Consider the following 72,089-nt stretch of genomic DNA (forward strand, 5'->3'; position numbering starts at 1 on the left):
AATTAAAGTACGCATAAATAGTTCAAACATAATAAAAAGTAATTCAAAAAGAGAAAAGAAAAAAATTTCTAGTTAAAGCGTTTGGATTGGCTTATTTCTAGTTAAGTGTTTTAACTTTGTGCTTAAAATAAGCTCAAAAAAAATAATTGGACCATAACTTATATCGACTTATAAAGCAAACTTATAAGCTAAAAAAAAAATAAGTTGGACTACCCCAACTTATTTTTTTTTATACTTACTTTATGCCTATAAGCCAATCCAAACGGGCTCTTAATTAATTGGATTACCATAATACGGTTCGCTACTTTATGCCTCACTAGCCATATGGTCGTAATTTGGATCTTTGGATCCCCTCCAGTCCAGTTGGTCAAGTGCTATCTTGTATATTTTACACGTGTCTCTTGAATTATTTAATGGACAAGTTAACCAATTGATATTAACTATAGTTAAAGCATTTATCTTTCTTTTCACTGCCACCACCTTCCCAAAACTTTCCAGCAATAAAAGAAGAGAATTTTTGGAAAGCTAAAATTTCATTAACTCTAAGTTTACCATGTACATGAACAAATAGGAAGAATTTCAAAAGAGAAATGCTGAAATGGAGAGAGTAACCTCAATTGAAGATTACAATTATACAAGAACAACAAGAGAAAGGAAAACCCATGAAAAAAATAGTGGATTCCATACGAAAAAACACTCAAATTATGAGTCCACCATATATTTCCTTCTTCCCAATTTTCATGCCCTACTAGATTCTTTAGTGGGCTTTTATAATTTTAAATAATCCCCAAATTGAAATTTTTTTCGTTCCGAAGAAGACAGGAATGCTTCGTCGATCACCATTGCTCTCAAAATCAAGCTTCAAAGTTTGAATGCACTCTCTTTATTTTCGAAATTTTATAACCCAAGTGCATTCTTTGAATTTTGTTCTCCTCTTCTTATCAAAGACTTGGGATGATACGTTATTGGTGTGAAAATAGTGGTAAAAACAGAATGATAAAGTTGGCAATGTGCATTTCTTTTGAGAGATTGAACAGGTTTGAGGAGCTTTTGTAGGCGTTTGGCCAGAACAATTATTTACTTTATTCTGAATTTTTTTTTTTACTTTTCAATGTTTGGCCATGAGAATTCGGAATACAACTTGAAGTTGTATTCGAAATTTCAAAAACTCAAATTTTTTATTTTTTTCACTTTTTTATAATTACATTTCACTAAAAATTACAACTTCAAAAACTATGACCAAATACACTCTAACTCCAAAACTCCAAAACAAGTGATTTTTTTTTTCTATTGACAAATGGGGCCTTTGTTTGCAGTGAGAAAAGAGGGCGGAAGTGAGAGCGCAAAGTAACTATAGTTAATATCAATTGGTTGACACAATAAATCTTGTCCATTAAATAATTCAAGAGACACGTGTAAACTATACAAGATAGCACTTGACCAACTGGACAGTATCCCTACTGAGGGGATCCAAATCCATGCAGGTGAATGTATAATAAAAATTAGACTATGTAATATTCATTGAACAAGTTTTTAATTATCATCCATACTTTTCATGCATTGCAAATCTTAACTGATTGTAGTTATGCCAGTATAAAATATACTAATGTGGATTAGTTATGAGGGACAACATCTTATGTATATAGGCGAAGTTTGAGTTAGCTTCTCATAAACAAAAAACACGCAAATAGAAAGAACGGAAAAGGGTCAAATATACCCCTATACTCTTAGAAAAGGGTTAAATATACCCCTCGTTATACTTTGGGTCCAAATATACCCTTCCCGTTATACTTTATGTTCAAATATACCCCTCCATTATACTTTGTGTCCAAATATACTCCTCCTCCATTAAAATTGTCCATGATGGATATGAGATATAACGTGGCACTGTCAACTCGGTGAGGTGGACACCACATGGCATGCCACCTCACCACCCCAACCCATTTGCCCCTCTTCCCCTTCTTCTTCCACCACTACCATCTCTTCCCCTCCACAACCTTTGCCACTATTAGCACCATCCTAGAATAAGTGTAAATCGACCCAAAAGCCTCCGTCTCATTTGTCAATAAAGTTTGTTAGAATAATTAAATCCGTCTCTAATCCATATGAATGCTTCAGTCTAATTAAGTTGTACTCGATATGATTGCACTGTTCAAACTCACTGTTTTCTGTTGATTTTTTTTAATCTAACTCTCATGCATCTGGACATAATTAAGCAGCAGTAACTGGGATATGGAAAAACTCACATATGAACTTGAGTTCCCGTGGTGCAATTTCCACCAGCAGCATACATGATTATTCTGGTATCTTAAAATTCAATACGAATCACACGAACTGTAGCAGATATCACATATGGATCCTCATTTTCGTATATATTTAAGAGATGGTAGTGCTAATTGTGGCAAAGGTTGTGGAGGAGAAGAGATGGTAGTGGTGGAAGAAGAAGGGGAAGAGAGGGGTAAATGGGTTGGGGTGGTGAGGTGGCATGCCATGTGGTGTCTACCTCACTTAGTTGACAATGCCACGTCATATTTCATGTCCATCATGGACAATTTTAACGGAGGAGGGGTATATTTGGACCCAAAGTATAACGAAGGGGTATATTTGAACCCAAAGTATAACAGAAAGAGTATATTTGGATCCAAAGTATAACAAGGGGCATATTTAATCCTTTTCTGATAGTATCTGGGTATATTTGACCCTTTTTCGTAGAAAGAAATGGTAAGGCAGATTCGATTCCCCCCCACCCAAAACCAACACACACACACAAAAACAAAAAAGAAATTCAAAGTCCTTCAAAACTGACTACTAATTAACCAATTTAATTTTCACCACCCGCCCTCCAATTTTGGGATCAACACTTAGAAATAGCATTCACATGTGTGTGTTCTGGCTTTGATATAATTAATTTGAATTTATTTATATATTTTAGACCATTCGCCTCGGCTTTCATTTTCGCGCGTGGTGATGGGGGTTAGGCGAGACCCCTATCTTACAAAAACAAAAACATACCCGGTGAAATTCCACCGGATGAGGTCTGGGGAGGGTAGAGTGTATGCAAACCTTAACCCTACCTTGTGACGGATAGAAAGAGTGTTTCTGATAGACTCCCGGCTCAAGGAGAGATGAAAAAGCATCAGAAATAATAAAAATCAATAATAAGCAGTAATAGCTGCAAAATAATAACATTAGAAAGTGAAATAACCAATCAGATAGTACTAGGGATCTAATAATACCTGACGTAACTTATTTCCTAGTACGGAAAAGAAATCTATGCTCAACCTACTAACCCTCGACCATGATGCTCGATCTCCACACCCTCCTATCAAGGGTCATATCCTCGATAAGCTGAAGTTGCGCCTGTCCTGCCTAATCACCTCTCCCCAAGACTTTTTAGGCCTATATCTCCTCTCTCTTCTCGCCCTAACCCGATCAACCTCTCGCACCTCCTCCTCGGGGGAGCATAAGTGAATCTCCTTTGCACGTGTCCGGGAACCATCTCAACCTCCCTTCCTGCATCTTGTCCTCTACGGGCACAACTCCTACCTTATCCCGAATCACTTCATTTCTAATCTTATCTCTCTTGGTATGCCCACACATCCATCTCAGCATCCTCATTTCAGCTATCTTCATCTTCTGGACATGAGCTTTTTTAACAGGCCGACACTCCGCCGCATACTCCGAAACTCCTACCTTGTATATTAAAATCCAAAATGAAAATACACGAACTAAGGGGACATAAAACCTTACCTCCTCAAAACTATAGAGTATTAGGCTTGCTCAATACATTATAAGAAATCATTATTTATATAGGCAAAAGACATAGATTGCACGCGAACTATATCCGAAAAGTAGAGTTCACACTCTAACTAAAAGGGCGACCTATTACCCCCTTATATTTATTTTTTATGGAGCCAATATCACCATAACAGTTGATATGCCAACAAAATAAATAAAAATAAAAAAGAGGGCAAGTGGGAGTCAAAATACAAGGCAAAAGAAAAATAGAAAAAATTAGAAAAAGAAAGTGACTTTTCCACCCCCAATTTATTTATTTTTTTCCTTTTATTTTTGTGGGTGTTTATTTATTTATTCCTTTTAATTTTTTGCATAATTGATTTTTTAGATCTATTTGATCTCCACCACACCACCATGTACCCTTCGATCTCTCCGCCTAAAACTATTATTGAACCACCACTAAAAGTCCAAAGACAGTATCCATTCAAAACACACCGTTTTGAACTCATTTAAACCATAGAACCATTGTTTCTGGCGAGCTCCCATTTTTTTTGGTGAGCTTTCAATTTTTTCAATCAAGCTTGAATCAAATTCATATCTCTCATCCTAACCTCATTTATATTGATATTCCTATGAAAATCACAAAATCAATTGATAAAAATTTCAAGTTTAAACCCCCGTTTATAAATCTTTCATTTTTCTCTGAAGTTATAGTATTATCAGTCACCCATGATGTCTAACGAGCAGCAATAGCACCCTTCTCTTCTTCATCTTCCGGTGGTGGATTTGGTTTTGGATGGTGAAATATATAGTATTTTTTTTTTTGGTGGCAAAGTAAGCCTTTGGAACCTTTTGGGATGCATTTATATATTTAAGTTGGTGTTGGTTTGCTAAGATTACTTCAAATTGAAAATCCTAAGCTTCTTCCAATTGGCTCCTTTTAGAAATATGGTTGTGGGAAATGGAGTTTAGTGACAATGGCGGTAATGGTGGTGGTTTAATGGTGGGTTTGGTGGTGTATAGTGAGGAAGAAGTAATTAGGATGACATGACATTTAAAAAAAAAAAAAACTGACATAGTATCTGATGTGGCAGTAACATGGCGATGATATGGCGCGAGTGTAAACACCTCTCATTATTTGACTGGCTATATGTGTGTTAGGGCGGTATTAATTCAACAAAAATAAAGATAAAGCGGGTAATAGGTTATCCGATTAGTTGATGTGTGAATTCGACTTTTCAGGTATAGTTCAGATGCAATCCATATCTTTTGTCATGTATATATACTAATAATACTAAAAATATCTATCTATTTGAATAATTATAAAGTGAATCTTTATACTATTTTAGTAAATTTCCACTTACTATTTCTCCGACGATGACAAATGGCCTCTCAATTGACTATTGCTTAAAATATTGGGATAACTACATGACATAACAAATATATAGTGGTATTGACATTTAGTAGCTATAGTTTAACTTAATTACTTCTCATAGCAAATATTTGTGTATTAAGGACATTTAGTAACTATATATATATACACGCACAAAAATTAAAATACCCATCATACTATTCACTTCCAACCCAACCCTCCCACACTACTGGAAAATAGTCTTATGGCAACGCCGAGAAAACCGTTGCTATAGATAGATGAACCGTTGCAAGAGATTTATAGCAACGGTTTAAGGTGCGTTCCATACTATTTCGCGTGCCCATACATCTATGGCAACGTTTCAAAGAACGGTTGGTAAAACACGTTGCTATAGCCATATCTACAAGAACGGTTGCTCCGGCTTTCGATGCAACGAGTTTTGTGTGTTAGTTGGAACGGTTTCCAATCGTCCCCATAGACCTTTAAGCAACGCCTTTTGAGGCTATTGCAGTCAGCTTTGTAGAGGTTATTGCAACATACTTTTATTTATTGCAACGGTTTTTGTCTATTGCAACGGCCGTTTTTTGGTACGAAAATCCGTGCAATTATTTTTGGAAAATCCTATTGCAACGGTTCTCATGACCTATTGCAACGTTTTCTTTTTATCCGAAAGCAGTGGCCCTGGTATATATATATATATATATATATATATATACACACATTACAAATTCAATAAATCAGAAAGCACAATTTTTCATAATCCAAAATATCCAACATTCATCATAATCCAAAATGTCCAACATTAATTCATAGTCCAAAATATATATCCAACATACCCGTACAAGCAAAATGTTCAACCCAAAATGCATAGTTAAGTTTTACATTTCAAGATTTAGGATAAGTTTCAACATGTTCGATAGCAAAAAGATTGTTAGAACATGTACAAGCTTCATAAAAGATCTTCTCAAGTAAGATCAACGTGTTCATTGTCTCCTTCCCCTTTCTTCATTTTCGACACCTACAAAAGAGAATGAATAATGTCACTACCCTTCAAACGCACACGCACATAATACAAAGATACAACTTATTATAAATGGATACCAATTTTATACTACAATTTAAATACGAAAAAATCAATATCAACCAAAACGGAGAAAGAGAGACATGTCGTACAATATGCTTAAAATTACACAAACTCGAGGAAATTAAAAAATTATACTAAGACCTTCACTGATACATTTTGAAAATAATCAGGCTAACTGGTCTAGTTTTTCACATCATAAATAGTGAGTTGATGATGACTACGCATGTGATGACACTCGCATCATGTTTTTGAGGGAATTCTGGTGATGTTGTTTTCTAATAATGAGGATGGAGCAACTTTTGATGCTGGTTATTGGTATAAAGGAAGTGAGTAGATGGAAAAATAAGGAAATCGAAATATTGGTGATTCGGGTATGGTAATCAAGTGTGGACATGGTTTGGGGTCCAAAGTGACAAACTTGTATACTCATGATCCTAGTCTAATGGGATATGAAGAGGTACATCATAGTATGCTATTTAATTAGTTGCACAAAGGCCGGACAACTTGTGCAAATAAGGTGGTTGTTGATGGATGGCCGCCGGATGGTATCGAGCGTGTATAACTTTGTATTATTGCTATTACACCTCAAGAGGTCCTGGACAAAAATGCAAGATATACAGAGACAACATACAAGGACACAAGACAAGGCCATACATGCAAGACTCCTACTTTTTTTCAAAGACAAGATCATAAAGAATCGGTAGCGCGGTTCAAAGACTATTGTCGGTTTTTTGCATTACGCTAATTTGTGCACCAAAGGGACCGTACTTGGGACACATACAAAATTTCAAAGAAAGCAGATTAACAAAGAAAATTTCACTTCAAAGAAATAATTTTCTTAGCAAGATTGGTCAAAAATCCGGTTTATTATTCGTAATAGTAGGTCGGGATGTCTTTGTGCAAATAAGGTGGTTTTTAAAAAAAAAAGTCTCAAGGCAGTAAAAAACCGCCCCCTCCCAAGATAACTTCCTTAAGGAAAAACTAAAGGTATGCCGAGGGGCATAACTTTTCCTCAAGGCATAATTTAGTTTTTTATGTGGCAAAACTTTTCCCAAGGAATTATGCGCTTGATAAGCGTACTTTTAATTAAGGTATAACCAAAAGTATGCCTTAACTAAAAGTGTGTGCCTTGAAAAGTTAAAAAAAAAAAAAAAAAAAAAAAAAAAAAAAGTCTCAAGGCAAAGTCCGCCCTCCGGCATAACTTCCTTAAGGAAAAACTAAAGTTGCCGGAGGGGGCATAACTTTTCCTCAAGGCATAATTTAGTTTTGCCTTATGGGGCAAAATTTTTCCTTAAGGAACTATGCCTTATGGGGCATTATTTGCAAGAATTTACAGTTAGAAATGATATGTAGTATAGAGTTGGCACAAAAATAAACAATCGTAGTCTCAGACATTAAGAGCGTGGATCGGTTTTATCGGTTTTTTAATTTGCGTAGATATGCGTGTTCATCAAAAATGCAGCTAGTGTTGGTTTGTATTGGTATTGATAGCAAAATGCAAGATATACCGAGACAACATACAAGGACACAAGACAAGGCATACATACGCAAGACTCTACCGGTTTTTTCAAAGACGATCGTATAAAGAATCGGGTAGCAAGCCAAAGACTATTGCCAAGTTTTTTGCATTGATTTGTGCACCAAAGGGACAGACTTGGGACCATACAAAATTTCAAAGAAAGCAGATTAAAGAAAATTTCACTTCAAAGAAACAATTTTCTTAGCAAGATTGGTCAAACCGGTTTATTATCTGTATCAGTAGTAGATCACCTTGTGCAAATAAGGTGGTTTTAAAAAAAAAGTCTCAAGGCAAAGTCCGCCTCCGGCATAACTCCTTAAGAAAAACTAAAGTTATGCCGGAGGGGGCATAACTTTTTCTCGAGGCATAATTTAGTTTTGCCTTACGGGGCAAAACTTTTCCTTAAGGAATTATGCCTTGGGGACTTTTAATTAAGGTATAACCAAAAGTATGCCTTAACTAAAAGTGTGCCTTGAAAAGTTAAAAAAAAAAAAAAAAAAAAAAAGTCTCGAGGCAAAGTCCATTTCTCCGGCATAAATTCCAGTTGAAAAACTAAAGTTATGCGGAGGGGGCATAACTTTTCCTCAAGGCATAATTTAGTTTTGCCTTGTGGGCAAAATTTTTCCTTAGGAACTATGCCTTATGGGGCATTATTTGCAAGAATTTACACAGATTCTCAGAAATGATATAGGGTATAGAGTTGGCACAAAAATAAACAAATCGTAGACGCATTAAGAGCGTGGATCGGTTTTTGGTTTTTTAATTTGCGGATATGCGGTGTTCATCAAAAATACGGCCTAGTGTTGGTTTGTATTGGTATTGATAGCAAAATGCAAGATATAGAGACTGACTAATGTCCTATCTCTTCTTATATCCGGTGCAAAATTCTTAAATGGCAAGGTTATACTAGACATGCAATGAGATGGCATGATGAACTACAATGTCCGTGAACTTTGCTACAAACAAAAGCTCTAAGGCAAAGATATATAGGATGGCAATGGTCGCCATCGTCCCTACATATGGGAAAACAAACAACAAAGTCTTTTAGAATTCTTGGTGACCAAGTTGTGAGGATAATTATCTAGGATGTTTTATGTCGAGTAAATACGTTTCCTAGGCCGGCTAGAATGATGGTCACTCAATTTTTATCCTTAGCTTCCTACACAAGATAGGTGTTATATGTTGGTAGTGTTTGATTTGAAAGGTAGTAGTTGTTTGTCGGTGTTTAGTTGAGGCTAAAAGCGGGGCTGTCCCGGTTCTAGAGGGTCTAGTTTGTTTGTAAATATTATCCATGGTAATAAAATGTTTTACTTACCCCCTCCCCCCCCCCCCCCAAAAAAAAAAAAAAAGACTTGCTACCCTTTTTCAGTTTGCCTTTCAACAATCCAAACACATACAAACTCATGAATTGAACAAGAAAAAACCTCCGAACAAAATAAAAGATATATAGAGAAATACAAATAATCATCCAAGCAAACTTTGATTCCTTTTTCTTTTCAGAAAAAGTCTACTTTTCAAGTAATGTCGAAGAAAAAAATCAGCTAGCATAAGAAAATCAAAAAACAAGCAAGCATAAGATTTCACTAAGTTTAGGCAAGAAAGAGATCGAATAAGTCGACCTTGATTGTTACCGGGTGTAGAGAAGCTTCTCTCGGGTGAGCGAACACTGAACCTTAACATATTAGGATCAAGTCGGAATTCTGGATTTAGCTGCTGAATTTTTGCAATGACTTTCATTGTAATATCTTGTTCCATGGTATCCTTTTGCGCGTTGAATTTTTCCTGCATTCTTTGTTGCATCCTCTCTTCTATCTCCTCCATTTTTTTCTCCATTTCATCAGTAATATTTGAAGAGAGTCCAAGCATCCGCCGCTTTCTCGTTTCAAGAGAATCTTGGTAACCCCACGTCCATACAATCTTACTCGACCTGGATGATCAGGTCCCATTACTGATACATATGCGTCAACTGATTGACTGCCATCTTCACTTTCTTGAGTTTCTATTCTCTCCATTTCAGCCTACAAATCAGATTGAAGAGAAGGGGGCTCAAGTAAATAAAACTAATCCAATATTTAAGAACAAGCAAATGATATCGATAAACCTTTAAATAGAAAATTTCGTACTATTTTGCTAGCCGTATCTTCATATGAGTCCTTGTATACTCTCATGGTTTCCTTCTTCTAGTAGCCACAAAAAACTCCTTACTTGACAAAGCTTCAGGATTTTCCTTCTTTTTTTTCTAGTTAGATAAAAGATAGTATAAAAATCTTCCCAAGTAAAGTCAACAAGTTCATAGTAAATGAACAATCCAAGAAAACACCAAACCTCACGGATTATAGCAAAACTTGTTTTGCCAACGATGTGTGGATACCTCAACTTTTTTCGATTCTCTGTATTTTTCCGGACATGTCCCGCAAAAATATGAGTTAGTGAAATAATAGAAGCCAAAAATTATATAGATGAAGGGCATAAATTGAATATCTGAAGGTTGCTACCGGTTGTTAGTTCTTTGCGAAGACATGTTATTTGTACCATCGAATGTATATAGGAGATGATAAGGGATTTTCCATCGTGATCCAAAGACTCGTCTCATTCAAGATTTTTGCCTAATGTATCACTTTGTAGTTTCTAAAGACTTCATGAGTAGGTGAAAATACGTCGAATCACGAAAAAAAGGGAACGTTAAAAACGTGATTATGAGTGCCTTACATTTAGACGACCAAAATAAAAGTAAGGCATGAAAAGGAAAAGACAAGGTCGGAAGGAGTCCGCCTCCGGCATAACTTCCTTAAGGAAAAACTAAAGTTATCGGAGGGGCATAACTTTTCCTCAAGGCATAATTTAGTTTTGCCTTATTGGGCAAAACTTTTCCTTAAGGAATTATGCCTTATGGGGCGTACTTTTAATTAAGGTATAACCAAAAGTATGCCTTAACTAAAAAGTGTGCCTTGAAAAGTTTTAAAAAAAAAAAAAAAAAAATGTCTCAAGGCAAAGTCGCCCCTCCGGCATAACTTCGTTAAGGAAAAACTAAAGTTATCCGGAGGCATAACTTTTTCCTCAAGGCATAATTTAGTTTTGCCTTATGGGCAAACTTTTCCTTAAGGAATTATGCCTTATAGCGTTTTTTAATTAAGGTATAACCAAAAGTATGCCTTAACTAAAAGTGTGCCTTGAAAAGTTTAAAAAAAAAAAAAAAGTCTCAAGGCAAAGTCCGCCCTCGGCATAACTTCCTTAAGGAAAAACTAAAGTTATGCGGAGGGGGCATAACTTTTCCTCAAGGCATAATTTAGTTTTGCCTTATTGGGGCAAAATTTTTCCTTAAGGAACTAATTTAAAGAAAAGAAAGTTGCCTATGATTTATATCTTACTTGAGCGTTATCGGAGTTCCAATATTCGAGAGAGCCTTAAATTGAGATTCAGTATTCGAGGAGAGCCCGAAACTTCTTTAGGCCTTTTTGCCATTCGAATTTCGTCATTGGCATAGCGATAGTAGTGTTTCTTCTTCAACCCATTCTTATACTTTCTCCAAGCAAGTTGAATTGTTCGCAAAGCCCATTCTTTCGCAACTTTAGGAATGTCATATTTCTCCTACAATTTGGTGCAATTGGGTTAGTGCAAAAATGCGAAATATTTTCAAGTAAAAATTGGAACATTGAGAAATTCAAACCATGGTATAGTTCCACATATCATCATGTGTCTTCAATTTCTTCCATTTAAACACATTCGGAAGGACGGAAGGTCCCATTCTTGCCAATGTGCCGAGGCTACCCAACTCTTTCACAATTGCTTCGGTAGGACCAATGGGTTGGTGTAACTCATTTAGCACGATCGGTTTGCGCTCACTCCGTCCATGTACACTTTGCATTTGTGTTCCACCTCTTTTTCTTTTTGAGTGGAAGGGGCACACGTAATAATATGAACCAAACAATTTATAGTTATGCGACAATTGGTCGGGACCTATTTCAAATTTAGTAATTTTAGAACATAAGCACCTTGCTTATGAACTATTTTTAGTAAGATAAAAATTAATTCTAAAACTAAATCCGGACAATACAACTATCAGATTTTATAAGCTAAAGACTAATTCTAATTTCAAGTGCATGTAGTTTAAATCAGAAAATCTTGCCTCCTTCGCCGCATTGGTCATTTGCTTGAAGATTAGTAGAATCATGTGGATCTTGTTGGATTTGTTCGATGAATGCTTGTAATGGGGAATCTTTGGAAAGTTGTGAGGTTTGTTGCACTTGTTCTTGTGCTTCTCGTGATTCGGGAGTGGTGGAATCCAACAAGACTTGCTCATGTATCGTTTGTGTCTTGCAAGACAAGTAGAATCGGGACACCGCACTTGTTCCACTTCGATCCATTTAGAATGTAGTTTGAGTTCGCTTGTGCTTGTAATCCTTTTCATTTGACTTATTAACATGAGGTTGGAATGTATTTTGAGTTTTGCTTGTGCTTGTGATTGAAAACCCTTTGGCTTAGCAAAGATGCAAGCGATCCGGAGTGGAATGAAGTTTGAGTTCTTAACTCTCTTGCTTTTCTTGAACTCCCGTCTTGATTCATGATTACTCAAGTCTCTGCAAGTTTTAGAATATGAAATATAAAATTGGTTAGCAGAATGTCAGTCTTTGTAAACGAAACAGTGCTGTAAACGAAATCAATCAGAATGGCAGTAGGATTATATTATCTAGTACTATTGTGACACAAACTAGGACTATGAACTCGAGTTCTACTATAAGTAGGCAGGGCATTAATCTAAGTAGAAATAGATAAAAGTTCACACTAAATAGGCAAATTAACGATCAAACGAAACATGATTTTCTTGCATTAAGAAGGGATATTCTTGTAAAAATTCAAGAAAAGATCATAAAATATGTATGAAAAAAGGCATTTATCATACGCTCAAAATAAAAAATGAAACAATGATGAGCATATATAAAAAGAGTTCAGAACTTTATTGTCTAATCATTTTCCTCCATGGAATCCCAATCAAAGATCATCGAACTCATCCTCCTCTTCCGATGTTTCCATAATTGTATCTTCGAATGTTGTGCATTAGATGGAATATCAACGACATCGGCGGGCACATCTTCTCTTGACCATCTAACGTCACCGTCATCTAATCTAGTTGAGGGACCGGTGTCATCATTAGGCTCCCTCCAAAAAATGTGTCTCTATATTAGGACAATTCTCTTTCTCTAGATCATACAAATCAACAGGACTTTATTCCTTGCATAATAAACATCTTTCTGTTGGATCTTGCCACATAAAAAACTTGATGAACTTGTGATGCCAACACAAAAGGATCGTCTTTCTTGCTAACTTATTGAAGTATACTCGAGTTAACCCATATTCATCTACTTCGTTATGAAACCAATCACGTCTAAACAAAGACAACACTAAAATGGCCATAATAATCAATCTCAATGATATCTTGAATAACTCCATAATAAATAACCTCTCCATCTATGGGATTTTGGTCCCTAGAACTAGCAAAACTATCTCGTTGTTGTTGCTAGCGTCACTCCACTATTTTGAGTCTTTCGTGGGGCATCCGATTTTTGTATGAAATCGGTATCCATTAATGAAATATGCGTTGTATCTCTTGCCCACCACATTAGGCATTCTAGATAGCCATATTAGATAATCGGGTATGACATTTTTAACTTCTCTTCAAACCAGTTATTTGAATTCAGACTATGATTCCTTGCTCTTGCCGTACGTTTGATCTAGTATGATTACTCATTACATTCTTATGTTCCACTATGATCATGAATATTTGAAATTTAATATTTAGGACTTTATAAATTGAGCTTAACGAGCGTTATCATAACGAAATGAATGAAGTTTAAAATATAAGTAATTGTTATGTATTTGATCTTACTCGATAAACTTTTCAACTTGTTCATCTCCGGTGTTGAATAAGGCATACCGGTGTGCCTCGTAACGTAGCTCGTGGATCCATCATAAAAGTCGAATCCTTTTTTCTTCTCAATTCCAATTGGATGACCTATCTTAGGGAATATAGGTGACAAATTACGAGCACATTCATCATCCTCGGTCTCGTACCCACCGAATCTTGTCTTCACACCGTCGCGTAGGTATCTTGAACAAAAGGTCAAGCACTCTTGACAAAAAACCCTGCGCTATTGATGCTTGCACAAGATCGATTACGAACGAACGTCTTCGACTTACATAGGTGCCTCTCATTGGGATACATCCGGCGAAGATGAGTCGGACCCCTAAGCTTAATTTCATTCACTAAATGAATAGGTAAATGTGGCATTATATCAAAAAATGTTTGGATGAAAAAATCCTTTCCGGAGTCACGTATTATTTCAACAATTTGAATCCAATTTCTCAAGATCTCTTACTTATAACTTACTACATATAGCTCTCTAAAGAAATTGCCCAATCTAATCGAGTTAATGAAACAATCTTGGCGGCACTTTTCTGTGCAACTGAGCGAGTGTAATGCATTATAAAATGAGCATCATGACTCTTGTACCCCGATATTTTCATCTCCCTTCACTTGCACACGATGTGATATATTAAACACGCCACTTTTGGTAATTTGGCATTTTTCAAGACGGTGCAAAACAACCTTTTCTGTTCGGGCTTCATGGAGAAACAAGCTTGAGCCAAACTTACATTCCATCATTATCTTCTATTTGTAGCTCCTTTCGTATCCCATTCTTGTAAGTCATAGCGAGAATTTACATGATCCTTTGACTTTCCATCTATCTCCCGATAAAGTCCCAAGCAAACTGTCATATATTTCTTTTCTATGCATCACATCAAGGTTGTGCCTCAATTTGTTATGTGCCCAATATGGCAATTCAAAAAAAATAGATCTTTTTTTCCACGGACCACTTATTATCTCGAGGCCTTTTTTTTTTTGCCGCTTTTCAAATACATTGTTGAATTCATGCGACTCTTCAAGCACTTCTATCCCGACAAAGCTGTAGGTGCAGGTCTATGCTCCTCCTTACCATCAAATGACTTTTTATCTTTTCGCAATGGATGATCAGAAGGCAAAAATCTACGATGACCCAAGTAGCACATCTTACGACTATGTTTGAGATATTGAGAGCATGTGTCATAATTACAAGTGGGGCATGCCAATTTTCCCTTGGTGCTCCATCCTGAAAGCATTGCTAATGCTGGAAAATCGCTAACTGTCCTGATAAGGTACCGCACGCATTCGGAATGTTTGGTCGGTTTCGCGTCATATGTTTTATCCCAGGTTCCCGTAGTTCCTTGATTACGCAATTAGTGGTTGTAGATACGCATCTATATCATTTCCTGGAGATGATGGACCTGGAATGATCATTGACAACATAATATACTCGACTTCACGCAAATCCATGGTGATAAATTATAGTTCATCAACATAACGGGCCACGAGCTATGAGAAATACTCATGGTTCTAAACGGGTTGAAACCATCATGACGGACCCAATCTAACATTACGAGGATCTCGAGAGAAGTGCAGGTACAAACGATCAAAATCCTTCCATGCTTCCCCGTCGGCGGGATGCCTTAAATTTCCGTCATTGGGTCGTTCATTAGCGTGCCATCTCATTGTTGTTTCGAGAACACATGAATATCCTGCGAAGCCTAGGCTTTAAGGAAGTACCTTAAAACCTTCGCGGGAATTTTAGAGCGTGAATTAGTCGAGGCATCACCAACACTCTTCCATCTAGAAGTTCCACGAACGAGAGCGATTCTGCTTTCTTTGTCCTTCCAAAAATAACATGCGATCGTTAGGGCATGCATGTATTTTTCGTAATAAAGACCCAAATCTTTAATCACTTGTCTAGCCTTATTGAAAAGACTGCGGTATCGAGCAAGGGAAATGCCTCTCTTATCAAATCTAACAAGTGCGAGAATGCTACATTACTCAAACCATGTAATGATTTAAATAAGTACAAGAATGGTGAAACTCGATTTATTAAAATTTTCACAACCGGATATAAGTCTTGTTTCCCCTTCTCCAATAATTTAAAAAATTTCTTTGCATCTGGATAAAGTGTCGCACTCCTTCTTCATGCCCCGACTCACCCTCTACATTTCTAAATGTATCATGAAGTAGTCCATCAATGTCGTCACGCAAGTTAGAACCTTCATCGTCATTTATTGGATGCGGTGTATTTCTCGATGAAACCCCTTCTCCGTGAAAAACCCATTTGGTGTAATTATCAACAAAACCATGAACAACCAAGTGATCCTCCACCACATTTAATGCCAATAGCGATTTATGCGATCTTGCAAGGACATAATATCTCATTTCCTTGAGAAGCTCTTTCAAATGCCTTATCAAGAAAATAATTCACTCCATCAACATACTCTTCTGTCCATCTTAGGTGACTCATCCAACTTTTATCTCCATTATCCATTTAATCCTACATATCACAAGCAAATCACCAAAATTAAGATTCATGCTAAGCTTAGAAACTCAAGATCACCGGATCCTTTAGCAACAAGTAATAAAAAAAAATAAAGATAAAATTCTAGACATGTTCAGTGAAGTCAGGATTTAAGTAGAGCAAAGCTTTGAACATAGATGCACTTAAATCAAGTCAAGGAAATTGGGGTGGTACAGATCTAAAAAGGTCCGATTCGTAGAATAAATTAAACTTCCTAACTAGGTGTTCCTTGTTCACAATCTTTCTCCACATGAAGTACAAAATACGAGTTTTATGTGGAAGAGTATTTCTTTTTTACTGTTGTAAAATGCCACTTTTTGATAAAGTGATACCATTTAATCTCGCAAGTTTTACGCGGGTTGGCTACCACCACCCTCCTCCTTTATCCGGGTTATTTACTAGCACAATATAAGCAAGCTCTACACCGACATAACCATTATAGCTAACCATTTTGTATATAGTAACACTCGGGCCTTAAAAAAAGAAACGATAAATAGCTAAATGAACTTATTATTCTTGTTGCAACTCTAATATATGACATTTTAGCCTACCGGTCCACTAGTTAACTTCACAAAGTCCAGCTCAAATAAGCAACTTCTTATATAAAAGTAATGATACTTACAAGTTCCTATCGACCACACAAAATCTTGAGTTTGAGTTTATAAAATTACGGTAAAAAAAAAATGAAAGATAAGCAAAAATTAAACCTTAAATTGGTCTTAATTGGAAATCATGCGGATTGGAAATTCGAGGAGGATTGAAACACTTGGGATCTGCACTATGCTACTTAATCAAGCTAAATGAGTTGCTACTATTTGCCTTGAAAAGTTAAAAAAAAAAAAAAAAAAAAAAGTCTCGAAGGCAAAGTCGCCTCCGGCATAACTTCCTTAAGGAAAAACTAAAGTTATGGGAGGGCATAACTTTTCCTCAAGGCATAATTTAGTTTTTTTGCCTTATAGGCAAAATTTTTCCTTAAGGAACTATGCCTTATGGGGCATTATTTGCAAGAATTTACACGGATTCGGAAATGATATAGGGTATAGAGTTGGCACAAAAATAAACAAGCCAGTAGTCTGCAGTTAAGAGTGTGGTGGTTTCTTGGTTTTTAATTTGCGGATATGCGGGTTCATCAAAAATGCGGCTAGTGTTGGTTTGTATTGGTATTGATAGCAAAATGCGAGCTCACACGAAAGGCTGTGAGTCTTTGATTGGTAATACAAGTCACAAAACACCTACTTTGGTTTGCACAGTCTGAAGTGGGGTTGCTGTTACTAGTTAGATAGACAGTATGGTCATACAGGATCTATGTATTGACTCTTCTTCAGTGTGTGGTATTAGCATTATATGCTCACTCGTCGAAGAATTGACAATATGTGGAAATGGTATTGGCTTTAGGGAGTATGCGTAGTTGAAAATTTGCACCGGTGCTAGTTTCCTCCGTAAATTTCATTGAAGCAAAAGAGCTACATTATAGTTAAGTTGTGCAGATTCAAATGGTTCTTTTTTCATGTGGAATATGGATAAATGACTTTTGCATGGAAACAACAAAGAAATAATGCGAGAGTCACACAATGAGAGGCAATCGGGAGTGTAGCAAGTTGCGGCTTCTAACGATCTCTCTTATTATTCTTCGGTTTTTTACAACACATCGATCCAAGCAAAAGAATTACACTAAGATACTGAGTAATTTCTTGAGAGGATAGTTGGTCAAGTTGTGCATCAAGGGGCCAAGCTTGGGAAACAATTTGATTGACACAAGTACTGATGGAATGCAGTGCAATAGCAGTATGAGGAGTTACTCAAAAAGGTTTTACACCGGTGTGATCAATAAGATGAGCGACAGGACACAACATTGCATGCGTAATTCTATCATTAACTCATTTTATCAAGTTTTTGTTTTTTTACCACATACATAGTTTAGGCTTTTGTAGCACTCAAGAGACATCATCAAGTCCTAAATTGGAACACTCCAACCTTAGACATAGCATTAACTTCGAAATCGTAATAACCTTAATAACCATGATTTAGCTATTCGAAAATAGTAAAGCTCACACATTTCACTAGATATTTACTAAATTGAAGTAGTTCCATCCATTTCTTATCTACTTTAAATGATATAATAGGAAAATAAGCAACCGAGATATTGTAAAAATATTGAGACAAAAACTCAATAATTTGAACAAACCAAAATCACAATTTTAATGAAAACGAAGAAAAAAGATGAAGGGACATGGAAGAAATCAAAGCCCTTACCTCACACTAGCGATTCACGGGCTGCGATGTCAAACGTTCGTCTACGAAGTGACCAAAGTGTCGTAGAAGAACACTTGGGATTACGGGGAGAACGATTCAACACCCTAAAGAAAAAGCGTGCTCGCGATGTCGAACCGTCGTTTACGACGTGATAAAGTGTCGTTGAAGAACACTTGGGATTAAGGAGAACAATCAAAATCCTTAAAGAAAAAACTTTCTTTTTCCCGTTAGCCAAGACCATTGAATTCTTTTCACATCATCAACAACAAACCAATAGGTCAAGTTATATGACAATATGTAGGCTTATTTGCATGTGGCGGAGGTGGCTTATTTCAAATTTTAGGATCTAGAATAGCAATAAAATACACTATATGAACCTTTTTTATTTGGACCGAACACAATATTGCATAAACGTTTTCTCCTTTGTCTTACTTCGTACCTAAAGAGATTTCTTCATTTACTATTTGACTTAATGCCTTCTCCTTTGAATTTAATCACATGAATATTGTTCCAAAAATACATTATTCTACTAGCGAAACCAATAAAATTTTCCTCTTGTAACTATATTTACGAAGCGAAGAATAATACGGCTTTTTAAATGTATCTTTTCCCATTCGAAAACACCATGTCGAGAAAAAGATAAACTTTCTATACCTTATAGCATTCTTATGGTAATTTTTAGTCACTCAAGATATGGTCGATTAAAGTTATACAAAAAATTACAAGAAGAAACAAGTTTAGATCCAACATCGAGGTCCGAGAAAACAATTTCACCACACTACATGAAATCGCCACTATAAAATGCACCCAACAAGAGTGAAATTGCAGAGAAAGTCAAAGGAAAAAAGCCAAATCTCAGCTTTTTCTTTTGACAACAAAAATAGGGAAGAAAAGTGATATTGTAGAACCAAGCAAAGCAAAGACCCAACCAAAAGGCTTAAAATTATTTCAAACCCACTTCGATAAAGGACCCAAATTAATTGTTTGCTGAATATCACAAAAGGGGTTCTATTTTTTAGCCTTTATACGAGTTTTCTAAACTTAGCTTATATCAAATACACTACCCACACCTCACAAACATTAAAGAAAAAATAAGAGATTAAAGAAGAAATTCAAAAATAATCGGCAAAGAACTTACAATTTCTTGACTAATGATGTCTCAAATATGTCTTCTCGTATTTCTCAAACAACCACTTCTTCTAACCATTTCGCCTTCAACCCTAGAAATTAACTACACTAATATTTTGAAATTTAAAAAAGACCAAACAACAATATAAACGAGAAGATGAAATGAGGAGTTCGACGGAGAGGAGTTCGATGGAGAATCGTTAATGGAGAGGATTTTTTTGTTTGATACGTTCATCGATGAAAGAGAAGACATATTAGTTTTGATTTAGCAAATAAATGTAAAAAGAAAAGAAAAGAAATGATTTTGGCGGGTTAAGCAAAAAATAGAGCCGGAAATTAAAGGGCGGAGGAATTAAAACCGTTCCAATAGATAAAAATAGGCATCCGTATAACATTAACAAGAACGGTTAACAAATGTGTTGCTATAAGTAACCCTATAGCGACGGTTTTGTACAGTGGCAACGGTTTAATTATTAACTTGTACCGGTGTCCTCAAAACCTTTTGGCAACGGTTTTAACCGTTGCCATATGACATCTACAACAACGGTTTAAGAACCGTGGCTAAACAATCTGTTGCCATAGGCTCAATTTCTGGTAGTGCCATCTCTCTCCCCCCTCTTCTCCCCACTGCTCTGCCGCCGGCCACCACCGACCGCCGGGGCTCTGGCGAAATGCCGTGCCCCTTCACCACCGTCACTGCCTCTGTCTCTCTCTCTCTCTCTCTCTAACGTCTAGTTCGTCTTTAACTCCTCCACCACCACACCGGAACCGGAACCGGAACCCGTTTCCACGGCGGAATCCGGCATGTTTTCCGACGATATTGACAGTTCATGTTCAACTCCATACGTTAGTGCTCCGTCAAGTCCAGGTCGCAGTCAACCATCGCATCCTTCACGTCTTCCATCGTATCCACCGCCGCCACCTTCACGTCTTCCACCACCGTAGCCTCCACCGCCACCGTCGTAGCCGACGGATCTAAGCATTGTTGGAAGCAAAAAGAAAAAAAAACTCAAATCTACGCCGGAAAAAGCTCAGATCTACGCCGGAAAAAAGCTCAGTCCGGATTTTTCGCTATTTTTTTGTTGTATTTACCTTGTATACAACGTTTTTTTCGAGTGTATTTGTCGTAGACATACCAGAAATTTTCAGATCTGACCGAAAATTTTTCCAGATCTGTGTATACATACAGTGATACACTGGTATACAATATTTTTTGCGTTTTTTGAAGATCTTTTGTTGTATACAAATTAATACAGTGAATTTGAAGTGTATACAAATGAATACAGTCAATTTTATTTCTTGTATTCAATATTTGAGTGTATTCATTAATTTTTTGGTGTACCTATGTTGTATACAATGTTAATTTTTTGGTGTATCTATGTTGTATGCCTTGTATTTGTTGTATACAATATCGAAAAATATGGTTTTGTTAATTTTTTGTGTATATATGTTTTTATGTATTCATTTGTTACTCGCTGTATTTATGAATACAACAAGTCAATTTATGAATACATATAGTCATTTTTCATGAATACAGTGAAAAAACAGGAAAAAAAAAATTATTGTATACAAATTAGAATTTGTATACACGCGCATGGATCCTGATTGTTGCTATAAAATGTAATTAGTGAAACATATGCTATGTGGCTTGAGTTAAGCCCAAATCATTTATGTAATTTGCCCTAAAATTTATGTAATTTGCTAAAATGCAAGTTTGGACAAAAGAGACAAATAAATGGGCCAGGAGTTAAAAAATTATTTTAACAAAAACCGCATAACCCAAATTTGCAAGTTTGGACAAAATTTAAAGACGGAAAATAAATGGGCCACTCTCATATGGGAGAGTGACATACACTCTCCTTGCCACATGTGTATTTATTTGTTTTCCTTTTTTTTTTAAATTTTTTGCACTTACGTGTCAATTTTTTTTAAAATAAAAATAAAAAACTGAATTTTCATTAAAAAAAAAAAATGAGTTTTAAAACCCGTCTTTTTTTTTAATTTGAAAATTTGATTTTTTTTAAACCCATTTTAAAAAAAAAAAAAACTAAAAACATGGATTAAAAAACTGAATTTTCTTTTAAAAAAAGGATTTTTAAAACCCTTTTAAAAAAAAAAAATAAAATTTGTTTTTTTTTTTAAAACCCGTTTTTGAAAAAGAAAAAAAAACTGAAAAATGATTTTTTTTTTTAAATATGGAAAAACGGATTTGTTAAAAATATGAAAAACTTGATTATTTTTTTAAAAGTACATCTTGATTTTCATGATTTCATTTTCTTAGGGACACTTTTATTTTTCAAATAAAATCGGAAAAGTGTTTTTCTTGCCAAAATGTGAAAAAAAAAGCTGAATTTTTATAAAATTGTGAAAAAATTAATTATTTTCTTAACATGTGGAAAACCCGTTTTTAAAAACTAAATGTGGAAGACTAGATTTATTTTCAAATTTTTAAGAAAATCAGATTTTTAAGGAAAAAACCCCCCTTTTTTACTCACTCTCTTTGAGAGACCCAACACAACCACCACCTTAGATTAGGTAATTATTCCACCACCACCGCCACCCATGTAAAGGTATCGTGTTCAACCACGGTATAGCCTTTCAACATCAGGAAATGTTTATTAAAAAATATAGTATTATCATGAACAATAAACACAACACTTTAGTTTAATCGTTAAATATACATTATCAAATAGAAAATGATAACGTTAGTCAAAGTAGATAAATGCTTCCGTTAAGAAAAGTACACAAAATTCGGAATTTCCCAATTCCACCATTAATTACCCGATTTAACTTTAAAAAAATTGACCCCCCCCCCCCCCCCCCCCCTTCGCAAATTAAATTCTTTTTTTAATCACCACTTCCATATGTATTCATTCAAACGCATGCCTTTCCAACATCGTAGAAATGTTTTTTGATATCATGAACAATAAAACACAACAGAAGACATTTCATAAAAAACGAGAAGAGATGTTAATGGAAAATTACATCCCATTGAGGATAGTACAAAAAGGAACATTAAAAGGATGAATTCATGCATTCATAACACGGTAATGGGAACAAGGAACAAAAGGACGAATTCATGTCACGGAAAAAAGTTCATGCACTTATCACTCGACAAAATGATGAATTTTATCACAGACAAATTTAGCAAATTGAATCTTTCCACTATACATCCGAAAGATACCATGGCAAGTCTAAGAGGATTATAAATACTACACTAGATTGAAGAGCAATATAAGCTGCCATTTAGCACATCAGAGATCCAAAGGAAGGAAAAGGACGAAATATGATCAACAAAATGGGGGAGTACTAAACAGTTGTGGCAATGGTGGTGGTGGTTGTGTTGGGTCAGTTGTAGTGGCGGCGGGTATATTTGGATAAAAGAACTTAATTTGCAGGTGAGGGCGGGTCGGGCATGGGGTTTTTAAAGTTAAATTGGGTAATTAATAGTGGAATTGGGGATTCTATCAACTGAGGGGTATATTTGTGTACTTTCTTAACGGAAGGGGTATATTTATCTACTTTGACTAACGGAAGGGGTATATTTATCTATTTTGACTAACGAAGGGTATATTTAACTATTAAACTAAAGTAGAGGGGTATATTTGACCCTTTTTCCATGAAAGAAAGTGTTCTAGAAAGAGAAAATGACATAGAGTACCTACTTAAGACTCTTTATTACAAAATATATAGATAGTTTTCCTCATTTATAAAACATAACGATATTTTACGAAACATGACGGATTTTCATATATTTTTCGTTTTTTTATTTTTATTTTTTTATAATTTTTTTTTAAAATTAAAATTATTTTTTAAAAAATATTTTAAACTTCAAAAAAAAGAAGAAGTTATTTTTTAAACTTTTTTGTCTTTGTTTTTGCTCAAAGGCTTAAAAAAACACCTCAATTTTTTGTGTATGAAAAATGTATGAAATGTGTATGTGTGAGCGAAATTTTAATATAGTTTTCATATACAAAATTGTAAGCGAAAACTTTAAGCCTTGAATATTGTATGAAAGTTGTTACAATGTTGTTGTAGTTGTATTATTTTTCAGAAACCTAATATGAACTTTATATATGAAAAATGTGAATGAGCATTTCATACCATTCTCATACATAAAATTTTGAGCGTAATGTTTAAGTCTTGATCGAGATATACACATGTCATACATTTTTTTCATACACAAAATTTGAGCAAACTTTTTAAGCCTTGAGCAAGATATACACATTTCATACACAAAAATTTGAGCGATTATTTTAAGTCTTGAATGTTGTATCAAAGTTGTATACAATGTTGTTGTAGTTGTATTAATTTTACAAAAATCTAACATGAACTTTATATATGAAAATGTGACCAAAATTCTAAGCCTTGAGCTAGATACAAATTTCATACCGTTTTCATACACACAATTTTGAGCGGATTTTTTAAGCCTTGAATGAGATATACACATTTCATATATTTTTCATCTTTGTTTTCATACATTAAATTTTGAGCGAACTTTTTAAGCTTTGAGCGAGATATACACATTTCATACAACTTTCATACATAAATTTTTGAGCGAAAAAAATAATTTTTTTTTTTAAAATAGAAAAGAGTTTTTAATTTTTTATAAAAAATAAAAAAAATATTTTTTAAAAAATAATGTTTTTTTTTAAAGTATGTTTTGTATAGAATTTGTAATGTTATATTTTATAAATAGAAAACTATTATCACATTTCATAAATATTTCTTTTTAATGTATATGTACGTACTTTACCCGCCTGAACGAAATTACTTAAAGAATATTCCCACTCACTTCATTTTATTACTCAAACGCGGCCGGTCAGCAAAATACTTTGAAAAGGACCCATTAATTAAATCTGACCATATATCTTAACCAACAAGGAAAAGAAAACAACAAACTTTGAATAACACGCTGTATGTTAAATTACATCTACGACCTTTGGTTCAAACCTATAAATATGTGAAGCAACACCAACAAAAGTATCATATCCCACTTCTAAATTCTCACATTTCTTTCAAAGTTCCAATACCTTGGTATGCAAAGATATATATCTTTATTCTTGATTAATTCCATCAATATGACAGCCCTGAAAAGAAGCAGAGAAGACAATGGTCAAGTGGAAGCAGAAGCCATGGCTAACTGTGCCTTAATGCTCATGTCTCGTTTAAACGACAGCAACACTTCTTCATCAGATCATCACAATGATTTTGAATGCAAGACTTGTAATAAACGGTTCCCATCTTTCCAAGCCCTCGGTGGTCACCGTACAAGTCATAATAAACGGCCAAAATTACTCGGAGAATTTGTTATTGAAGCCAAAAAGAACAAAATGCATAAATGTTCTATATGTGGAATGGAGTTTTCTTTGGGCCAAGCTTTAGGTGGCCACATGAGGCATCACCGTGATAAAATCAATAAAACGTCGACGATAATATCGGTGTTGAAGAAGTCAAATAGCAGCAAGAGAATTTTTTGCTTGGACTTAAACTTAACCCCTCATGTTGATGTTGATTTCAAGTTATGGCCGACGACACCGGTTTCATTTCCTGTATTGCGAATCTTTATTTAATTCTTTTTGAACACTTTGTGTTCATTTTTCGTGTATATAATCCCTAATTAGTTAGCTGATTCTTTTACATATGTTGTATTTGTCCATATACCACCTAGAATTTCGATATGTATACATATCATGTGTTTGATTTTGTTACCTTGAATATTATATACTGGTATAATAACATCGAACATAAAAATAATTCAATCAAATGTGATTCAAATATTCCTATGTACTGCTACGTCAAAATCTGATGTGGCAAAGAAGACTGAACCTCCGATAAAACGGGGCAGATGTGCAAAAAATGAAAATCAGGGGTTGTTTTGGTCTAATTTTGATGTGGAAATATTGGGGAGCTGTAAAAGCAACACTTGAAGGAAAATATCATCATCTTTGGCCATTTTCAACACAAGTTTTGGAGACTAGGGTTTATCAACTCACACTTTGGAAGAAAAGATTTGAAGACCTAGATGAGAAATTTCTTAAAAGATTTGAAGACCTAGATGAGAAATTTCTTACTCTTTTACTCATTTCTTCAATTCCTTGTTATGTATTGAATATCTAAGTGTGTAGTACTCCATTCCATTACTTGAATCTTGTTTATGGAAATATTCTATGATTAAAGTTTGGATGAAACTCTTGTTTTGCTTATGTATTGAATGATTTTTATTGCTAATGAAGTGAGTTAATGTTGTTTTAATTAATCTTGTTCTTTAATGTTTCTTAAGGGATTAGCTAACCCTAAGACCCGCTCATTTATTTTGATTTGAGCTCGAGAGAGGAAGATTGAAGTTGGGAAAGATTAATTAACAAGAATTTGGGGCTTTAAAACCCATCTAATAACTTGAGCTAGAGATAGGAAAGTTACTTGAGATTATATTGATTGTGCTTAATATCATACTCTAAGGCTTGAGAAAGCTTAGAGTGAAATTTATTGATTTGGTCGAGAGACTTTTGATGAGATTTTAGAGATCATTATCTAATTAGCATAAACTCACTCTTAGTTGTAAAATCATAAAATACATTGGATCATTACTTGAGAGTAATTTCCCTTGTATCCATGCTTATGGTCATTGGTCATTTTACTTGCTTTCTAGATTAGTTTATATTTTCGCATTAGTTATAAATTTCTCAAAAAAAAAAAAAAACCCCAAAATATTATCAAGTGTTTGGCTTAGCATAGAAAGTGATAATTCTTTACTTGTTTAAATCGCCTAGTATATTGTTCCCTGTGGGATCGACCCCGCCTCATAGTTGGGTAAATTATATTGCATACGACCGTGTACACTTTCTAGTTGAGGAGTGGATTTGGAAGCTATCATGCAACTAAACCATCCTTCGCAGATTTTGATCACATTGAAAGATTCATTTTTAGTGCACTGAAACTGGTGATTACAAACACAAAAATTTATAAGATGAAACCGAGTCGAGTTTCGCCTATTGATTCAAAATAAAAGAGATTTTCTAACAACAGTACGAATAACTACAATTGGTAATATTAGGAAAAAGTGTTAGGGTTTTGCCCTGATTTTCTTATCATATTTGGATTTTACCTTTTCTTGAAGGATGGGCAAAGAGTTTACTATAATTGATTTTGCTTTTTTTCAAATGAAAAATATAAGTCTTCCATATTTGAGTAACCCTTTCTTGGTGGAAAAGTTTTGGACATCTATAAATTGAAGACCTCTTTCTTACAACTAGAGAACACAATAGCATCCACAATGTAGTCACTAAAGAGTCTTGTTAATGGGGAGATTATTCTCTCCATAGTTTTTAATGCTTTCTATTAAATTAGGTTTTTAAATATGTAGGTCACTTGACCAAATCATATTATAATATTATGCTTTTTAGTATATTTTCTTTGTTATCCGATTTATCGTCGTTCAAGGTTTGCAAATTATTAGCTTCCGCATGACGCCATGCTATTTCGATCCCAACAAAACGGAGAAAACAAAATAAAAGAAGTTTCACCAAGAACGACCTAGTATATATATCAACTTCAAGCAAACTTTTATTGTTAGCCTTCCTTTAAAGTTCCTTCATCTACAATTTATGTGATCATAGAGAATTAACTTAGCTTGAATTATTTTTGAAGCTAAACTAAATTAGATTAGATTAACTCAATATATTTTTAAATTAAAATTTATATGCTTAAAAGTTATACGATAGTACATACGATAGTACTATATATTCCAACTTTCTTCTTATCAACATGATACAAAAAATATTTGACAAATTAAACATAATTTCAATCTCGAGAAACGAAAAGTATCAAATAAACTAAGCTGAGAGATTAATACTTAATTATATACTCCCCTAGAATCGAATGTTAAAGATAGTTTTAATCACAAAATGTTAGTTCAATCTCAAGAATTACTAAATACCTTTAATTCGGTAGATAGTTTTATATGTTCCAAACAATATAGCACTAGAAGGTTCACTCTAATTATAGAAAAGAAAATTATTATTACCAGTTGTCATTTGAAGAGTAAGCAAAGAAGCTCAGCGGTCTCACTTTGTAGGGGAAAAATGTGAGTCGTAAGGAATTTAAAGTAAAACAACAATGGGAACTAAAATGCTACGCTAATATTTGCAAAACAAAATATGTACATTGGAAAAATACATAGTGCGGCTCTGTTTATGTACACGAAGCCACAACAACAAAGTCTACAATCTCTAAAAGCCTAACAAGATTTCTACAATCTCTAATTGTAGAAGTAGTCAAGATTCAAGTAATTACAACTATACACTAACTAGGAATTATCCCTATCATCACCTCATTCTCCTACGGCATCAAATTCAAATCCAAGAACAAATTTCTACCGGTACTACCCTTATCTTTCTTCATGTGAAGAGCTTCTGCAAATTCACTACTCTTCGAATTCTTCTTCTTTTGCTCGAGTTGATTCAATTCATCGCGATGTTTCCTCATATGTCCTCCCAAAGCTTGGCCCAGAGTGAACTCTTAGCCACAAAGGGTGCATTCGTGTTTTTTGGGCTTAACGGGTAATAATTCGACAGTAGTAATCGTTGTGACGAGCTTATTCGTCGTGTTCTTGTGACTTGTTCTATGTCCGCCAAGTGCTTGAAATGAATCAAATTGCTTCTTGCATGTCTTGCACTCGAAGTGCTTACCTCTTCCTAATGACTCATTCCTCTTCAAGATATCCACACAATTCGCCATTGCGAATTTCTCTACTGATTCTTCTTCTTCTCTTCAAAATCGGCATGGCCATGGTCGTGCTAAATGTGCTAGTCGCTTTAATTTTTGTCAGTGTTTCTAAGAATACTATAAAAAGATTAAAATTAGTTTCGAACTTCGTCGCTTTTGATGTTTTATTAGCTATAGAATTTAAAGAGTAGTCGTCTTGTCTTGCTGGTAGGGCGACTGGTCTATGGCTATATATATATATAGTGTTGGGAATATTGGAGTGAGTCCAATGGTGTGTGAGATTTTGCTTTTAATAGTGCTAATACTTGTTGTACTCAGAAGTACAAGTGAGAAGAATTATTGCGTTACTAGTACTATACATAGTAACGTCCTCTTTCCTTTTCCAAGACCAAGTTGGACTGAGTTTTGTTATGCCAAAATAAAAAAGGAAAGAAATTAAAACGGATAATATAAAAGCTGAACAGACGCGTATAAATACTCTATGTTTCTTAGTAACTGCTTAGTGATAAATATGTTTCCTAATTTGTATACACGGACTGAATTTTCTTCACACTGTTAGTATAAATTAATTTAACAAGTTAGTTTCCTTATTTAATCTCTATTTGACTATTCTAATTATTATGGACAATTAATTACTTGTATAATTATTCTTTAGGTGACAGTAATAATTGATAGCCTGAAAATTTGTTTACACTCGGTATAAAAAGTTAAATTCTTTCTTTTTCCTTTTTCTCTTTCCAATTCAGTCCCAAGTCCACGTAAGGTGTTTGAATGTAAAAATTAGTACGTATGGTAATTAACATAAGACTTCTTCAAAGCTACGTACCCTCTGTAATTTATGTGATACTTTTTATTTATAAGAGTTGTTTGATTAATATTTAAAGCTAAATTATATTAACTTTATATTTTAAAACTCAAATTTAGATATTCAAAAATTATATAACAGTACTATAAATTGCAACTTTCTTCATGTTCACATGATAGAAATATATATACGTAGTATATTTTAATATATTGACCAAAATTTACATAGTTTGATTCTCGAAAAACAAAAAGTATCAAATAAATTGGGTAGGAGGGGTTAATACTCATGCTCCTCTAGAGTCTAGTATCGAATGATAATTATAAAATGTTAGTTCAATTTCAAGAATTAAATAAATACTTTTAATTTGGTAGACCTAGTAGACAATTTTGTTTTCCAAACAATAAGGATTAGAAGGAAGAGGATCTAAAAAATGTCTGTGACATACACCATAATGGAACGTGGCATCTGACCAACCTCTCCTTTGAATTGCCTAATAACATAAAAGAGGTGATAACCAACACCTATATCAACCCCTACAATATTGAGGACTTTAGTTATTGGAAACTCACTAGCAATGGTAAGTTTAGTTCAAACTCAACCTATAAAATGCTGGACACTAGAACTGACCATGGTGCTAATGGTCTTTTTATGAATTTTAAGGGAATATGGCATCTCAAGGCTCCCAACAAAATTAAATACTTTTTTTGGCTCTTGAACATAAGAGACTTCCAACAGCTCCTACCTCCACTCTATAGGCTTAAATATCAACCCTGCCTGTGCCTCGTGTGGGCAACAACCTGAAGATACCAATCATATGTTTTTTGATTGCTACATTAGTAGACAACTCTGGAACTGTTTGGCACAAAAATGTAATCCCCCTATTCATCCTTCCTCCTTTATTAATGCTAGCAACTGGATTTTGATAACCTAATCCATTGGGAAATCCTAATGGCTTTCTGTTTCTGGGGAATATGGTTAAATAGAAACCAAAACTTCTTCAACCAAACAAGAGATTATCCCTCCTTTGTGACTATTTATAATCATGCTATTGAGTTTAATATGCTAGGCAGGAACAATAATACCCCTAAACCGAAAATAACTATCTCTATTAAGTGGGAACCCCCCAATGGTAATAGATTCAAGCTAAATACTGATGGAGCTTGTCAAAAAAATCCTGAAATAGCGGGGATAGGAGGAGTTTTTAGAGATGGAAGTGGGAATTGGGTAATTGGTTTCATGAAAGGATTACCTCACACTACCAATGCACTTGCTGAACTTACAAATTGTTATGCGGGGACTCTAATTCTTTGTGGATCATAATCTAGCACCATTAGAAATCAACTCGGACTCGATGGAGGTAATTAAGATGATTAAGGAGGGCCATTTACCTTACATGTCTATCATCTCTGAATGCAGGTGCTTAATGAGAAGGTTGGGTCATCCGGAGCTAAGGCATAGCTACAGGGAACAAAACACACTACTAAGAAAAATGTGAATTTCGACCAAAATTTTCGACCTCACGAGGTCAAAAAAGGCCAATTTTCGACCAAAATTTCGACCTCAAAGCACGGTCGCTAACAATTAGGGTGAAAAATTTTTTCGACCTCACGCGGTCGAAACAATTTTTCTGCCTAAATTACGGAAATAAAGTTTTCGACCACGTGAGGTCGAAAATGTTATTTTTTATTTAAATATTAATAAAAAATTTCGACCGCATGCGGTCGAAATATTTTTTTAATATAAATATTATTTAAAGTTTTCGACCTCATGTGGTCGAAATATGAAAGAATATAAAAATATTTCGACCGCATGAGGTCGAAATTCAAAATGTTGCCCAATTTTTCGACCTCATGAGGTCGAAATTCTAATTTCTGGGTACAATTTCGACCTCACTAGGTCGAAAATTATCAATATCTGGGTTGATTTTCGACCTCATGAGGTTGAAAATCTGGAAAAAAAAATTCCAACATTCAGCTGCTTACAGCAGCCCACCTGCCAATGTCTTTCATCGACCAAATCAACAATGCAATTCATCAACACATCCAATTCATCAAAGTACTTCTACACTCATAAACTACAACATTCTACAATCAAATTTAACCTCAAATTTCAATTTAAAGTACTTCTAATTCAAATTACAACTAGATTGAAACACTTAAACATCATAAACTTAAACAACCATAAACTACATTCTACAATCAAATTCACCTTCAAAGTACTTCTAATTCGAATTAAAACTACATTCAAACACTTAAATATCATATACATATCCAAGAAAACATAGGAAAATTAGAATCCAAAAGTATACGAATCAAAAAAGTCAACGTTGGGTGTTGGAGACATGATCCGAATCCTTCTCACTATCCTCATCCACAAGACCATGAACTACGTTGGCCTGTGACATACGTCGTCTACCATGGGAAGGTCGGGGCGGTGGGTAGGCTGTGACCTACGAGCATCCCCGGGATATATGGGGGAGGAGATCGATCTCTGCCAGGAATCCTAAAGGTTCCTGGCACTACGACCTCTGGTGGTATAAACAGACCCTTCTTCTTCTTTGACTTTTTCGGGGCTTTAGCAATAGCCTTACCCCTATTATCACCCGCCATCTACACAAATTAATAAAAAGAAAGGGTTAGAAAAAATGTTGAACGAGACATACGTACTAAAAAAGTTACTAACATCACTTGCTCAATGGATATCATGAAAAGTATGCACAGGACACGTGAAAGATGCAATGGATATCATGAAAACTAAGTGTTAATAAAAAAGTGGGTAGGAATAAAAAGTTAGTCATGTAAGTCTCTAACTAAGTGTTAATAAAAACAAAAGTAAAAGCATGTGAGATTATTGTCAAAAGTAAAGTTTCAGAAAGTAAATTACAGAAATTAAAAAAGGACTGTGAAAGGACTATGATCTTCAGTTCCATACCAAGTTCTCATTTTAGATTATTTTCAATGTTTCGTAAATATTTTGTGGAAAAACAGAGCCGTAGAGTTCAGTTCAAGAATTTAAGGGTGCTTTCTAATCACAATTACTTTTTTGATAGGTAAGCCAAAGAAATGATGTATAAGCTTGCTGCTCAGGAATAATTTAAGAAACTCAAGAATTTCAAGTATGTCCTCAACCAAAACAGTAATTCACTCAAGTGATGAAGCTTAATCCACATCAATAGTGCATAGAGCACTTCTTATTTTGGTAAAAAAATTAACTTAGGCCTGGATGGTTAGGGAAAAGAAACTCAAAACCTTATGTGTCTGCTCACATAGCTATGACTTGGCAAGTTTGGCAGATGGACAAGGAACAAGGTACATATTAGAACAGAGATTCAGACCATTTGGTCAACAATGACATTTCTCTTCCACCTTGATACTGACATGGAAATTTGAAATTACAACTTCCAAACAAGAGCAAATAATCTAACCTCTGCTGCTACTTTCTTGTATCTAGCAAATCTCCCTTAACTCCGGCAATTGACAACCTATTCCAAAAATAAGGACAAAAATAATAAATCATATAAAATGACAATATGCATTAAAAAAAAAAAAACACCTAAAACCTTGTTTTCATATTTTTCACTTTCAATACATTCAAACAACCAAATATTTGTTGCAAAAACTATAACCAAACACAACTTCAAAATTCCAAATAAAGTGAAAAATATTCGGGTTTCATGGCCAAAAGTCTACCAAGACCTGGACACTTTACTTCTAAGCAGACTAGCCATCTTCCAATGCAAGCAGCCATATTTTTTTTTTGATGACATGGGAACCCGCAGCCATGTTTTTCCTTCTTTCTTTTCATTTGGCATCACCTACAGTCTGCTAATATAAAAAATTACCATTCCAGTATGTTTCAATCTTAAACAATAAACATCTAATATCAGATTTAAAATCCAAAACATCTAATAATAATTTTGGTAAAAGTTCCCATTTTAGAAATGTGGACATTAAATTTGGAACAGAGGAAATAGTTAGTGACTAGCAAGAATTAACTTGTCCTTGAATGTGGTGCCCTATTGATTGTATTTGAATAGCTTGACTGTGTATAACTAACTATGGTGCTATTTAACTGCTTTACTGGTGATAAATGAAATACTAAGTTACCAAAAAAAAAAAAATGACAATATGCATCAATGTTTTGGTTCATATGTATCACCTCTTAAAATTTACACAACAATCATAACTCATAATTGCATAAAATTATCAAACAGTACACAACAATCATAACTCGCAATACAAAAGGAAGCTTAAGTATTCGGATACTATGCATCAATGTTTTGGTTCAAGGGACCTTTCTCTATTTTTCTAGCTTCATTCACATGTAAGATTCTCCAATTTGTATTGTCAAAGACCAAAATTGAACAACAGAACATATACCTTGGGGGAGAATTCCAACAACTGGTTGATGATCTGAATATGGAATTTCAGCTGCTTCTGCCAAAAAAAATTTGAAAAAAATAAAAATACAAAAGTAGTCAGCCTTAGAGGTTTGTTGAATTGCAGTACAAGCACATGAGAATTAGAAAATATGAGAAACTTTTAGTCTAATGGAAAGATCTGAAAATCTCAAAATAAAGCCAATTGTCATCTGTGGCCATAATTTTCTAGAGCAGCTAGTTCACTGCCATACATCCCACATTTATTGAACAATATAGGATATTAAACCAAAGTTACTCAAGTTGATTGTATCAGCAGAAATTAGATTCAGAGCTAATGTACTGGAAATAAAGCTATGCCAGAATAAGGTATGATAAGATTTAACAGTGATGGAACTTGTTCACCAAAACTAATCTCTATCAGCCCTATAATAGTACGCACGGACAAGGATTATGCACAAATTCATTGGTCTTGGTGGCATTGAGCGACAACACAACAGCATATCTCTACAAATAGTAATTATTTCCCAAATCTTTCCAACAACATTGTACTTTGCACTTTGGCTCAAATAGCTACAAATGCAACACCAACAACATTTCAATTTTAATTTCAATTTACACTTCATAAAATTTTAACAAATTAGCTACAAATGCAATCTTTAAACACAACTGCTATCTTTAAACCAAATTAATTGGAATTTCAATTTGAATACTACAACAACAACATTCAATTTCAATTCAAAACCCAAAAATAAAGTTGACATTCTAAACCCTAAAACAAACATTGAACAATCAATAAAGTTAACAAATCTACTAATTAAACTACAACTATACAAATTAATGCAACTAATAATGATAAAATGAGATTGAAAACCAAAAACCAAAAAAAAAGGACTAACCTAGCTCGCTTTCTCTTGTTCTCTTTACTGTTGTATCAGATTTCTTGAGTTGCAAATTCATTTTGCAACAGAGATACGGTGGTGGGGTGGCGGCAATTTTGGGGAAATGAGTTTAGAGTGTAAAGTGTTTTTTTTCAAGAAAGAGGAGAGTTTTGGGGGGAAGATGAAATATTTGTGTGGGTGTATTTTTCATTGAACTTTTTCCACCGCATATGGTCGAAAAAATTAAGTCAGATTTGACCAAATTTGACTTAATTATTTCGACCTCATGTGGTCGAAATTTGATTTTTTTTTAATTAATATTTTTTATAGTTATATAATATACTTTTGTGTAAAATGATTTTTTTTACATTTATTATTTGTACAAAAAATAATTTCGACCTCATGCGATCGAAATTATATTTTTCGTTAAAAAATCGACCCCGCGTGGTCGAAATCCTAAAAAAATAAAAAAATAAAAATTAATTTGAAAATTTCGACCACATGAGGTCGATTTTTTTCCGACCAAAAGTGAGGTCGAAATTTCCAGGTCGAAAATACCTGTTTTTTTAGTAGCGACAAGGTGGCAAACTTACTAGCCAAAGAAGCTAAGGAGGGAAGCAACTTTTATTTGATGAAATTAGAAATGTATATTTTGATGACCAATGTGGTACTCTTTTTAACCGGATTGTAAATTTTGGTACCACCCATGGGGGTGATGATTTTGGACAACTAAATAGCCCGGGAGCCGTTAACTCTAATGTAACTAAAATGTAGATATATGTTGCTTTGAATATACATTAGTAGTATATCTATTTAACCAAAAAAAAAAAAAAGGATTAGAATGAAGATTCACCCCAATTAGAGAAAAAGAAAATCCATTATTATTACCAATTGTCATTTGAAGAATAGAAACGATGCTTAGTGGTTTCACTTTCTAGGGAAAAAATGTGAGTCACAACTCACAAGGAATTTGAAAAAGAAAACCAATCAGCTTATTACTTTGGCGAGAATCACTTTGTGTTTGACTAATTAATTTGAAAAGCACTTTTGAACAATAATAGTGTTTGATCAAGCTTTTAAAAAATGTTTCTCAGTCTCAAAATTGCATTTCAAAAAAGTACTTTGGAGAAAAAATTACTTTTTTTAGTTTCTAAAAAATAGTTTGCGCTACTTTTTAAAAGCACTCATTTTCTCCTAAAAGTTTGGCCAAAAACCTCATTTTTTTTTTTTAATATTTTAAAATAAGCATAATTTGAAAAAACAAACACTTTTAACCTCGCAAAAACTTGGGCCAAACAGACCATAAAATACTACATTAATTTAAGGTAATTAAATTGCGAAGCACTGATGCTCGAATAATAGACGTGGCTCGGGTATTGTGCCGAAGCTCCCATTAACATAATAGGCTAACGGCTATCATGGTTTAATTCAGGTTGAATTAGGATTTAATTTATATCCACTCACACGCTGTAATCTTTATATCATTTGTGTAATTTAATTTGAAAATTAGTTATTTTATTTTTCATATTAGTAATTTCATGTAACACCCCGTATCTTAAAACTAAGGTTAGACTCATATCATTAGAGTTTTAGTGGAAAAATTGAAGGTTTGAACGTTTTGCGAAAATGGTTGATAGGCCTACTTCGGGCAGTGATAACTCCTTGATTAGTTGGGAATTTGATAAAGTACCCTCAATGAAAGTTGTAGTACGTAAAAATAGCTTTCTAACGATATAAGGACCAGGCCAATCAGAGATTGGAGCAAGGAGATATGATCGTCTCAATATGGCTAATAGTAAGGCGTTTAAAAGTCTATAGAATCGGCTAAGTTTTGATACGTACGCCTTCCGGTCGAATTTCGTGAAAATCCGTTTGGAATTTGAGGAAACTTAAAACATGAAAGTTGTAGCCCTTTGAAATAGCTTTCCAACGGTATATTATGGGACTTGATCAGAGCTATGTACAAGAAGTTATACCTATTTTACCGAACACTGCGCAAAACCGACACACACCGCTTCTCGGGGCGCGTGAGGGCGCGTGAGATGGCCCGCTTCGCGGGCCGATCACGCAACTACGAGTAGTTACTGCAGAATGTTGTGCGATTCACCCGCATCGTGGACCCATCGCGAAACAGGTCGATTTCGGGTCGAAAGTTGGATTTCGCGTTTTAAGTTATATTTAACCTTGGAGTTTATTTTCCTAACATCCCTAGTCACGAAAAATCACCCTAAAGTCAGAGGGAACAAGTCCCAAGCCTCAAGAACCCTCCAAGGTAAGTTTTATCATGATTCTAGATTGAATTCAAGTCCCTAATCTCTTTCTAACTTGAGTAAACCCTTCTAATCCATAGAGTTGTGATTGGAACATTATTGTTGGAGGTGGAAACCCTAGAACCCAAATTCAAGAGGATTGAACGTCAAAAAGGTAATGCTTCTACACTCTAATCATTCGTAATAGTGAATTGATGAGTTCTTGGGAGAATAGTAAATGGGTTTAGTAAAGAGAATTACACGAACTATAGTAGGGTTTTGGATTGTTGACTTGAGATTGTTATAATCATATGGGTGATGGAGAATGATGTTAATTACACCTAATTGAGATTGTAAAATCAGCTAGAAGTAATAGAATGGGGATTGGGTGAAGAAAGCACCATTAATGAAGGTTATGGAGCTTCGTACCCACCAAGTGTTTGATAAAATGCTTAGATGACCAAAGCATGAATATTATTGCTAATATAGAATCCCTTTGACTTGTATTGATATAGATCAAAGTTGAAAGGGTGACGAACATTGTATTACGCTCAAAGGCTGGAATTAAGGTATGTGAGGCTAACTATCTACGTTAGGGAATGTTCATGATTCTCCCTACGCCTCATTCTTCATACTTGTCAGTAATTTGACTCAGAATACGGTTTAGCCCTAGTTTCATTGTCACACCCCGACCTCACTAGGGTGTGATGGGCACCCGACTCTCCTCGAGTTAAACATTCGCATAATAAAACCCGCCATTTCGAAAATTTCTTAAAACATGGAACTTTTCAAACAAAGAATCATTACTACAAACTCTTTTAACATTTACAATCTATTCGCACTTACGCACTATCCCTCGCAAAGTCTCTAACATCATGAAAACCATGACACGAACACTTTGACTCGGTGAACACTCCGGGCGGAGGTGGAGCTCGCCAATCCCGCGGGGACAACTTCTAACAAGTCTTCTCTTTAGGTGTTGCGAGGTCGGTACGGAATATGTACCGAGCATGTAAAGCATTACTAAAGCGTTCGAAAAGTACAACAGAAAGCAAGTTTAGGTTACCGACATGAATTAAATATTTAATAAAATAGTCCGCCCGGACGGCGCTTCCGGCACAATAATAATGATGGCCCCGGCACGTAATCATAATGATAATGATGATAATAATGATAATACTAGTAATAATAATAGTAATAATAATAATAATAATAACGGTGTGTCGGTCCAAAGATACGTCTATCGCCCCATCGGATCGCCGGCCCCGACGTAAAATGATTCGGTCCGACATACGTCTATCGGATCGGACATGCGGCCGGCATAATAATCCCGGCCCCCGGTTTGGGCATGTCATTCGGGCATGCCACCGCGACATAATACTAATCCTAGCCCCCCGGGCATATTAATAATAGTAATAATAATAATAAAATATCGCACCCCGCCGGAGTGGTTTTTAAAAAAGTTTTATAAAATCATCGGAGTGGTTTTTACGCACCCCCTTCGGAGTGGTTTTAGAAAAGCCTTAGAAAATAATATATCACACCCCACTCGGGGTGGTTTAAGAAAGCTTTAGAAAATAATATATTAACCGCTAGGGAGTGGTTTTGAAAAGTTTAAATAATAAAATGTCACATATGGTTTTGAAAGATTTAAATAATAAAATATCACTTAATGGAGTCATCTATGAAGTTTCAAGACAATTCGGCAAGTTACGGGCGTTTGAACATTTTCCAACAAAATATAAAGTAGTTCAACGAATGAATACAATTTGAATCGACTTTCGATGGACAGAATAACCCCGAGGCTCAAATTCAAGCCTAGTATACCTAGGACATGCCAAAAGAAGGAGAGGGATAGCTTCACATACCTTTCTTGTCCTTCACGCTTGCCAAAACTCCAATCCCGTTTCGTCGAAATCCGCAAATGGTCCAGTTACTATTCATGCAAGTTGACATTTCAATCTTTGGTTTCCATTTGGCTACCGAAATTTCGTGAAGACTTCCCCCGTAAATGCATCATCCGAGAATATGGCTCGGCCCAAATCAACATCAAAGAATCCGGAATTCAACCCGCCAAACTATCAACAATACCAACAATACAAACCATCCATTCAAAATACATTATAATGCAGTAACTCTTCTTCAAGTATTTCAACAACATTCCACTTGTATTCAATTTAGCTTCATATACTTAAACTAACATCAATGCTTATATATTCAAGTAGGGATCCGAGGCCATTCAAACATGTTTTAAGAACGTTCCAAGTAATCCACACAATCTTCAAGACAACTCCAACAATAGGTCATCTTACCCGAAATCTTCCAAGGCCATATAAGGACTTTGCCAACACCATTCCTTTACGCATTCATAAATTATATCAACGATACATACATTTACAACTTCATTTCCATAAATTCAAGGAACCATATGAAGATCACATTATCTTCCAATTCAGCCCACACAACTATAACCTTAACTTGGATTATCAAAGCTTCATTTTATATCGTAGAATTCACAACGACATCACCCAAAACATGCTAAGTAAAACTAGTTCTCCCTTGGCATACAAAGCAGCCCATACGGCCAACTTCCATCATACACAACTTCATGACTTTTATTCATCTTCTACACGTTACAACAACACATAACCATGCTAAATTCAATTAGTTCATCACTCCAACACATTACACATAAACACACGCCATAACACCATATATACGGCCAACACAACTCACATCCTATTTTCATGAATTCCTTTCATTTCTACATTCCACAACATGTACAAATCATTCACAACACATGAAAAATAAAATTGAACCTCACCTTTCCTTTCTCCTTCTCTCGGCCAACTTGTGTTTTTTTGCATGAAAGAGTGCTTTTCTTGCTTCAACAATCACTCCATGGTGTGAGGACCTCTTAATTAGTAGAAAGACATGAACACCACAATTTTTCATGATCAATTGATATAGGGGCTGTTCGGACTCTTGCTTTGGCGAACCCCTCTCTCTTTCATTCTTCAACTTTCTTGTTCTTTCTTATTCTTCTCTCTCTTGTTTCTTCCATAATGAACACTCCCCTCTCTTATATATATATATATGTATCACATGACCATGCACATGCCTCATCTTTATTTCCAATTTCTCTAGAGTTTTCTTGACTTTTCTTTCTTTTTCTTGAGATTAATCCACCTTATAATTTAGCACATGGAAATTAATTTGGGCTTGGCCATGTAGTTGGCCGGCCACCCCCCTCCTTTGGGCCTAATTTTCCTCTTATTCCTTTGAGCCCAATTGGTGAAAATTCTTGTCTTGTAATTCCGAAAACAAATTTCCAAAATTCTAATTTTGCCCTTGGCCTTTTCCGATATCTCCACGTCAATAGTTCCTTAACTTCCCATGTACATTGAAAAAAAATCCAAGCAAAGCCTTATTTCTTACAAATCACACTTATGTCCAAATTTCCCGAATGTGCAAAAACACGGGATGTAACATTCATGATATGTTGTAGAACTGTTATCTTTTAGGGTTGCAGTTACAGAATTCGTTCATGGTTGACAATTTGAATATCATGAACTCAGCACGTAATCTTTATAGACTATGTATTGTTACCACGGAGTCTCGATCTATGAAATTCAAGTATGCTCGGTCGGTGTTTTCAATTCGATCCAAGATGTCTATTTCGGTTCGGCATTGTTCATTGTTGTTATGGTCTCGGTCCTATTAATTAACCATAATTATACATATGTGATTTTGACACGGCACGTCTTGTGTATACGTATACATGGCCGAGGTCATTGGACGCACTTCTAGGCCGAGGCCATAGCGTGCATTTATTATTGGGCGAGCCCCGCATATACAAACACGAGATAATACGGATGATTCGGATACAAAGCGAGGGTATTCATATCTCTACTTCCTTGCTATTACGATTCGATTATCGATTTCGATTCTGATTTCGGTATTTTATTGCTTCGGTTGCTTTACGTACAATTCAAATGTTTTGATGTCCCTTCTATTGCTTGGGGGCACCGCATCTCGCGATACGAGGTAACGACATACGGAGTTGATTATCTGTCGATCTTGTGGTGAGCCCCGATTTCGATTTCTTCGGGGCGATATCGATCATGCGATTCTTACGGCTTTCTAGACGATTACCTTTTTGTATTCATTAGAGGCTTCATAGACACGGTCCGGAGACGATCGGATATTTATTATGTTAGCCTTGTTGGCGGTTGTTCGGTTGTTTTTTGTTTAAGCCATGTTGGCTACGTTCGAATATTTATTGTCTAAGTATTTCCGCATTATGATTTCGGTCGGACTTTTAGTATATCGACTTATGTGTTTAGTTGTTTTCACATTCGGTTATGTTTTGATATCACATGTTTATTCGACGACGGCCATTGGTTCACTCGGTCACATGCAGTCAGGCACCGGGTGCCGTGTTACGTCCAGGCCTAGGTTCGGGGCGTGACAAAGCTTGGTATCAGAGCCCTAGGTTCAAATGTCTTAGGGAGTCTATGAAGCCGTGTCCAGTGGGGTCTCTTTTATATGTGTGAGGGCCCCATACATATAAACAGTTGACCACCAAGACATTCAGGATTTGTCTCATTTCTTTCTACTCTAGATCGTGCCATGAAGCTTAGAGTAATAAGTAACCTTCTCTTCCAATCAAATTACGTACGTTTCGAATGCGCAGGCGACGAACAGATAATTCAAGGTCCAAGTAAGGATGTTTACCCATAGGGGGTACAATTGTGCAGTACTTCGGTAACGAATGAGACTTCAAGTGCTATTGAAAGTGGAATACAATGTAAGTTACCCGAGAAGGGGTGTAGTAGAATGAGTGGTAAGTTGAATGATAATGATGTTCTTGAGAAAAGAGAATGAGAGACAGCAGGAAGAGGATAACAGAGAAATTAGAAGAGAAATTAGAAAAGGAGCTAAGTCTGTAGGAAACGTAAATCATGGAGGATCTCAGGAAGGTGGAGGCAGACAGTATTCTACAGTTGCTCATCAGGACCCACTCTATCTGCAGCTAGTGCACTAGTCTTGAGGTCTAGATATGATCAAAAAGGTCAGTTCAGCTAGAAACAGATTTTAAGAGCACCAGCCTCACAGTGACATACCAGTGTGAGCCACAGAAGTTTTCAAATCTTATGTGCAACAAGTGTTATAGGGACACAAAGAGGTGTATCGTTTGGGCCTTAATGTGTGTTTCGGTGGCTCCTTTTTAATTCTCAAGCCCGGTCAGGATATAATACAGCTAAGCCTGGTATTTCAGTTCTCAGTGAAGACTGCTTTGGAAGCTTCAGCAAGTCGTCAGGGTAAAGAGGCATCCCCAGTTATCACCACAGATGAAATTTTCGTACGAACTATGCCTGTTAATAAAAGAGGTATGTATGAAATAACAACCATGAGCAAACGATATTAAATTTTCGGGAATGATTTTAGTTTGTTTAAGTTAGACAGATCAGAGTTAGAGAGTACGATAGTTGTAAGTTACTATAAGAAATAATTATTATTATGAGATAAGGAGATGTGACAGTTCTCGCTTAAGCTATGTGAGTAAGTGTTTATCCCAGATGTGTATAGTCTGATACGATTTTGAAGTGTATAGAAAGTTTGGGTTTAGTTGTTCCAATCTTTCGTATAAGATAGATAAAGGTTTGTTAAGTGTGATCCATAGTTCAGAAAAGATAGTATACAACCGTAGAATAGCGTCAGATGATGAGGGAGAGTTAGAAAAAAAAAACTTAGGTTATTCAGAGCAAAATAAGAAAATATGAAGCTAGCAGGTGATTAACAGAAAAATAGTAAGTAAGTTTTGAGTAGCTACAATGCATTAGCAATTTAGCGAGAACTATTAGAAATATGATTTGATTTCCTTATTCAGATGAACACCTTAAGTGGGTGACAGTTCGGATACATCCGAATGTGTGTTAGAAACCAAGGGCTTAAGTTAAGTTCAGAGTAGAGTGATTAGTGGAAGAAGAAATCAGCTAAGCCGTAAGAGAGCAAACTACAGAAGAATAGCCTTTTTAAGAGTTGTCAAAAGGGGTTGTCCTAAGATTTACAGTGTGAGCAGAGTTAAGCCGTTAAGATGGAGTATGCCAGTTATGAATACAGAAGCAACCCGTTCATGTAAGTAAATTTAGTTTTTCCCCATGAGAAATTGCAAAGGTGTGAGTCAAAAAAAAAAAAAGAGTCGTCAGTGTTGTAGAGTACAAAGGAATTACAGAAGATAAGGAACGTTAATTGGATCCCATCAAAAGAGAAAAATTTGTAAGTATAAGACGTTAGCCTTGGTCTAAGGGGGAGATGCATAAATCGCCAGTAAGTCCAGTGAGATAATTGAATACCTGAAGGGTTAGAATGAGATATAAAGAACCTCAGTTCAGTTAAGTTGGCATAATGAGATAGTGTCCATAAGGAATATGCCTCAACTTAGAGAAAACCCGAAGTGAGTAGAATGATCGTCGAACGAATCGTGTCAAGTTCAATTACTATCGATTAGGTGATCACAGAAAAGCTATAAGATCATGCCCAGTTATGGGTCACAAGGGTAGTGTCATTGCATGAGACTCTAATCTTTAGGGTGCTAGTCATAGACTTAGCGCGCTGTGAACTATGAGTATTTTAGGAAGTATCTCAAAAAAAAAAAAAAATCAAGTATGAGAAGTGCAGCTCAGGATTTAGGCAGACAAGAGAACTATGGTGAAAGAAGTTCACCGCTTATCCAAGCTAGGAATTCGACTTTTAGACTCCGAAGTGGGTGGAGTTATTGCCCAGAACATGGCTTATTCACCTTAGTCATTGAAGTTAGAGAGAAGCAGTTTGGTGATTCCTACTTGTTGCAGATGAAAGAGGGGATTCACAAACATAAAGCCTTAGCTTTTGAACAAGGGGGAGATAATGGTACCTTGAGATACCGAGGCAGATTATGCGTTCCAGATGTAGATGGACTTAGAGAGCTAATTATGTCAGAAGCGAAGCTCACCATTATAGGTCTACCTCATTCAGCTAGGAGGCATGATTTAATTTGGGTGATTGTGGACAAACTTACGAAGGAGATGATAAATATGGACTTTTAACTTGCCAGTTAGGACCACAGATTGAACAGAAGAGTATGCCAAGTCACATGTTAATGAAATTGCCAAGATTGTTATGGGACCCTAGTGTCCATTATTTCGGATTATGGTGCTCGGTTCACGGCGAACTTCGAAAATCCTTTCGAAAGGATTGGGTACCAAGGTGAACCTTAGCACGACTTTTCATCCTCGGACAAATGGTCGAACGGATACGCTATTCAGATCTCATGTTATAATATTCATGTTAGTTCAATACTCAGATATTTATGTCAGCTTAGTACCCAGATATCAGTCCAGTACTCACGTATTCATGCCACACCAGTATTCAGTTAATCCAGTATTCAGTCAGCTCAGTATTCAGTTAATGTTATTCAGTTAATCCAGTATTCAGTTAGCTCAGTATTCAGTCAGCCCAGTCTTGTTCAATAGACATTCAGTTTAGTATCCCAGCAGTTTAGTAATTTTGTATTCATTCAGTTCAGTAAGCTTGTGTCCTTGATTTCAAGGTAATTGGGATGGCACCGTTTGAAACCCTTTTGAGCGAAGGTGTAGATCACCGATTGATTAGTTTAAAGTTGGGGAAGCAGAGTTGTTAGGACCAGATTTGGTCTATCAGGCTATGGAGAAAATCAAGTTAATTTAAGAGCGTTTGAAGACGGCTCAGAGTCGCCAAAAGTCCTATTTGGACATGCAGCGTAGAGACTTAGAGTTCCAAGTTGATGATTGGGTGTCTCTGAAAGTTTCGCCTATGAAAGGCGTTATGAGATTTGGGAAGAAGATGAAGCTTAGCCCCCGCTATATTGGGCCATATAGAATCCTGCAAAGGATCGGGCAAGTGGCTTATGAGTTAGAATTGCCACAAAATTTGGCTCTTTGTACACCCGAGTATTTCATGTATCTATCTTTGAAGAAGTTCATAGAAGACCGTCTCTAGTTGTTCTACGAAATCATAGGGGTTAAAGATAGCTTGTCTTATGAAGAGATCCCGGTGGCTATTCTTGATCGTCAAATCCCAAGTTGAGAACTAAAGAGATTGCTTCAGTGAAAGTACTATGGAGAAATCAGAAAGTTGAAGAGGCTACGTGGGAGGCCGAAGAGGACATGAAGTCCAGATATCCCCATCTCTTTGGAGAGCAAGCAGAAAATACTGAAGGTAACAAACCTTTTCATTTAGATCCTTATAGTATAATCTCCATGTTTTCAGTATTCAGACAGTTCAGTAGACATTCAGTTCAGTAATCATGTATTCATTCAGTCAGTTCAGTGATCACGTGGCTCAGTCAGTTAGTTTTAGTTATCTTAGTTACAGAATAAACGCTGCCAAACTTCCATAGAGTCTCAGAATTAGCCGCGATTATAACCAAGACCATCATTCGAGGATGAATGATCCCAAGGGGGAGATAATGTAACACCCCGTATCTTAGAACTAAGGTTAGACTCATATCATTAGAGTTTTAGTGGAAAAATTGAAGGTTTGAACGTTTTGCAAAAATGGTTGATAGGCCTACTTCGGGTAGTGATAACTCCTTGATTAGTTGGGAATTTGGTAAAGTACCCTCAATGAAAGTTGTAGTACGTAAAAATAGCTTTCTAAAGATATAAGGACCAGGCCAATCAGAGATCGGATCAAGGAGATATGATCGTCTCAATATGGCTAATAGTAAGGCGTTTAAAAGTCTATAGAATCGGCTAAGTTTTTGATACGTCTTCCTTCCAGTCGAATTTCGTGAAAATCCGTTGGGAATTTGAGGAAACTTAAAACATGAAAGTTGTAGCTCTTTGAAATAGCTTTCTAACGATATATTATGGGCCTTGAACAAAGCTATGTACAAGAAGTTATGCCTATTTTACCGAACACTGCGCAAAACCGACACACACCGCTTCTCGGGGCGCGTGAGGGCGCGTGCGATGGCCCCGCTTCGCGGGCCGATCACGCAACTCTGAGTAGTTACCTGCAGAATGTTGTGCGATTCACCCGCATCGTGGACCCATCGCGAAACAGGTCGATTTCGGGTCAAAAGTTGGATTTCGCGTTTTAAGTTATATTTAACCTTGGAGTTTATTTTCCTAACAACCCTAGTCACGAAAAATCACCCTAAAGTCAGAGGGAACAAGTCCCAAGCCTCAAGAACCCTCCAAGGTAAGTTTTATCATGATTCTAGATTGAATTCAAGTCCCTAATCTCTCTAACTTGAGTAAACCCTTCTAATCCATAGAGTTGTGATTGGAACATTATTGTTGGAGGTGGAAACCCTAGAACCCAAATTCAAGAGGATTGAACGTCAAAAAGGTAATGCTTCTACACTCTAATCATTCATAATAGTGAATTGATGAGTTCGTGAGAGAATAGTAAATGGGTTTAGTAAAGAGAATTACACGAACTATAGTAGGGTTTTGGATTGTTGACTTGAGATTGTTATAATCATATGGGTGATGGAGAATGATGTTAATTACACCTAATTGAGATTGTAAAATCAGCTAGAAGTAATAGAATGGGGATTGGGTGAAGAAAACACCATTAATGAAGGTTATGGAGCTTCATGCCCACCAAGTGTTTGATAAAATGCTTAGATGACCAAAGCATGAATATTATTGCTAATATAGAATCCCTTTGACTTGTATTGATATAGATCAAAGTTGAAAGGGGTGACGAACATTGTATTACGCTCAAAGGTCGGAATTAAGGTATGTGAGGCTAACTATCTACGTTAGGGAATGTTCATGATTCTCCCTACGCCTCATTCTTCATACTTGTCAGTAATTTGACTCAGAATACAGTTTAGCCCTGGTTTCATGATATGTTGTAGAACTGTTATCTTTTAGGGTTGCAGTTACAGAATTCGTTCATGGTTGACAATTTGAGTATCATGAACTCAACACGTAATCTTTATAGACTCATGTATTGTTACCACATGAGTCTCAGTCTAGAAATTCAGTATGCTCAGAAACGATCGGTGTTTTCAATTCGGTCAAAGATGTCTATTTCGAGTTCAAAGCATTGTTCATTGTTGTTATGGTCTCGGTCCTATTAATTAACCATAATTATACATATGTGATTTTGCCCGAGGGCACGGCCACGATCTTGTGTATACGTATACATGGCCGAGGCCATTGACGACGCACTACTAGGCCGAGGCCATAGCGTGCATTTATTATTGGGCCGAGGCCCCACATATACAAACACGGATAATACGGATGATTCGGATACGAGCGAGGGAGTATTCATATCTCTACTTCCTTGCTATTACGATTACTGATTATCAATTTCGATTCAGTTTCAGTATTTTATTGCTTCAGTTGCTTTACATACCAGTACAATTCAAATGTGCTGATGTCCCTTCTATTGCTTGGGGGCCTGCATCTCGCGATGCAGGTAACGACATACAGGTTGACGATCCAGCTACTTAGAAGTGTTCGTATCAGCTACTGTGGTGAGCCCCAGTTTCCTTCGGGGCGATATCAGTCATGCAGTTCTTACGGTTTTCTAGACGATTTACCTTTTTGTATTCATTAGAGGCTTTATAGACACGGTTCGGACGATCAATGAGATATTTATTATGTTAGCCTTGTTGGCGTTATTCGGTTGTTTTTTGTTTAAGCCATGTTGGCTACGTTCGTATATTTCGGATTGTCTAAGTATTTCCGCATTATGATTTCGGTCGGACTTTTAGTATATCGACATGTGTTTAGTTGTTTTCACATTTAGTTATGTTTTGATATCACATGTTGATTCGGCCGGCCCGATTGGTTCGCTCGGTCACATGCAATGAGACCGGTGTCGTGTTACGTCCGGACCCGGTGTTCGGGCGTGACATTTCATTTATTATGAATAATTACCAGTAATCACTTTTTAAATGATATATGATGAGAAAAGCTTTTACAACCATAAGTGTATAAGAATTAATCTATTGCACTAAACTTTCAGTATATCGTATTAAAGTCACTAAATTTTTTTTTTTTTTTTTTTACCAAAAACGACACTCAACTTTATCTATATATCTCGAAATTCACTAAACTGTTTTTATAACCAACTTTAATTTGAATGGACTTCTTGTTAAAAATTAAAAAATAAAAATGATTTGTTGTGATTCTTAAGTAAAGTTGAATATATTTTTTTATGTAAAAATAGTTCAGTGTTTTTTTGTGGTAATCTGAGCAAAGTTTAGTCTTTTGTGTAACAAAAATTAATTTTGTGACTTTGATACGATGAAATAAAAGTGGTGACCATCTATGAAATCAACTACTCCATTTAAAAGGTAGGTGTCTTATTATTCAAATTGTACTTATTTCATTTATCATGAGCAATTACTTATAATTACTTTATAAATGATATATGATGGTATAAAACTTTTACAAGCACGTGTGTATAGAATAATCCATTTGCATTAAAGTATGCATAAATAGTACGAACATGATAAAAAATAATTCAAAAAAAGAGAAAAGAAAAAGAGCAACTTCTACATTATGCCTCGCTGGCTATATATATGGTCATGTGCAAGATACCATGTGAGTGTGTATGTATAATTAAAAAATTAGCCCACTCATTGCACAAATTTTGTATTATCATCCACACTTTTCATGCATTGCAAATCTTAAACTGATTTTAGTTATGCCCGTATAAAATAGGGGAAAGTTCACGCATGCTCCCTCAAACCAAAAAAAATATTCGTTCATACCCCATTATTTTCGTATCCCTAGAAAAAATTAAAAATATTTATCCGAAATGTCCCGCAATTATAGTACGAACATGGTATATAAATATACTGAGATGGTATCATAGAAGATGGTCTTCCATGATACCATCATGATATATAAATATATTGAGATGGTATCATGGTAAATGCTTCAGCATTTCTCTTAGTCCTCCATGATACCATCCTGGTATATAATTATACCGAGATGGTATTATGAATGATCATGATCATTTATTAAAAATGACATACTTTTCTCGAAAAAAAAAACCTTTATGATACCATCATCTTATTTACATATTCCGTGATGGTATCATGAAGGACTGCTTCAGTCCTTCAATGAGACACTCTTCAGGATCATGGTACCATCATGGTATATAAATATCTTTGAAAAGGAATCATGGAGGATTGTTTCGATCCTTCTAAATTTTCCGCGATACCATCGTGATATATAAATATACTGTGATGGTATCACATAGGAAGGGGTTTGGCCGAGGGGTATGTCGGGTAAATACTTCCAGCCGATGGAGGTAGAAGCTAAAATAGTTTGGAAAGGAGCATAGGCGGGTAAATATTTTAGATTTTAGGGGTATTTAGTGATGTGTTTCCTATAAAACATACTAATGTGGCTTAGTTATGAGGGGCAACATCTTATTTATATCAGGAAGTTTAAGTTAGATTGTCATAAACAAAAGACACGCTAATAAAAAGAAGTGGAAAGGACGATTCGATTTCAAAGTCATTTCAACTTACCACTCCCTTCCGGTCAAAATAAGTAATCACTTAATCTTTTTATTTTAGTTTAAAATAGGTGTCGAAGAAATTAACTTTATTTTTTCAGATTTGCTCCTATTTACTCAAGGCAATAGATAAGCAAGAGTCTTATTGATTAATGGTAGTTTAGTCAAAATACCTTCCTTTTTTAAGAGTTAGTATTTCCTTAAAGGATGTGAAAAAGGCTAAGTAGACACTTATTTTGAAAAAGGCTAGGGAATACTAATATCACTTAACCCCACCCCAAAAAAAAAAAAAAAAAAAAAAAAACCTAATTTTGGAATCGACAGTTAGAAATAGTATTTACTTAGTTTTTCTATAACCTAAATGATTTCAGATGACGTTTAGCGTGTGAAAATGTAAATAACAACCATGTCATATTAATCATATCATTTCTTTTTATATTTAGTTACTTACAACGGCTCTTTCTCTTTCCTCCCTTATTCTAAAAAGGGAAAAAAGAGAAGAGGGGGAGAGGGATTCATCACCAATATTTGATTGGATCTCTAATCTTCTTCATTCCTTCCCATGACAATAACTAGAATGAATTTTCTTATCTCCTTCCATATTCCTCCATTAAAATATAGCTACCAATTTTTCTTTCTTTTACCATTCCTTTTACGGGGTAACAATTATAAAAAAGAAGAAGTCAAGTATAAGGAGGTAATTAGGTCCTTAGAACTAGTTATTGTTTGAGGGATAACGATTTTAGAAAATCCAAATACAAAGGGGTAATTAGAACAACATATAATTTGAATTAGAACAAAATATAATTTAAGGAAATCTAAATAAATGCGCCAAGTTTAAAGGGATCTTTAGATATTGTGCAAAATTTATTTTGACAAAAATAGTTAGTAAAATAACCAAAATTTGAAAGTTTAGACAACAAAGACTAATAAATGGCCAGGAGTCCGTAAGCGCTTATGTCCTTTTCAAGGCTACGTTTGCACATGCGCCTTTTCTGGGAACCGTATCTGAAAGGAAGGAAGAAATTGCACGATATGTCCTTGAAATCGGTCTGGTGCTTAATTTTTGTCCTTCAAATCGGTTGGTCTTTAGTTTTTGTCCTTTACCAATTGAATGTATGTTTAATGGGATATACGTTCTTTCAGGTCAAAAAGTCATGCGGAGCATAACTTGCGGAATATTATGATGTAAAAATATAAATGTATCTTTCTGCAAAAAAAGTTATACTCATTTATTATGCATGACAAAAATTAAAGGCTCCTCGTTCCTTAACCAGAGGTTTCAGGTTCGAAAAATCCTTGAGAGCGCTTCTTCCAGAAATGGGCCTGCGGCGGGAATTGGGATGTAGTCGAGCTCCAATGCGAATACCGGATATCCAATGGAAAATAAAAAACAAAAGCAATAAAAGTGCAAATGACCTGAAAGGAAGTGTTCTAGAAACCTCAACGAAATTACCTGAAAAATATTCCCACTCACATCATTACTCAAACGCGGCATCAGCAAACCTACTTTGAAAACGACCCATTAAATTAATCTGACCATGGAAAACAAAACAACAAACTTTGAATAACACGTATATTAAATTCCACCTACAACCTTCGGCTCAAACCTATAAATATGTGAAGCTAACACCAACAGAAGTATCATATCGCATTTCTAAATCCTCTTATTTGTTTCTAAGGTTCCAAAAACTTGGTATATATACCAGACATCGATCCTCATATTTTTATTCTTGATTAATTCCATCAATATGACTAGCATGAAAAGAAGCAGAGAAGATGATGGGCAAGTGGAAGCAGAAGCCATGGCTAACTGCGCCTTAATACTTCTGTCTCGTTTAAACAACAACACTTCTTCATCAGATCGAGACAATTTGAACGGTTTCGAATGCAAGACTTGTAATAAACGTTTCCCATCTTTCCAAGCCCTCGGTGGCCACCGTGCAAGTCATAATAAACGGCCAAAATTACTAGGAGAGTTTCTTGTGGAAGACAAAACGAACAAGATGCATAAATGTTCTGTATGTGGATTGGAGTTTTCTTTGGGTCAAGCTTTAGGTGGACACATGAGGCGTCACCGTGATGAAATTAATAAAACGTCCACGATGATACCAGTGTTGAAGAAGTCAAATAGCAGCAAAAGAATATTTTGCTTAGATTTAAACTTAACCCCTGATGATGATGTTGATTTGAAGTTATGGCCATCGGCACCGGTTCGGTCTCCAGTTTTTCGAATCTTTATTTAAGGCAGCTTTTCATTGTTCATTTTTTTCTTGTATATAATCCTTAATTATATTATTTCGTTGATTCTTTTTCATATGTTGAATCTATCGAAATACTGTACGTAGCTATTTTCAAATCATGTATTGCGTCCAAAACGCACACGTATGCGTAATCGTACGAAGTAATATAGTGATTTTAGAAATCGGATGTCGAACCGGGGAGTTATGATTAATCCGTCAACTAAATTAAACTATCCAAATTATCTATACAAGAGATGAAATTCGAAGATTGTGATTATAAACTAATTGAAGATAAAAGATACAATTTGTGAACCTCAACAAAGAAAGAGCGGGTTTTTATATTATCAATGAGATGAATGTTCGGTGTTGTGGTTGGTTCACCAATCGTTGAGTTTTGAATCGGTGATTGCTAATTTGTATTACTAACTCTCGTAGTATTCTCTCGAACTACTACTCGCCTATTCAAAACGATTCGCCGCCTATATTCCTATGGAATTGACTTGATTCGTTTATGGTATTTAATTGAACGCGGTGCCTAGGTATATTCCTATCCTAGCCACAAATCCTAGCCCAACTATGGGGATAATCGAATCACGCCTTCTTTAATCCTTCTCTAATCTAACAACATCTTTCCCAAGCATGTGTATTAGATAGTCGATAGAACCTACCGTTGGCCAAACAATCAAGCAATTATGAAATTAATTAAAAGAAGCAATCAAACTCGACAAATCGTATTAAGATAAGAAATAATCACCAAACATCAATAATCATGGTTTACCACAACCCTAGAACGAAGTTTAGCTCCACATAGACATGGAGGAAAAGCAACAAATCATTCAAAGAAAATATACAAACTAGTAATAAGGAGAAGAAAAGATAAAACCCGATAATCTCCTGCCCTCCACGGCGGCTTCTACTCTCTCTCGGTCAAAGTCCCGTATTCTAAGGTAAAAACGGCTCTTTATAAGCTAGGGCAAATATGAGATAAGTGGGCCCAATCCCGATCTAAAACAGACAACCGACGCGTCGTGCTTTGGTCACGCGTCGCATGGCCATCGCATGTCAGAACCGCTACGTGCCGTGATCCTAAAGATAACATGTCGAGAATCGAAAGGGGTATTTTGTGCGGCTCGGATGTTTGAGACCGGTGGTCTGCCTTCAAGTGTTGGAACTTCCTTCGCAACATTCAATCGTCGTACATAGCCTCGAATACCCTTCGTTGGTCCTTGTTGTACCTATTCATATAAACATACCAACATAAGCTTATATACAACAATTCACATTTTCGATGAAAGTGATGAGAAGTAAAGTGTAAATGACACTAAATCTAGATATTTCACCTAAATATCATGTATCATTTGATTTTAACTTGAATAGTAGTATAGTTTAATCAGGAAATATCGAGCAATACGCCTGTTTTTATGGATTTGGTAACATGCTAATTTAACATCAAACTATACTGCAGGGATTTGCCTCATTTACAACTAGGACTATTTGGGTATCTATTCTTGTTCGCTCCCCTAGCTTTTGTCTGTCCATGCCAGTGTCGTTCCACCATAATGCTTTTGCTCGCATTTCACCGCTCCGTCAGAAAATTCTCTCTGCCTTTACCTTACTCTAACTTGATAGTTTAACCCCCCCCCCCCCCACCCCTTGTGCATGGTTGAGCCCCAGGATTTGACAGCAGACTTAGAAAGTCACTTATATTCGCTCTTTGCCCCAATCATTAGGGATAAGGCATGCATTCTTTATATTACCGCAGCTATAATTCAATCAGATGTGATTCAATACGTCAAATTCTGATGCATGTTGCAAAGGATATTGAACCTCCGCACGTAATCCCAAAAAAATAAAAATAAAATCCTTCTGGAGATTTTAGTTGCATAATTCACCTTTTTAGTGCAGTGTAACTGGTGATTACAAGGATAGAATTAACTTTATAAGAATGAATCCGAGTAGAGTTTTTCCTATTGATAATTTAAAAGACTTTTCCTTACAACAGTACATATAACTATGATTAGCAATATTAGGAAAAAGAGAACAAAGCAATGTAAAAGAAATGTCACCTACAACGAGCTAGTATCGACTTCAAAAAAAGATAAAAATTAAATTCTGGGTAAGCCGTGTAAAGACACAAAACAGAGAGAACTTAAGTATCAGAAGATGCGTTTTACATTGGCTTCGTAGAAAGTGATTACATGAGCTTTATTTATACACGATAACTGTACCTAATCAACGAATACCATACCACATTAGAGAAGGAAAAATTAGTACTTAATAAAATATGGGACAGAACATTCTAAGCACTCCAACTGCTAACTGAAAATTATATACTACTAATTGCTTATTATATTTCTGAAGTTACGCTTGGCAAGTTGATCAGATGCGACTTGCAGGTATCCGGTGTGCAACTTCCAATTTAGCTTCTATATATATACTTTTGAAGTGAATTTCACTTAGCCTTTTATCTTTTGAATTTGGGAAATAACACCCTCTTCACTTTTTAGATGGCTAAATAACCCCCTCTTCACGAAAGTAATATTTAGCTTCCTCTGTCTTAATTTATGTGATATAGTTTAACTTGACACGGAGTTTAAGAAAGAAATGAAAACTTTTGAAATTTATGGTAAAACAATATGATATTTGTGTACATCAGAACCATTTTATTAAGGGTAAAAGGAGAAGTTTTAAGTTAGTTATTTTTAAATATAGAAATGTATCATTATTTTTAAGACAGACAAAAAAAAAAAAAAAGTGTATCACATAATTTGTGATAGAGGAGTACTTGTTAGAAGAAACTCAAACCTGAAAATCGAGTATAATATCATAAATCAAATTTGAAAGGAGATCTCCGAAATTTTTCAGAAAACAAAATAACTACCCTATATTCTTGCAATTTCATAGCAATACTTGGAGAGATCGACTTTAGCTGATTTATTTCACTCGTTGACGTCAGGGACGGCTTATGCATTCATCACCACTACTAAGCACCGACTTAGAAGGTGGGATATTCCGGTACTAATTTTGTACCATATTTGTACCTTCTATTAAACAAAGTATAAAATGAAGCCCATACTTAAAGATGGGAGGACAATAACTTTTGCCCCCTCAAATTGGCAGTCTTTAATTCTTGCCCTTCACCTAAAACCCATGAGTTCCGGGTTCGAACCCCCGCTCAGTCAAAAATTTTAAAAAAAAATTCGCAAGGCGAGTTTAAATTTTGCTACCCATCGACGGACTTTTTAGCTAAAGTACGCCGGAGAAACGTTCTGCACTAAGATATATATATATATATATATATATATATATATATATATATATATATATATTTTTTTCTAGCAAGCTTTTAGTTATGCCTTAAGCGAAATGTTCGACTTATAGGCATCTTTTTTGTTATGCAACTAAAAGTGTGCCCATAAGACATAACTAAAAAAGTATGCGTAAGGCGGGCTTTCGGGATAACTAAAAGGTATGTACCATAAACGGAACTTTTCCTTAAGGCATAACTGAAAGTTTGCCTTATAAGGCAAAGTATGCCTTATGCAAAACTTCGCCTTATGGGGCTTTATCATGCTTAACTAAAAGTCACTTTGTAAGGCATAACTAAATTATGCCTTAAGGAAAAAGTTTTGCCTTATGGGGCAGACTTTTAGTTATGCCAGATGCGGCATAACTTTAGTTTTTCCTTAAAGCGTGTATGTCGGATCCAGCATACACACCCCCCCAGCCTTGTCTTGCGAAATTATTTTTTTATTTTATGCCTGAGTGGGGGTTCGAACCCAGAACCTCAGGTATTCACCCACCTTTTCAAGCGAAGGGCAAAACTTAAAGACCACAAATATGATGGGTAAAATTTAAAGACCACAAATATGATGGGCAAAATTTAAAGACCACCCCAAAAGAAGGGTAATCCGCGCAAAAATGTCAAGATGGGATATCCCACCTAATCCCATTAACCTTGGGATTATTTTATACCACCTTTTAGATGAGATAAATTTGTCCTAGGATTATAATCCTCGGATTATAATACCAAGATAATTTTGTCCGTGTACCAAACGACCACTTAGTACTCCTACTAGTTATACTCTCTCCTGATTTATTTGATATTTTTCATTTTTCTAAGAGTCAAACAAGAAAAATTTTGACTATGATTTATTTATATGCTCTTTAAATATTTTAAATTATTAATTATTGTGACTTATAATACTTAATTGTTATATAGTTTCTAAATATGTAAATTATTTTTCAATAAACTTAAAGATTATATGTCCGAATTCACGGTCAAAATTAAAAGTTTGACTCACAAAATCTAAACTGTATCACATAAACTGAGACAGAGTGAGTAGTATTTTATTCATATCAATTTATGTGATTGGTATTTTCTTTTTAGTCCGACTAAAAACTAGTAGTGATATACTTTTGTATTTTTAAAAAAATTGATTTTGCATACATGTTTAATGCAGAATCAGGTTATTCGGAGATTATAACAAGAATTATAATAATGAGATTATAATCAGGATTACCTATTCAACCTTCTATATGAGCAAAATAATCTCATGATTATGGTATACTCTAAAATTTATCATAGTTTTAGCTAATATCCTCAACCAAACACAGGATAATCTACTTAATTTCTCCAACCTAACGATCCCTTAATGAAATGACTTACAATCAAACAAAAATATATGACTTATTTTAATTTTTTTTCTCTAACTTCGTGTCCAGTCAAATATTACCCCCCCCCCCCTCCCGGTTCAAAACAAGTGTTCACTTAGCCTCACAACTCTTAAAAAATACTAACTCCTAGACAAAAATAGGTATTTTGACTAAACTACTCTTGATAAAAATTTATATATAACTATTAACTTAACATTTTTGTATCTAGTGACGTAACACTTAATAAGGACAAATTTGAAAAAATAAAATTAATTCTTTTTTGATTATGTAAGTATACACTCATCTTGAATCAAAATAAAAAAGCTAAATGAATATTATTTTGTTATTATTACTTTACTCTTATAGAAATGACAATAAGGGTGTATGAACACAGCTATAAGTTGTTGTACCACATTCAATGTCGATTGTGATGTGGACCTAGGCCCATTTCATTAAATGAGTTCAGGGCTGTTTGTTATACATTGACCTACACCATTTAATTAACATGCCTTTAAGGGTAAATTGGTAATTGAGTTTATTCATCATATTTTTATTTCTATTATATATAAGCGTGAAGATGGGACTAACACAGCTACACATATTATATCAAAAGCAGTCTGAATTGTACATTAAATTTGAATTTATTTCAATTGTACTTGGTTTTTTTTTTCCAGTTGTGGGTCCACTTTATTTAACAAGTACTACTACTTGGTTTGCCACCTGTACACGTGTATTCCACTTTTACGTTATCATATTTCTTTACTTCTTCACTTCATTTTATTACTTTATTATAGAAAGCACGTGAAATTGCACTCTAAGTAGGGACTAACATGTGTACATTTCAGAAGCTTAACATTAATTTTACCTCTTGTGTGTTTACTTTTTAGGTCTCCGCGTGTCCGCAAGTCTCAGTTGTCTTTTCATTTCCTTCATTTGGAATATACTCCCTCTGTCTCAATTTAAATGTTTAAGTTTGACTAGACTATAAAAATAGACTTTTGAATCTTGTGGTTTTAAATTAAAAATGTGTATAATATAATAAAATATCCTTTGAATCTTGTAATTATAAACTTGACATGTAGGACATTTGAATTGTCAACTTACTAAATATAAAAAGAGGCGGACATAACCAAAATACGAAATTTTTTAACAACAATTGAGAAATTAAGGAGAAAAATAAGGGAAAAAGAAAAAAAATATGGAGACTCACTAAGGATTTCATTTGTGGATTGCTTCTTCGCTTAATCGCTTTTCCTCTTAATTTTCCATTGCTCCTCTTTTCTTTGATATTTAGTTTTCCATTTTGTTGCTTATTTTATTCTTCTTTGCAATTCTCTGATTATTGTTTCTTCACCTTTTCAAAATATATTATTTTATATTTTCATATAGCAGTTTGAGAATTTTACTTAGGGATTAAAATTTTGTGATTTACCATATTACGTCCATTTTTTTAATCTAAACTTCTACCATTCAAAAGTTTAACATTAATTCTACCTCTTGTGTGTTTACTTTTTAGGTCCCCCCGTATCCGCAATGTCTCAATGATCCTTTCATTTCCTTCATTTGGCATATACTCCCTCTGTCTGAATTTAAGTGTTTAAGTTTGACTAGACAATAAAAATGGACTTTTGAATCTTGTGGTTCTAAATTAAAAATATGTATAATATAATAAAATAACTTTTGAATCTTGTGATTATAAACTTGACATCTAGGATATTTGAATTGTCAACTTACTAAATATAAAAAGAGGCGGACATAACCAAAATAAGACAAATTTTAACAACAATTGAGAAATTAAGGAGAAAAATAAAAGGAAAAGAAACAAAATATAGAGACTCACTAAGGAGTTTCATTTGTGGATTGCTTCTTCGCTTAATCATTTCTCCTCTTAATTTTTTCATTTCTCTTCTTTTCTTTGATATTTAGTTTTCCATTTTGTTGCTTATTTTATTCGTCTTTGCAATTATCTGGTTATTGTTTCTTCACCTTTTTAAAATTTATTATTTTATATTTTCATTTAGCAGTTTGAGAATTTTACTTAGGGATTAAAATTATGTGATTTACCATATTACGTCCAGTTTTTTAATTTAAACTTCTACCATCTAGTCAATGATTAGATAGGATATACACTAAATCATATATTTTTTTTAAATTTCTAACTAAATCTCTTCAAATAATGAAATTGAGTAAATATGATGATTAATTATGTTGAGCTATGTGCATCGCACGAGCATAGTTTGCTAGTTATTATGAATGGGAGGGAATATCATATAAATAGTTGGGCTAAGGAGTAATTAATTATGAGAGGAATAATGATGCCCTTCCCCTTTTAAGCCTAAATAACGTTAACTGTCGTTTTCTAGGCTACATTTGCAAGTGTCACCCTCATGAAAGCTCTTGGAAGTGTTCTAGAAACCTCAACGAATCCAACAATGTTGGACAAGGAGTAATTAATTATGATAGGAACAATGATGTCCTTTCCCAGAAAAAAGGAATTAAAAAATAAAAGGCCTCAATATTAGACTATTTCACTTTTGTTGTTTCTTCCCGCTTGCATCAAATGACCTGAAATTTACACTTCATATCAATTGATCCCACTTGTAAACAAACTGTATTTCTTTGACTCACTTAACCAACAAATTTGTTGGTTAAGAATGTTGCACTTGCAACTAAATTCTTGGAATCTTCCTTAGGAGTTAGGATACCTTCCAATCTTTTCTTCCTCCAATTCTGCCACTGGACGCAATGACTTCAATAGATGCTGGAACATGACTATAAGAAACTAATTCCTACTAACCACCTAAATCTTTTTAACTTCCATTAATAACTACATACTAACCACCTATGTATTAACAACTTACTCAATTTCAAATGCGAATTTACTATTACTCAAACTAAGAAGTCTCCATGCCAAAACTAAGCAAAAACATGAATAAAAAACTTGATTAAAAAACTTAAACAAAACCTAAACGAAAACTGTCAAAAAACAGAACCACAACTATCAAAAATCTGAACAAAAACAGTAAAAAAAATGATCCAAAACAGACCACACATGATTCCATCAACATTGTGCTACCAAAGAACCTCAAACAAGAGAGAGAGAGAGAGAGATTTATATATAATAGTACTTTTCTTTTTTGTTTCTCAAACTGCAAAATCTGTATAGTACTTTTTATTTTGTTTTTCAAATTGCAAAATCTGTATGTACTGATATTTGCTTTAATATATCACTTTCAATAATTTGGATGCATGATGGTAACACTTACCAAACTATTTTCACAAAAAAACTAGCATCCAAGAATTACCAGCTATAGAAACAAAAGTTCATGTCACCAAAATGTAGATTTTTAATTGTATGATTCAAAATTACTTCTTTAATCCATACCCCATGTTGCAACTACTAGCTAGTACTACTAAATATCTACCTATCATCACCAATAAGGTCCAAAGAAGTATATAATTCATCAAGAACCATTATATGTTCTTCTTCTTGTTCTTCTTTTTAACCAATCAAATATAGAATGAAGGTAATGCAACTAATAACATGCTTTAGAACTAGTTCAATTCCCTCCTTTTACACCTATCCTTAGCGCTATCCCTAATTGGAAAGATCCCCCAAAAAAAAAAAAAAAAACTTCAAAAGCAACAAAAGCAAGTAAGTAACCATAAAAAGATACTCCCATTACGGCTAGTGCTATTGCAATACATTAATTAACAAAAAAAGCAAGTAATTAACCATAAAAAGAAGAATTTGAGTAAATGATAAAATTAGGGTTTTTTAAAATACCTTCTCGTCTTCTGATTATCCGTTCAAATTTCTCTGTCAATCGTCTCTATCCCGCCATCTAATTATACAATCGAAACTGTCCAATTTCCCTTAGCTATCAATTTGGTAAATTATCCTTAGAGAGGAGAGGGAGGGAGGGAGGAAGGAAAGAGAAAGAAAGAGAAGGAGAAAAATAAAAAGAAAGTGACCCGATGAGGTCTAAATCTATCTGAATTTTTAACCACATGTGGTCGAAAATAATTAAGTCAGATTTGACCAAATTTGACTTAATTATTTCGACCACTTGTAGTAGAAATTAGTTTTTTTTTAATTTTAAATTAATTGTTTTATATTTATATAATTTAATTATATATAAAATGTTTTTTTCCCATTTATTATTTGTACAAAAATTAATTTCGACCACATGTGGTCGAAATTCACTTTTCCTGTTAAAAAATCGACCCAATGTGGTCGATATCCTATAAAAAGTTTTATAAAAAGTAAATTCTGCAAATTTCGACCAATTGTGGTCGATTTTTTTCCGATCAAAATTGTGGTCGAAATTTTTTGGTCGAAAATGCCCCCTTATTTAAGTAGTGTAGGTTTTTAGTTTTAACGTGATATATATTGTTATACATTGCTATATCAAAATGAAGTGACTGCGCAAGGTCAAAGGGGAAGGCTCCATATTAAAAGTTTCTCTTTTAATTTTAAAGCTCGAACTAAAAATCTCTAGTTAAGAGTGCATGGATGGATTTCAGTCTAACCCTCTTTACTTGTATATTAATTAGTACATTGAACATGTTATTACAAGGCTACATAGAAATTTCTTACTTGCAAATCCACGTTTAATTTTGCCAATTGATTGGCATAACTATAAGAGGTACTAGATGATTGTAAAAGCTACACTATGAAAAAGAGCACAAAAACAAATTAAAAGAGATTTTCTCTAACAACGCGCATAACAATGTTTTGCACTAATGTTATAATTAGAACATGTCCAAAAAAAAAAAAAAAAAGGTAAACTATTCTCTCTTCTCTTTAACATAATTGAAGCCGTCAAAATTTTCAAAAAAAGAACCACCACCTTCAAAACTCATGATGTACTCCTTCGGATTATCACTTCCAGTTGCAATCCTCTCTGAATTATTATTAGTGTTTCCTTTCCAATTCCAGGGCGAAAAGAAGGAATTATCGACTTCAAGAAAAGATAAAAAGTTTGGAGAATTCTTGAAAGTCGGATAATAATAGGATTCATATTGAAGTTGTTGTAAATAACACAGCAACTGACAATTCTCGCAACCACACTCTGGCACATAAGACCACATATTGGCAGCCGCAAAATAATCGTCTACCTTGTTTTCTTCTAAATTCCTTTCTCCATTCTCGATCTTTTGTTAGAGATATGCGTCTATTGTAGTGTAGGTATGTAATACATATATAATGCTCATTAGTATTATTATTTGAATAGGATAGGAAGTCCAATCAATTCGGATTTGAGTCGAACTAGTACTATACATAATTAACTTAGTTAGAGACTAGCTAGGAAATTAACTAAAGAGTCCTGATCCTATTTTGCCATGGTTTGTGTTGGAAATTAAACTAGTAGGCTTCGTTTGCTGCCTTTATCTTAGTGTCATATTGCATTTAGGTTTTGGACAACGCTAAAGTCTTATCCATTATAATTTTACGATACCATGTCAGGAATTAACTATATATGTTTTCTTGGGCAAAGGTCAAATTGCCCTTGAATTAAGAGAAATGGAAATAGATTGTCATCCGTTATTAATTGGGGTCAAATTAACTATTGATGTTACTAAAATGGACTAAATTTGTCCTTATTTTCAAATTGCGGAAGTTTAGCACCCAATGGCTGCTACTCGATAACTCTTGTTTAGCGAACCCAATAGATGCTGCCCCAACAACCTCAAAAATCAAGGGATTACCTCCGCATAGCTATTAAACATTAATTTTTTAAAATGGAGGGATACTATGGAATGGTATCCCGTGTAGGCGCACTGTACTCATCAATATATAACCTTTTTCGCGATTAAACATTAATTTTTTAAATGGAGTAAATTTGAACCTTTTTGCATAGCAAATTTGATCTTTATCCCTAATTTTGAGTCATTAATCTTTTTATCCATCTTTCTCTCTCCTTGCCACTACCTTTACCATTAATTGCCATTTCTTCCTCCTTTGACCCCTACGCGGGTATACACCTACATTAAAATACTCCTTCTGGCCCAATCTGTACGACACCCTTTTCTTTTTAGTCAGTCCAAAAAAGACTAACACGTTTTCTTATTGACAACAATTTAACTTTAAACTTTACCTTTACACTTAACGAGATGATTTGTAGCCACACAACTATCTTTTGATTAGTTTTAGACCACAAGATGCAAAAGTATTCCTTTATTTCTTAAACTGCGTGTGCAGTCAAACTACATCACATAAATTGGGACATGTTCAAGTGGTTTAACGCATTTTCTCCCGGTGCTGCACGTGGTGGTGGGATGGTGGAGAGAAAGAAAGGAAAAAGGAAGAGAAGATGGTGGTGAGGAGAGACGCGGAAAGAGGAAGAAAGGTTGATTGGTAGTAGAGATAGTGGCGAAAAGAGGAACAAAAGATAAAAACTCAAAATTAGGGAGAAGGGTCAAATTTACGTCTGAACTATATGAAAGGTTCAAACTTGCCTTATGTTTTTATGATCCTTAATTGCGGACACATGACATCATCGAGTGCTAAGCTTCCGCCGTTTGAAAATAAGGGCAAAATTTAGCCTATTTTACTAATGGTGAGGGCATATTTGATCCCAACTATTAACAGAGGAAAATTATTTTATTTCATCGTAGTAGTAGTAGTAACGACCATAAAAATCTAGCGCAGAATTTTAATTTCTTTTAAAGAAAACTGGACATTAATGGAGTGGAGACCGATGAAAAATATTTTATGGATAAACTCTATGAATCTTTGAATATTCTCTTCAATCAATCTTGTTATGAAAATAGTTAGCAGCACCCTTATTTATACTAGTGTGAAACTTACTTTAACTCAAAACAGAAAAAATTATACCTATATAAATTTGGATATAAATCCTAACTAGACATGAATTAAAATACTAAATTCTAACCAATACATAGACTCAAGAAATATGCAAATAAGCTTTGCTTTTCTTCATTTTTAGTAAGATCTTCTTATTCTTTTTTTTTTTTTAATGTAATTATCCCTTAATTAGTTGTTAGCAAATAGTATATTAATAAGCTCAATTATAAAACATGCACAATAAACTTAATCATGAAATAATTAATAACCCAGCATTAACAATTCCATGGAAAATTAGCTCGAGTAAGGTCATTCCTTCCTATCGGAGAATGCTTGAAATACATTTGGAAGAAAAAGAAAATGACACACCGGTGAAAAAGTAGAAGAGGGAAAAAGTTCAGTTTTGCTTTTGTGTGAACGTCCAAACCCGTTCATAATACTGTAGCTCCACCTCTGCTTTGTTGCACCTAATAATAAGTTCAGTTTTGCTTTTGTGTGAACGTCCAAACTCGTTCATAATACTGTAGCTCCACCTCTGCTTTGTTGCACCTAATAATAACAGCTTAAACTTTTAAACGACATAATCACAACAAACAAACATTTGGCTCCAAATCTCATCGTGAGTTATGCATAATCAAAATATTTCTATGTGCTTGTTCAAACAAAAAAATATCATGTCACACGTGAAGAGGGTTGTTGTTGGCCTATACTAAGTACTAAATGTCTCGCGCCCATGCAAGGCACGGACATTTTCTACTAATGAGATGCAAATAAATGAGACATGATTAAACTAAATATTAACATAATATACTTCCTAGTATATTATATTCATTTGTGAACAAAGTTATACATGGGAATGGCAGCTGCAGTTGATAACAAATTCAACAGCTATAGTTGATAACAAAAGTCGGGTTGTTCCTGGATGAAACTCTTTCATGACCTGAAAAGAGAAGTTGAAGAGGTTCAGATCAGAAAGGAGATGACTTAGTTTCAAAAAATCTCACGATATTTGAGCGACTCTTTCATTCAATTAATGTCCTGAAAATACTGTACGTGATGTTGTTTCTCGATAATCATCACATGCCAATTCTACCTTCATGTTATAGCATATTTATGTTCAATTTCTTAGTCGCAGAGTAGTGTCCCTCTATTTCTAGTGGTAAGATATTGCAGAAAATAGCACCTGCAGCCAATTTTTGTTTAGTCCTAATTATAAAGGGACCATATTCTTCAGAGTGAAAAGAAATCCCATGGGTTGTTCTGTTTGATAATGAAGAATGCACGTGGAAGATTATAACAATTCGGCAAATGAAATAAATAGGTTAAACCATACATGTCCGGCATAGTATGCTCGAATTTGAAGGTCCGTATAGCACACTGTGTTTCAGATTCATTGCAGTAACTGCAAAAAAAAAAATGAAGGTAAAATAACACATATCAATTCGGAGATGAGCAAGAGTATCATGCTATAGGTCCATCACCAATCCTACAATTGTACTTAAAAGAGGGAAAAGAGAAGTAAAAGGGAGCTATTAAAGATAGAAAACCGAAAGAAAGAAGCAAACTAAACCTAGCAACTCAACCCTGACTTGGGTTCTCCTAATACATATTCTGTGCTCTTTTGAAAAGCGCAAACTTTATGCAATTTTTCTGTTGTTGTCCTATTTCCATCCTTTGATTATTTTTAGACTTGAAATTTATTTTTTCAGATATTGGACATTGCTTGTCTTAATGTCTTAACCTTCTTGGTTATAGGAGCAAGATGTGTGGAAATATTTCTGCTAATTGTAATAAATGGCTAGATACTTCTAAAGGTCTATGTCTATCTATTATGGTAACATCTATTATTTTTGCTTTTTTTCAGCTACTATGTCTATAAACTCTCAGGCAGACACAAATTATTAATCAACAAGGGATCTTGCTTTCAGCAAAAAGTAAGGAAAGTAATGGCTTTATTCTGTTTCAAAAGTAAACTTCTACTACAGAAGCAAGCATGCGCAACACAAAATCTTCTACAGCTCAAATATTGAAGCAAGTTCACATTCTGCAAATTGATTCTAGCAAATGAGAAGATGATTCTAAAAATCTAATCTAAGGAAATGCTTCCTCCTCCTGTAATTAAAGTTCCACCTTCCCTTCACTTGATACAACATACTGTCCACATTCCTTCAATGAAATTAAAGGTCTATCGTATATGAGAAACGTTGCCACCGCCCATCACACATGAATAGTGGAAAGGGAAAAAAGGAAGGAAAAAAGAGGAGAGAAGTCAAACATAAACATTCAACTTTGGACAAAAATGATAGCAATTATGAATTTATATTTTTGCAATAAGAAGGTTCTCTGATGAACGAAGTGGGAACACCTCATATGCCAAGTAAGAAGCTTGGCATCTTTTTCTTGTTTGAACTTTTAGTTGAAATCCAGAGTTGTCTAAAACTCTAAACCTTTGGCTCGAACCATTCAATCAAACCTTTAACTTTTTTTGCAACTGTCCTTCCTTGAAAATTGTTCATTTAGATTCATCATGCAATACAAAAGTTAAGAATCAAGGAAATAAATATCCAATCTAATGGGATGTTCTGCCTTAAGCAGGTATTCTTCTACTTTAAAGTTTTCTTCTGTTGATCAATGTTGACACTTTGTAACTCATTTTAGTGCCAAATTTTGTGTAAAACAAAAACGTAGCTATAACTTCACAAATAGATCTAAAACAACATCACATCAAAGTTCAAACTTATGAATTCCTGAGACTAAAATATGGTGGAAAGAATTATTTATAAGCTAAGAGCACTAAAAGAAATAAATGACATGCAAAGTCACCAAACGGGGATATAGGTAGATGCCGTTGAGCAGAGCAAAAGAGAGTGGCTCCTTAAGACGACAGAACAGATAAAAATTTAAATGTCCTATAACTACTCAAAGCCTGATTAGGATGTGAAATAGCAAGAAACTGATCTCTTTATATGGACCAGAGAAAGCAAGAGAAAGCTCACCTAACATTAATTTGTTTAGTATCATACGGTCCGTATAATTTGTTATATAAGAGTGCCTATAGCCAGAGGCGGACTCAGGATTTTAAGACGACGGGGGCACCATCAAAGGAAGATGCACGTTAGTCGAAGCATGCATCGACTTCAAATCCGGGGTCCATTTCTAATCACAATTTTCTGCAACATCGCATCATTTGAAAATTTTGTTAAACTCCCATAGAACTGATGTAAAAAATATATAAATGAAATGGCATAATTGTTTAGAACTCGCTTGCTGGCTTGGTGGTTTGGTGTCAAGTTATACACATTAGATTTCTTGTTCGAAACATGCCAGCAACACGTTTTGCTCCTTTTTTTTTTTTTTTTAACTGTCATCTTAAAAAAATGTTGTAGTCTGGACTCGAACTTGGGTCGCGCTCGCAGTTATGCACAAGGTGTTACACCCCGCACTTTTAGAGCATGAGCATGCCACGTACATCACCGTAGTAATGGAGTATCGGAGACGTCCCATAATGTTTTGGAAGGTACAAGCCATGGGAAGTACGTAACAATGGAGTAAAGGATGAATTACGATCTCGTAAGTCGTAACCGAGAAGGACAATCTTGAAACAGAAGAACATGATCATTATTAAGTATGATTAGTGATGAATATCATGTATGGAGAGTTTCGGAAGATTTCGAGATCAAGCAAATTGAAGAAAATAAGTTTGACGAAAATTTGAGAAATGTTGGCAGGATTTTGGGCAGATTTTTAGTCAACTTTAGAGTGGCATATCTCCTAGTATATTAGGAGTTTTAAGGTATTTCAAAAACCTAAAATGAATTTCGTCGAGTCTAGTTTTCAATGCAATAAATCGCTCATCGATATGACGTCGGAGTAGAGAATTATGGACGTTACAAGTTCGGCTGACGAAGCAGAAACGCGTGCTACAGTACTGCTACAGTGACCCCCCGAATTTTACCCTATATAAATGGTAATAACCCCTTTTTTCATCAGATTTTTGCCTAGAAAATTCCAGAAAAATCAGAAGAGGGAGTGAGAGAATAAAAAAAAGTGAGCAATTTTCAAGTTACGGAGTATTAATCGAGGTCCGAACAACGTATAGTCGCGCTTATAGTATCGTTTGCGGTGGATTTTGGCTTGAATTCAATGTGGCTATTAGAGATATTATTGTTCTAACAAGAAAATATATTATTGTTCTAACGAAAAAGGACTTAATAGATACTTAGAACATCACTCCATAACTCGTAGAACACCGTACGCGGAAAAGGCCCAACATAGAAATATCCGATAATTCAACACATATACGGAAATAAGTATGTCATATTAAATAATATCAAGGCCATACATAATATTTACATATCCCACTATGTTGGCCTTCAAGAGTGTACATATGAAATTTAGGAAAAATACCAAAAACATCGGAGAAGTGCACTTGGGATAGAAAGTTTCGGCAGCAAATATATTGGGACGTATGGATAATGGTATGTAAGGCTAGAATCAATAACATAAGTAAAAGGGAGATACAAAGGTGTTGCCATTTGTATACAATGCATGAGTTTAAAATCATATGCAAGCATATACATATGTATAAATAGTATCATCATCATAACGTACCCATCAGACTTGGTGTATAACGTACCCGGCCCTTTCGGGACTCGGTGTGTAACGTACCCGGCCCTTTCGGACTCTATGTGTAATATTAAATGGATTTAACCCGGCCGACTATAGCCTTGGTTGTAGTAAAATAGTGCATACATACATATATACCATGCATTACCGCCAAAGAAGTAACAACGGCCTTTCGAGACATAAGGTCATAACCTCCGAATGAATTATGGAGCTCGTATGTGTAGAATTAGCTTAATGGTGATAAACATGATAATATGGTAAGAATCAATCAAATAAGTAAGACATTAAGATTTGAAATACTTAAGAATGAATTGTTATGGAACGCTTATGTTCAAGTAAGTTGCCAAAGAAAGAAGGAAGCGAACACCTTACATACCTTATCCGTCAAGCCACAACTTAAAGAATTCCTTACAATGATGCTTCGTTCTTCAGTCCCTATATATCGAGAAATACATCTTTAATCATACTTGCATCATATTTCCATCAACTTATAAGCACTAATTATGAATACAATGGGTTACGAAAATTTTTCTATATCATAATCCTCCAATTACCAAAACAACTCCCAAACAATACCAACAACATCAACAACAACATCCTCAATATTCTGTATATATTCTCATCCAAAATCTTCAAACCTCAATCCATAAACCCAACATCAATACAACAAACTATAACTTTTATTCTTGTAAATATTCCTAAAAGCGTTGATAAAGAGAGAGATTCAATGATTCATACCTTATCTTTACTAAAGTAGTAAGATCTTCAATATTTACTTTGTTTCCAAGCCAACTCCAAAAGAATGAAATTATAATCGAGACTACACGTTGTCACCTTGATTAATACGCCGTAACTTGATCAAAATCACTTTTTATGTGATATAAAAGAGAGTCTTGGTTGCTGAATTTTCCGGAAATTTTCGAAGTTTTTGATGGAAAAAAACGGGGGTTTTAACCTTTTTATAGTGGCTTCCGAGTCAAAGCCTAAATTGTAACGTCCATAATTCTCTATGATGTCTATAAGCGGGTTGTTGCGTTGAAAACTTTCATTTTAGGATTTTGAAACACCTTAAAACTCCTAATATGCATGAAGATATGCCCCTCCAAAGTTGATCCAAAATTCTATTTGATTATCGCCAATTTTTTTTTCTTTATGAAACTTATTTTCCTCGATTTGCTTGGTCCCGAGTCTTCCATAGCTTATTATATGAACTTAAACCCTCGTAACCATGAGATAGATGTTTCTATGATGATTACACTTAAACAACTAATGCCTAGTAGATTTTACATACAAGACTATGATTTTAATCTTCTAGTAAATTAGGCTTCTATATTTAAATAAAGTTATTAAATGTATCACAAGTTGGTTAGTTGAGAAATTTAGGAAACATCATGTGGAATGTTTTAGGAAATATATTGGTATGGATAATGGTGTTGATGATGTTGATGATGTTGGTATTGTTGTTGTTATTGGTTATTGGATTGTGATTTTTGCATATGATCTCACCTCTAAATGAATTTAAATTTGTTTAAGACGAGCGTATGACGATGAGTGATATATGAATGGTTGTATGTGTAGATTACGATTGATCATAGAAGTAAGTTGGAAGTCGAAAAGGGGTATGTTAAGGCTAGTCCCTTTCTTCTAAAGGCATGATTCCTTTCTTATGAATCCAATAGGTGTTTTCCAAATGTCCCATGATCCCTTTATGTGAATCCATAAATGTTTTCCAAGAATATTTTTATTCTCAAAAGCTAGAAATTCATGATTCATGAGTTCATGATTCAAAGGCATGACTTCTTTCTTGATAATCCATAAATATTTTCCAAAATATATATATATATATATATATATATATATATATGATTATCTATGATGATTTTAATTCTAGAAATTCCAAAGCTTATGATGTTAATACTATTATGAGAATATTGAGATTATTTCATGATTTATCGATTTTATTTATTTTTGTTGATCTCACCTTATAATAATTGTTCCTTTAAGGTGAGATATAGCGATGATGATAACATAATGAAAATCGGAGGTTACCGACCTTACGTCACTCCGAAGTAGTTATAGCTTTTATTTGGCTCTCATGCATGTTATATATATATATATTTACTACACCGAGTCCCGAATAGTCGGTCGGGTACGGCACCTATTGTACGATTGGTATTACACACCGAGTCCCGAAAGGGCCGGGTACGTTACACACCGAGTTACACACCGAGTCCGAAAAGGCCGGGTACGTTATTCGATGATATTATATATATATATATATATGTATGTGTGAAAAAGTTTTTTTTTTTTTAAAGGAAAGCATGCATGGCATCCGCCTTACGAGGCATCCGGATATACGGTGTTATCTCTCATAATCCATATTACCTTTCATATCTATATTATGTTGTTATTCATGCCTTACATACTCGGTACATTATTCGCAGACCGACGTCCCTTCTTGTGTAGACGCCGCGCTCATGCCCGCAGTAGGCAGAGGAGACGGATCAGACCCGTAGGTGTTCTATCGGATTCTCAGGAGCACTCCACTTTCTTCGGAGCTGCAGTCTATTTGGTATTGTCCTTATGATCATTTGTATTCCATGTAGAGGCTCGTAGACGTGTGTGTACAGTTGGATGTTTTGTATCTCCACCGATTCATATTATGGTATAATATATTAGTGGCCTTGTCGGCCTTATTTTGAGCTCTTGATACATTACTGTTAGCCTTGCCGGCTTTATGATATACGTTGTGTTGTGGCGACCTTGTCGGTCCGCATATGTACATATGTGCCGAATGATCGGATATTCCTAAGTTGGGCCTTTTCTGCGCACAGGTGTTCTTTGAGTTATGGTTTATAATGTTCAAAGTAACGGATAAGTCAGGTGGTTCCCGGCCTACGGGCCAGAGCCCGTCATACTCCTGGTAGGGGTGTGACACAAGGAGCTTAGGGGCATGCTTACCAACTAACCCACTTCAACAGATATTTTTGAGGGGTCCTCGTAAAATATATGGTAGTTTTTCAAGATATATACACATATATACAGAGTTTTTCTCGAAGTTAAGGGGGACACGTGGCCCCCCACCCCACTATGTAGGTCCGCCACTGCCTATGGCAGACCCAACATTCCGCTTCACTGTGCCATAAATGACAAACAGAAGACCTGAAGAAGTCAGCGACAATCCAGAAAATATGCTTTAGATCCAAAGTGAAAGTTAGGAACAAAATTGGAAGGCCACAAGTTAGTAGCAGATGATGCATTAGAAGTAATCCAAAATGATAAGAGGCTCTTATGGTAACAAGTTTCTACGAAAAGTCTACATCGTAAGACAACCAATGCCCTATAAAGTAACCCAACTTCAGGGAAACTGAGAAGCCTCTGGTCATGTTTTCAAATTAGTCAGACCAGGGGCGGAGCTATAGTGTAACACGGGGGTTCGATTGAATCCAGTAGCTTTTGCGAAGACCCTATATTTAGAAAACCTAGTAAATTTATATATCTATTTAAGTGCAAAACCACTTACAAAAGTAAACTGATGGCCCAGTGGCAAGGAAGAAGGAATGAAAGCCTTCCGTGTCTAAGCTGTTGGTTCAAACCCCAGCTTCCACCGTCCTTTTCACTTTTTGCTAAGGTACCTACACTTTTTCCCTTTGCTACACGATTTTGCCCTTTCTGTTATATAAGCATTCTTTTAAAAAATAAAAAAGCTTTATTTTTAAAAACATAAGATTGACAATTAAAAATGCAAAAAAGAAGTTCCATTCTAAAACAAAAGAAGCTCTCCGTTTCTTTCACAAACATCAAACCAAAAATCAGATTTCTATAAACACCCAAAACCTATTTTGTCTTCTTCTTCAAAACTACAAAAGTTTTTGCCCACCAGCCACCCATCCTTTATCGGAGTCCAAACCTCCGACTAGTGACTGGTACGTAAAAAAACTCTTTCAATTTGTCGCTTTTTTAAATATATTAAATATCGGTACTTGTTCGTTAGTTTAGGGGCTGTTATACATTAGCTTGAGATTGTTGTCATGTCTTAAAATTCCGAACCCCCAAACATCAAATCCTGGCTCCACCTCTAAGTCAGACATGCATACATAAAAAAGCAACTCACGAAGCAATATTGTTTTGATAACTAACAGATGATCTTGGTCTCGTTTGAAATTCTTCTATAGTAAAAGATATTAGTTAATTCACTTTTATCATTCACATCACGATATTACTGACCTCCCTCCCAAAGGCAAATCAGGAGGGCAAAAGTATTCCAAAGAGCAATTTCCAAACAAACATAACACCAGCATCTTAAAAACTTGGGAAGAAAGTAACAAAGAATCACATAAGCTATTCAACACTGCAGTATTTTCTTTGCAAAAACGGTTGTCTCCTGAAAGACACTCCAATCATATTTAGACTTATATGTGACACTGAACTTTACGCCACAAAACTAATGCTCCGTGTAAAATATAATCACTTCTAATTATATAAGTATACATTCACAATCATATATAGATAACATCATAAATTACACACATAAAGATATCATTTCAAATTAAGATTTACTTTCTCACCCTTTTTACATTTGAAACTCCAAAACATTTTGATACAACCTTTTTACTTTCTCAATGTTCAAATTGATATTTAGCAGAAATTTAACTTCCAAAGTAGACTTAC

The 72,089-nt window shown here is 34.9% G+C and overlaps 2 protein-coding genes and 2 long non-coding RNA genes across 4 annotated transcripts; 2 read left to right on the forward strand and 2 right to left on the reverse strand.

The window, feature by feature from the left end:
• Positions 1-9,372: 9,372 nt before the first annotated feature.
• Positions 9,373-10,124, reverse strand: LOC132062514 (uncharacterized). Its single transcript, XR_009416198.1, has 3 exons — positions 10,039-10,124; positions 9,837-9,952; positions 9,373-9,731 (listed from the first exon to the last, which is right to left on the reverse strand). It is a non-coding gene; the product is annotated as an uncharacterized LOC132062514 (long non-coding RNA).
• A 14,384-nt stretch (positions 10,125-24,508) lies between these two features.
• On the forward strand, positions 24,509-25,301 carry LOC132062515 (zinc finger protein ZAT12-like). The gene has a single exon (XM_059455066.1). The coding sequence runs from the start codon at positions 24,563-24,565 to the stop codon at positions 25,094-25,096; it is 534 nt and encodes a 177-aa protein (XP_059311049.1). The 5' UTR covers positions 24,509-24,562; the 3' UTR covers positions 25,097-25,301.
• Positions 25,302-31,101: 5,800 nt separating this feature from the next.
• On the reverse strand, positions 31,102-34,060 carry LOC132063344 (uncharacterized). The gene is made up of 3 exons (XR_009416367.1): positions 33,435-34,060; positions 32,480-32,536; positions 31,102-31,664 (listed from the first exon to the last, which is right to left on the reverse strand). It is a non-coding gene; the product is annotated as an uncharacterized LOC132063344 (long non-coding RNA).
• A 16,659-nt stretch (positions 34,061-50,719) lies between these two features.
• On the forward strand, positions 50,720-51,425 carry LOC132062516 (zinc finger protein ZAT11-like). Its single transcript, XM_059455067.1, has one exon. The coding sequence runs from the start codon at positions 50,834-50,836 to the stop codon at positions 51,326-51,328; it is 495 nt and encodes a 164-aa protein (XP_059311050.1). The 5' UTR covers positions 50,720-50,833; the 3' UTR covers positions 51,329-51,425.
• Positions 51,426-72,089: the final 20,664 nt, after the last annotated feature.

Source organism: Lycium ferocissimum, chromosome 7 (assembly GCF_029784015.1).
Source record: "Lycium ferocissimum isolate CSIRO_LF1 chromosome 7, AGI_CSIRO_Lferr_CH_V1, whole genome shotgun sequence".
Lineage (NCBI taxonomy): Eukaryota > Viridiplantae > Streptophyta > Magnoliopsida > Solanales > Solanaceae > Lycium > Lycium ferocissimum.

Excerpts from the sequence above, each read along its gene's own strand:
- LOC132062515 (XM_059455066.1), top strand. The coding sequence starts at position 24,563 with ATGCAAAGATATATATCTTTATTCTTGATTAATTCCATCAATATGACA.
- LOC132062516 (XM_059455067.1), top strand. The coding sequence starts at position 50,834 with ATGACTAGCATGAAAAGAAGCAGAGAAGATGATGGGCAAGTGGAAGCA.